This window comes from Juglans regia, chromosome 3 (assembly GCF_001411555.2).
Source record: "Juglans regia cultivar Chandler chromosome 3, Walnut 2.0, whole genome shotgun sequence".
NCBI lineage: Eukaryota > Viridiplantae > Streptophyta > Magnoliopsida > Fagales > Juglandaceae > Juglans > Juglans regia.
The window spans coordinates 3767329-3836619 of NC_049903.1; the positions used below are offsets into that span (position 1 = coordinate 3767329).

The 69291-nt window shown below is 34.9% G+C and overlaps 8 protein-coding genes across 17 annotated transcripts; 3 read left to right on the plus strand and 5 right to left on the minus strand.

The window, feature by feature from the left end:
* Positions 1–5332: 5332 nt before the first annotated feature.
* LOC109005244 (glucan endo-1,3-beta-glucosidase, basic isoform-like) lies at positions 5333–7929 on the plus strand. Its single transcript, XM_018984072.2, has 2 exons — positions 5333–5533; positions 6716–7929. Exons 1-2 carry the CDS (start codon positions 5440–5442, stop codon positions 7657–7659), a joined length of 1038 nt encoding a protein of 345 aa, XP_018839617.1. The 5' UTR covers positions 5333–5439; the 3' UTR covers positions 7660–7929.
* A 4374-nt stretch (positions 7930–12303) lies between these two features.
* On the minus strand, positions 12304–15984 carry LOC109005243. 2 transcript variants are annotated; one of them, XM_018984068.2, is made up of 7 exons: positions 15875–15984; positions 15594–15645; positions 15049–15173; positions 14676–14960; positions 13851–14078; positions 13233–13364; positions 12304–13011 (listed from the first exon to the last, which is right to left on the minus strand). In XM_018984068.2, exons 3-7 carry the CDS (start codon positions 15121–15123, stop codon positions 12547–12549), a joined length of 1185 nt encoding a protein of 394 aa, XP_018839613.2. In that variant the 5' UTR covers positions 15124–15173; positions 15594–15645; positions 15875–15984; the 3' UTR covers positions 12304–12546. The 2 variants fall into 2 exon arrangements, with proteins under 2 accessions (XP_018839613.2, XP_018839614.2); XM_018984069.2 differs by lacking the exon at positions 15875–15984 and adding an exon at positions 15748–15839.
* Positions 15985–18263: 2279 nt separating this feature from the next.
* Positions 18264–25255, minus strand: LOC109005241 (probable inactive purple acid phosphatase 16). Of its 2 annotated transcripts, none has more exons than XM_035688492.1 (5): positions 22645–23078; positions 20511–20735; positions 19823–20099; positions 19322–19490; positions 18264–18664 (listed from the first exon to the last, which is right to left on the minus strand). In XM_035688492.1, the coding sequence occupies exons 1-5, from the start codon at positions 22931–22933 to the stop codon at positions 18452–18454; spliced, it is 1173 nt and encodes a 390-aa protein (XP_035544385.1). In that variant the 5' UTR covers positions 22934–23078; the 3' UTR covers positions 18264–18451. The 2 variants fall into 2 exon arrangements, with proteins under 2 accessions (XP_035544385.1, XP_035544386.1); XM_035688493.1 differs by lacking the exon at positions 22645–23078 and adding an exon at positions 24905–25255 and having other exon boundaries at positions 18298–18664.
* Positions 25256–26405: 1150 nt separating this feature from the next.
* Positions 26406–29545, plus strand: LOC109005242. 2 transcript variants are annotated; one of them, XM_035688491.1, is made up of 3 exons: positions 26407–26541; positions 26718–26803; positions 28250–29545. In XM_035688491.1, exons 2-3 carry the CDS (start codon positions 26719–26721, stop codon positions 29056–29058), a joined length of 894 nt encoding a protein of 297 aa, XP_035544384.1. In that variant the 5' UTR covers positions 26407–26541; position 26718; the 3' UTR covers positions 29059–29545. The 2 variants fall into 2 exon arrangements, with proteins under 2 accessions (XP_018839612.2, XP_035544384.1); XM_018984067.2 differs by having other exon boundaries at positions 26406–26803.
* A 257-nt stretch (positions 29546–29802) lies between these two features.
* LOC109005239 (U4/U6 small nuclear ribonucleoprotein PRP4-like protein) lies at positions 29803–34229 on the plus strand. The gene is made up of 6 exons (XM_035688494.1): positions 29803–30073; positions 30671–31562; positions 32135–32588; positions 32748–32945; positions 33072–33153; positions 33737–34229. The coding sequence occupies exons 2-6, from the start codon at positions 30676–30678 to the stop codon at positions 33829–33831; spliced, it is 1716 nt and encodes a 571-aa protein (XP_035544387.1). The 5' UTR covers positions 29803–30073; positions 30671–30675; the 3' UTR covers positions 33832–34229.
* A 291-nt stretch (positions 34230–34520) lies between these two features.
* LOC109005240 (UDP-N-acetylglucosamine--dolichyl-phosphate N-acetylglucosaminephosphotransferase-like) lies at positions 34521–43011 on the minus strand. Its single transcript, XM_018984064.2, has 11 exons — positions 42574–43011; positions 39231–39318; positions 37708–37799; positions 37487–37605; positions 37048–37163; positions 36847–36974; positions 36672–36758; positions 35879–35939; positions 35724–35764; positions 35503–35623; positions 34521–35038 (listed from the first exon to the last, which is right to left on the minus strand). Exons 1-11 carry the CDS (start codon positions 42927–42929, stop codon positions 34979–34981), a joined length of 1269 nt encoding a protein of 422 aa, XP_018839609.2. The 5' UTR covers positions 42930–43011; the 3' UTR covers positions 34521–34978.
* Positions 43012–46331: 3320 nt separating this feature from the next.
* On the minus strand, positions 46332–53719 carry LOC108988410 (DNA-(apurinic or apyrimidinic site) endonuclease, chloroplastic). Of its 7 annotated transcripts, none has more exons than XM_018961668.2 (12): positions 53512–53719; positions 53078–53257; positions 52855–52955; positions 52573–52652; positions 52101–52349; positions 51618–51940; positions 50295–50405; positions 49692–49829; positions 49567–49614; positions 47955–48035; positions 46978–47137; positions 46332–46659 (listed from the first exon to the last, which is right to left on the minus strand). In XM_018961668.2, the coding sequence occupies exons 2-12, from the start codon at positions 53195–53197 to the stop codon at positions 46538–46540; spliced, it is 1533 nt and encodes a 510-aa protein (XP_018817213.2). In that variant the 5' UTR covers positions 53198–53257; positions 53512–53719; the 3' UTR covers positions 46332–46537. The 7 variants fall into 7 exon arrangements, with proteins under 7 accessions (XP_018817213.2, XP_018817218.2, XP_035544389.1 ...); XM_018961673.2 differs by having other exon boundaries at positions 53078–53246; positions 53512–53718; XM_035688496.1 differs by having other exon boundaries at positions 53090–53249; positions 53512–53718.
* Positions 53720–54565: 846 nt separating this feature from the next.
* Positions 54566–61106, minus strand: LOC108988415 (glycosyltransferase-like At2g41451). The gene is made up of 11 exons (XM_018961679.2): positions 60705–61106; positions 59070–59219; positions 58864–58916; positions 58384–58492; positions 58158–58292; positions 58028–58072; positions 57463–57650; positions 57143–57284; positions 55824–55870; positions 55365–55452; positions 54566–55244 (listed from the first exon to the last, which is right to left on the minus strand). The coding sequence occupies exons 1-11, from the start codon at positions 61062–61064 to the stop codon at positions 54963–54965; spliced, it is 1599 nt and encodes a 532-aa protein (XP_018817224.2). The 5' UTR covers positions 61065–61106; the 3' UTR covers positions 54566–54962.
* Positions 61107–69291: the final 8185 nt, after the last annotated feature.

The following is a 69291-nucleotide window of genomic DNA, read 5'->3' on the forward strand; positions in this document are numbered from 1 at the left end:
TTGAATAAATATATTGCTTGACCGAGAAAGGTATATTTATTATATATTAGGTGAAAGCAACGTGTAATGCACGTTTGCTTAATTTATGTTTAATTTTTTTGTTAAGAGTTTTTTTTATTAATAAGGACATAATTTTTTAGGTTAATTAAATAACGATGTAATGTTTATGTAATTTATAAATAATTAAATGCTGCGATATATTATAAAAAAAGAGTATTAATAGAAGCTTTAACATGATCCTATAAATAAACATCATAAGCAAAATAGATCATTGTATACCAGAATATCTATCTCTACAGCATTTCTGGAATATGCAGGAAAAAACAGAAAAAAAAAGTGGTGCAGCCGATAAGACCAAATGTGCATTATTTTGAAATTAAACTTGGGAGGGAAAACATTTTTGTACTTTCTCTAAACAAAATTGAAATATTGTTTCCAAGTAACAAATAATTAGAACATAAATTATTTGTGGAAACATCAAATGATTCATATTTTGAACTAATGTTTTTATTGGATTTGTATTAATCTTATCGCAAACAACTTTGTTAAAACATTACGCTCAAATATTTGCTAGAAGAAAATAAAATTTTTTTGTTAAGAACTAATTTTTTATTAATAAGGACGTAATGTTTTTGGTTAATATAATAACGATATAATGTTCATGTAATTTATAAATAATTACACGCTTTGATATATTATAAAATAAGAGCATTAATAGAAGCTATAATATGGTCCTATAATTGGTAGATGTTTATACAAAAAAAATTTTGAATAGCTTTTTAATATTTATCCACAACGCTTTTTAATTTATTATTTATATATTAAATGAGGGTGAGGGCATGATTGGGCACTTCTACGGCCTTGTTTGTATTCAGAACTCACATCAATTCATCACATCTTATTATTACAATTTTTTCAAATTCATATACAAAATATAATCAACAATTCAATTTTTTCAAATCTTAAAACAATAATAATATTAAAAATAATATCCTACTAATATTTTATTCAACTCATCTAAAACCATCTTAATTCGATTATTTTTTAATATAAACTGGACTAATTGTATATACATAAATTAAACAATATTTTTACATATATATGTAATGAAAGTGTCTGACATGATATGACATGATATGCTTATAAAAATAATCATTAATTAGCAATCACGAGAAGGAGTCCACATGATGATCTTTTAGTAAATTACCCAATGACTCTAATTACTCCTGATCATGATCATCTGTTGTCTTTCTATAGTAAATTTGTAATAAATTTATAAGCTTGCATCGATCCATTCTTCGAAAGTTGTAGACTCCTTATATTAATATATTGTTCCGTATCTAACTATTTAAGTTATCGACTTGGCCTAGCTATATTGTGATAAATTATTTAGAGATAGATCATGGGCTGCTCATCTTAAAGAAGTGCTAGATCTGTTTAATTATCATTTTTTTAAAATATTATCATTTTATTACTCTTTAATATAGTATCAGATAATTAGAAAATTATTTATTTTTTTATACTTAATTGTCAATCGTTTGGTGTCACATGCATTATATCTTGAACGTACACTTTCACCTATAGTTGATTCGAAACACACACATACATATATTTTCATGATTGCATAATCCATGGCGACTGGAGGCCTGATTCATGATCATCACGATCTTAGGGATAATCAGATGCCGTACGTCAAGTTTATCTTCTTCTATTTTTTTTTTCTTTTTGGTTGTTTTGGGGGACATGCATGTGTCATCTCTGAAGTCTAAAGTTAATCACAACATTTATGACAAAATAAAAAGTCTCCAAAATTGATTATTTATGAATAGAAAATAGAATATTTTCATAAAAAATAATTAATAGTAAATTAACAGATTTTTTATAAAAAATTTGTTTCTTAATTGATCAACACATGGCTCCACAGGATTTTTAGAATTAATAATAGAGTTAATAATATTGTAATAAAAAGATACATGCACTATATATTTATTTATAAATATGAACCATATTTTTATTGTTAAAAAACACATGTACTGTTTTTGTTTTTCGATTTTCGATCCTCACAATAATTAATAATTTCATCGTTCTGACTCTATTCCTACCTTTTACCATTCTATATATATTCCCAATATATATCTTAAAAGCTATTGAAAGATAGACTATTTGTAAATTATTATAATGCTTTCATATTATAATGAATACGAAAAGACAAATCTACATAAATCTGTTTTCCTATTATAACGTATTTTCAAATTGGAAATTGAATCCATGATTTATTATTATAATAAATATGCTTTATTAGCATATTTAAAGATATTAATAGTGGAATAGAAACCAACAGAAACCATAAAAGTAGCCACAAACAGAATGTAAAGGAAAATACAATTGTATCCCTGTGTTCTATAATTATTACAAATAGAGGGAAAGTTAATGAAAGCCAGCATATTCCGTTAAAACAATAAATTTATATTAAAATAAGAAAATTTCATTTCATAGGCTTTTTATATATATAAGGAGATATTGTTAATTATATTTCCCCAGATCTTAAAATTGAGCCCTAGGTACGTACATAACTAGCTAGCTACCTGCGTGCGTGCCTTTCATATGTATTTTCATTGAATAACGCTAGTACTCCAACAGCTTTCGGCTCTCGCTCGGAGCTACTGCTAGATTTTTTTTATTTATTTTGCAATTAAGAAAGTATTTTTTAATGATGTTATGAATTTTAAAAAAAATTATTTAAAAGTATTAAACAATACATGTAAAACAAAAACTAATTTAAAAAAACACACAAAAATAACTAATGTTGGCTCCCAGCGGGAGTTGGGAGCAGTGGGTGTAGAAGCGTCCATTTTCATTTGAGGTAACTCCAGCCCATAAAATAAATAATTAAGATCGAGAGATAAGATAAGATGAGATAAAAGTTGAAAGTTGAATAAAATATTGTTACAATATAATTTTTTAATATTATTTTTGTTTTGAGATTTGAAAAAATTTGAATTATTTATTATTTTTTGTGTAAAAATTGAAAAAAATTGTAATAATTATATAAGAGATGAGTCTAATCTCATCTTGATAACCAAGCCATACCTTATTCAATTTGTTTAGGGCCAAAGTTTATGAATTATGATTATAACGAGAACGCGGGAGGTAGAGATATCTGAAAGTCAAAGACTTCAAGGGAAATAAAAAGTAATTAACCCATTGGAGAGGACATTCCTCTCGCCCATACAGTAAGGGCCTGGACTTTCATCTATTCATGATTTGAGTTCTAATACTGAAGGGGTCCATTAAAGCCGAGAAGAGCTCAACCCACTTTCCATTGCCGACTAAGTAACCACCCAGTGGCGATAAATGAAGGTCAGACAGTTATTATAACAATCCATTAAAGCAAAAACCCACATCAATCCTCAAGTTTGAATTTGAATAATAGATATATCTATTTTCACTTAAGCAACAAAATGATTCAGATGTTCTATATAAGAGGAGAACCCAGGTACGTAAGAGGGATCGAATTCGTTGGTATTATTATTATTATATTCAGTCATTGACTTAGGCATCAGAGACGTTCTCTCGAACGCTCAAGCCCTCTACTCTTTAGTTGTAGGTGATCGTGAGGTGGTGACATTGAAACACGTCCATATGACCCATCTTAATTCGTTTTATGTTCAAACAAAAACTTATGCATCCTATAATAAATTTAATGCCGGCCTGTATGCCATATATATTGTGCGTGTTGAAGTTGGTGGCTTAATTAATTTCCGTAGATAAAATTCTTTACCTACTAATTATAAAAAAATTTAAATTTCTAACGAATTTAAGTGTTTGAAATGGAAGAAAGATAAAATTTCGAGTGAATGCTATAACGTCTTTAATTATAAATATTTTGAATAGCATTAAACAAACAATAAATTTATAGAGAGTAAAATATATAAAAACTTGAGGCCGTCAATATTGACTCTGTATGTAATAGATAATTAATACCTTCCGGGGTGTCAATATTTAACATGATCTGTGAATCTAACATGAACACGACATAAAATTATTTAGCAGATTTAGATTTGATGTTAACAGGTTCAGATCGAAACAGGTTGATCCGTTAAGACACAATTTATAAATGAATCAACCTGCTTAAAACAAAATCAACCCGTTTTGATATGTTTAGAATTATAAAAAAATTTAAATTCCTATCGAATTTAAGTGTTTGAAATGGAAGAAAGATAAAATTTCGAGTGAATGCTATAACGTCATTAATTATAAATATTTCAAATAGCATTAAACAAGCAATAAATATTATAGAGAGTACAATATATAAAAACTTGAGGCCGTCAATATTGACTCTGTATGTAATAGATAATTAATACATTTAGGGGTGGTAATATTTGACATGATCTGTGAACTCAACATGAACACAACACAAAATTATTTAGCGGATTTGTGTTTGATGTTAATAGGTTCGGATCAAAACATGTTGATCCGTTAAGACACAATTTATAAAGGAATCAACCCGTTTTGACCTGTTTAAAATTTATTTCAAAATTAAACTTTTATTATTGTTAAGTTGTAATATTGGTAAATCTCAATATAATTATATATGTTTTTATTGTTGAGATTATAATTTTAGACCTATGCTCATATTTTTTATTATATGATTTATAATATTGGTTTTATTATATGTTAAAATTTGAAAAATATTGATATATATATTTTTTAAGATATTGTGGTTATTAATAAATATAGATTTTAACTTTTATATGAAATTATGTTAATCAAATCAAATAAGTTATGCGTTTAGTTCAACCTATTTATATGAAACAAATAAATTTAAATGAGTCGGGTTGTGTTGACATATTTCTAGTTAATTATTAAACGGGTCAAAAAATGTGACACAACATGATCCGTTATCTAAATAGATTGAGTTAGAGTTTGGAAGTTTGATACGTTTAGCTGAACGGGTTGGATTCAAGCTGACCTATATAATCAAATGTTTATAACTAGACATAAACACGAGCCACAAACATAATTTGCCACTCACATCCCGTAGGCCATATATACACACGCGCGCGCGTGGTGATGGCTTAATTAATTTCCGCAGTGACTGGCGGGCTAAAATTTGGGAGGAATGGTGCTGCCAAATTACGAGTTTTTTTGGGACAAAATATGTTTGCCGAAAAGTCTTTTTCGATTTTAGTGCGTTGCTAAAAATTCCTTCCTAGCCTACCTCGCTTAGTCTTCCATCCCATGGAGTACATGAATTGGGTTCCATGGAGTGCTTGACCAGTTACAGTGTAATCTCCAGCATATATAGCAGCCATATACCATTGATCCCTATCTATTCTCTATAAAAGGGCAGCCAAGTAGCGTTTTGAAGCATAGTTGCTTTCCTTCCTCTCTCTAGCTCTCTTACTCTTCCTTTCTCCTCAAAGATTTCCTCCATTTATGGCTACATCTCATTCAGTCAGGAAATTCCCTTCCATGGTGTCCATAATGCTACTACTCTTTGGGATGCTAATGGCAGGCCTGGACATTACAGGTCTCTCTCTCTCTCTCTCTCTCTCTCTCTCTCTCTCTCTCTCTCTCTCTCTCTCTCTCTCTCTCTCTCTCTCTAAACTAGCTAGTAGAATAACAAAGTCAATATAAGAGTACTCTTTTAAAAAAAAAAACTACAATTTGATTCCCTCAAGGTGGCCGATGGTTGCCTAGTGCATGCGAGGGGCGGCCAGTATAACTTTTAATTTCCTCTAAGTGTGACCATAAAGGCTTGACTCGCTAAGGTATGTTCAGTTTGGGTCATAATTGTTGACCTCATGTGGAGCAACCCGTCACCGCAATCCTACTAAGGTGCCAACATGCAAAGCCTCCCAAAACCTGCAAGTTGTTTTGAACTTGTGACCTCAATTAAGTAAAAGAGGGAAGAACGATTCCCTAACCTTTTGCCAATTGGGCGACCACCTTAGTGGTCAAATTGTATTTATTGATCTTATATAAACCTCGTTATAAGTATTACCACCCTGAATTATATAGCATGCGCGCAGCTTGAAAATTAAAATCGGTAACAAGAGTTCATTTTCGAAAATGTAAGAGCAACACTGCATGCATGCATGCTATTTAGGCCTCGTTTGTTTTCGGAGATGAGATGAGATAAGATGATATTAAAGTTAAAAAGTTGAATAAAATATTATTAGAATATATTTTTTAATATTATTTTTATTTTGAGATTTGAAAAAGTTGAATTATTTATTTTATTTTATATTGAAAATTGAAAAAATTGTAATGATGAAATGAGATGAGATGAGATAAGATGTTTTCTCAAAACAAACGAGGCCTTAAAGTATTTGGCGTTCATGTGTTAATCATGCATGACAATAATCAAAAGTACCAACATATATAAAAGGTCAACTAATTTCGAAACAGTAGCTTTCATCGGGATATTTATATATATATATATATATATATATATATAATATATCTGATCTAAACCTGTATCATGTTGAATTTCATGCTGATCTCGATCGACAAACGTATACGTCCCATATATATATGCTGCATGCATCTTATGTGCGGAATGTCTGGCCACTCATGTACCAAATTAATACTATTCGATATATACCATATTTCTCATTCACAAGAACAAAATCTCATTTTCAACATGACCTAGTTATGATCAGGGGATGAGGACATAATTAAAATTTACCAAATTTTCAATCTAACGCAGCTGCGCAGATTGGTGTTTGTTATGGAATGCTTGGAAACAACTTACCATCCCCAAGAGAAGTTGTACAGCTCTATAAACAATACAACATCCGAAGAATGCGACTATATGGCCAAAACCAAGCTGCTCAACAAGCCCTCGGAGGCACCAACATCGAGCTCATGCTCGGTGTCCCTGATGAAGAGCTTCAAGGCATTGCTTCAAATCAAGCCACTGCAAATGCATGGGTCCGAAACCATGTGCAAAATTATGGGAATGTGAATTTCAAGTACATTGCGGTCGGTAATGAAATAAAGCCAAACGGTCCATATGCACGGTATCTTCTCCCTGCCATGCAAAACATTCAAACTGCAATCTCTAATGCTGGCCTGGGGAACAAAATCAAAGTTTCCACTGCTACTTTTGCAGCTGCTCTCGGAGAGTCCTACCCTCCATCAAAAGGCTCCTTCAATTCCGAATACCAAGCACTTCTTGGTCCCATCATCCGTTTCTTAGTGAACAACAACTCCCCATTACTCGTTAACATTTACCCATATTTCAGTTACATTGGCAACACTGCTAGCATTCGTCTTGAGTATGCTCTTTTCAATTCTCCACAAGTTGTCGTGCAGGACGGCCAGTACGGGTACCGTAACCTTTTCGATGCCATTTTGGATGCCTTCTATTGGGCACTAGAAAGGGCCGGCGGGGGCTCTTTGCGGATCGTCGTTTCCGAGAGTGGTTGGCCGTCCGGTGGAGGGCAGGCGACAAACACGGATAATGCAAGAACTTACAACACGAACTTGGCTAAGCATGTGAAGGGAGGAACTCCAAAGAAGCCCGGTAGCCCTATAGAAACTTACGTTTTTGCCATGTTTGATGAGAACCAGAAGAGTCCAGATTATGAGAAATATTGGGGGCTATTTTTACCAAATAAAACGCCTAAATACGGTATTGATTTCAGTTAAGAATACCATGTAGTAGTCAGATCAGTCGAATAAACTATAAGACTAGGACGAGACTCGTCCATGCAGTGGTAGTACTGTTTTATGATATTGTGAATAAGAGAAGTCCAACCAGGACTTTTCCTTTGGAATAAGGGCAGAGCTTTGGGTTGCATAATTGCATTACTACTATATATAGTTTCGCATTAATGTCAGGGACTCGAGTTTCTGTGTTTGTACCCATAAATATTGTTTCGTGATAAAAGTATATTTTCCGTTCTAATAATTACGGTGAAAAATGCTATACTTACAAACGGAAAACGCAGAATCTTTTACAGACTGACAGGGCAGCTTTTATTAAATAAAATTTTTATAAATAATTATTTTTATATATTTTTTTGTATATTCAACTGATGTGATTGATTGTATATTAAAAAAAATTAATACAACATAACATCAATAAAATACACAGAAAAATATACAAAAATGACTTATCAGAATTCTAACACCTTAGAGCATTAATGGCAATGGTCTAAGTTTAAAATTTGGCTAGAATTTTAACTTTTGACTATAATATCAATTTTTGACTAGATGAGTCCACATTGGACTAGTTATTATAAAGTTAAAATAATAATATAATATTATATTTTTTACTTTTTTTTTATTTTTTTATTTGTAAATACAATTTATATATTTCTTAGATCTTCATGCTTTGTAGAAATAATATATCTACTCTATCAATCAATAGAAATAATGTACATGCCATGCATGTTTTACCATTCAAAGAGAGAAGGAAGTGATGAAATAATTAAATATTACTTTCTATTGTGAATAGTAGCTAGCTATATTTAAAGAGGACTTAAGATTTACTATTCATCAAGTCTTAAATTTTAAACCATTAACTAATTTAATATAGAAGCTTTTTCTCACATCTAATTAAAATTTAAACTTGTATTAATATTTGATTAGTCCATTATCAATGCTCTTACAGTTTTTTCTGACGTGGGCAAAAATCTCCCATATCTCAAACCCTCGCTTCTTCTCTTGCTTTTTCTCTTGGTGGGGCAAACTGCAAAGTGAGACACAAAAAGTCAGAAACTTTAGTACTTATCCTACCATAATAGAAATTGAAGAATTTAGATAGTAAAATTTTCATTTCATTTAATTTTATTTTATTATTATAATTTTTTTAAAATTTTTACATAAATTATAATAAATAATTTAATTTTTTCAAATCTTAAAATAATAATAATATTTAAAAATTAATATTATAATAATATCTTATTCAATTTTTAACTTTTATTTAAAATGATTACACCTCATCTTATTATCTAAACCATATAAAACAAGTCCCATAAAAAATTTGGATCACTTTTCCTCCCATTCGTAAATTAATATGATTCACAACATGAGCTAGTATACCCTTCTTAAAAGAGCTTTCCAAGAAATAAATACTTCGTAAGAAGTGATCATGAATATCAATTTGGATAATTCTTGATGATTATCGAAGAAAGTTTGCAACAGTAAACTTGGAATCGTACCATGAAATTTATTTAAGCAAATGAGACCTGACAGAAAGGGAAGAAACTTTTAATATGATTTAAATTAATTTTGAAATCAGTCAACTGTAAAAGTTGGATCAAAATAGTTCTAAACAAGAAATGAGACATCGAATCAGGATTTGAGAGGAGTGGTGCATGGGTAGGTGGGAAAGAAGAGATGAAGTAAGCACATACTTGAAACAGATCTCGTACCAGAGCTAGAGAAATTATTCAAAACTAGAGAAAATGGAGAAAATCCAAAGCTAGAATAAAGAGTGATTTGAATTTAGAGATGAATTGAGATGATTTATGAATAATAGAATAAAAGTTAAATTATTTATTATATTTTATATGAAAATTTAAAAAAATTATATTAAAATTTAAAAAAATTAAAATATTTATTATATTTTATATGAGAATTTAAGAAAATTGTAATAATAAGATGAGATGAGATAAGATAAATTGTGGTGAGTTAATATGAGTTACGAATATAAACGAGACCGGCTAGATAAATCCCAAACTAGAGAAAATCCACACCAAACTGGCTGGAGAAATTGAAAACTAGACAAAATCCACGCCAGACGTACGGAAGACTTCTGTTGTGTTTTGTTGTTGCGTTAATTTCAATTTATTTTAAATTAATTATTAATGAGATTTATTATTTTTTTAATTTTTTATAAAAAAAATTAAACTCATCTCTCACTAAAAAAAAAAATTACTATTCACAAATCCCATGTTTCTAATCATTGAAATCCTGCGGCTGGACTGATCTACCAACTCGAATCCATTGCCGAAACTGTAAAAAACAGATCACTACTACAGAATATCGTCCCGAAGTTGTACACGTGCAATTACTGAATATATATTGAGAATTGACCAGTACGACGTACGCGTCATCTCTTATCTACCCTTGAAGCACTAGTATCGACTAATGCATCTTCATCTTTAAATTTGAATAATATTCTTTAAATTTGAATAATATTCTTTTAAATTTATCTATATTAACTTATACATTTATAAATTTTTGCATAGCTATGAATTTGAAGAAACACTATTTCCTCTTTAAATATTATTTTACTATTTTTCTGATCTCTCCTACGGTCATTAAAATTAATTTTGTAGAATTTGTATTAAAATGATTTTTATACATAAAATTTGTATTAAGTTGATAATACAAAGTAGATGCTAATTGTAAAATATATATATAAAATAATTTTAGAAAAAAATTAAAAAAAAATTATATTTTATTATCATTTGGTAAAAAAATACATAATTCAATGTGAGAGTTTTTATTGATATACAAAATTAATCTTTAAAATATGTAATTTTGAAGAAGTATATAGAGAAACCAATGCTAATGCTTATTGCCAAAGACATGTGGCCTGATTGACATAATTCTGAGCCTCTAAAATAGAGGTCTAAAGTTTGAAACCACTCCTCCAACTCAAAAAAGAAAAAGAAAAAGAAAAAATGCTAGTGCTCATTAACGCATCCACTAACTATATATAAAAAATAAAATAAATAACAAAATGTAGTGTGCATCGTCTATAATATTCATTAATAGTCAAGATATCATGTCATATCATCCGTTTTATTTATCTATTTATATTAACGGTTGAATATGAATGTTAATGCTATTTTTGGTAGTTAAATGATGTAAGATCATGCCAATTTTTAATGGTTTGATCATAAGATGTAATGTATAAAATTTTTATGAAGAATTCTATTAGTTGGAGGCTAAAACTGTATTTTCCCTTTAACGCGCTAGTCTTTAAGGTTCTTAGTTTGAAGTAGGGTTGAGCAAAAATCAGAAAATCCAATTATGAATCTGACTCCACTCCGATTCTGACAAAATAGAGTTGGAGTCAGATTTCTTTTTTTTTTTTTAATTTTTCAGTCGAAGGTGTCATTGGACCGACTCCGACTCTAACGTTATCCTCTGATATTGTACATATGTTATAAAAATATATTTATCCATATATTTATCATATATACTAATATAGTTATGTAGTTATATAACAAGAATTTATATAGTTAAATTTAATAATATACTAGTATGAGCTAATTATTATAAAATAAAATACTTATACTATAATATAAATAGACAAATGATAGTTTAGTATATGTAAATATCATAGTATTACTAGCATACATAATCAAGTATAGAAATAAGTTAGACACTAGTATTTAAATAAATCTAGTATAATAATAATACATATACTAATTTACTAAAGTGTAATAATATGTAATTAGACACTATAAATTAGTCTAGTGTATAATTAAGTTATAAATAAGTTAGATATTAGTATAACAATATGTAATTAGACACTATAGTATAAGTCTCGTATAGAAATAAATTAGACATGCACTAGTATAGAAATAACTAATAAGTCTAAGTATAATAAGTTAATAACACATGATATTAATTTACTAAAGTATAATAAGATGTAATTAGATACTAGAAATAAGGTTATAAATAAGGTAGACATTAGTATAATATAATAACATGTAATATTATAGTATAATAACGTGTAATTAGATACAAAATAATGTAATACTATAATATGACAACATGTAATTAGACATTATAGTATAAGTCTAGCATAAAAATAAGTTAGATATTAGTATAAAAGTAAATTAGCAGTGAATTATTTAGTTTTAGTTTTAAATTTCTTAGAAAATTTGAAATTTGAAAGCCCATGCTTGATTTTTTGTGAGCTAAATATGAAGTTTAAAAAAATAAAAAATTGAAAGCCCAAATCCGACTCCGTTCCAACAAGTTAAAGTTGGAATCAGATCTGAGCCTACACAAATTGGAGTTGGAGTTCGGATTTGAAGTTCGACAGAGTCGGATTTGGAGTCGATCAAACTCCGACTAAATCAGTGCTCACCCCTAATCATATATCGTGTCCTTGCACTAGTATTTTTGTACAAGTACCATGCATGTTCCATAATTGAAAGCTTCTTGTTTGTTATTCCACCAAAATATATAGTAATACAAAATGTCCAGAGAAATGGTATAAACATATATCCAATTACAAAACTAGCCTCAGAAGGATGTATTAATTAATTGTGAATATTTCCATTGAGATTATTATAAGGCGATCATGATATCGTACGCAGTTCATGATAAACTGTATGTATATATAAAAGTAGCTGTGACATGAATATGGCATGAAGGTACTTCAATTCCTCTCCCTGTCAAAAACCAAGTCGAAATAAACTTTGACATGATTATTTGTCTTAAAAACGTAAACGGGTTTGTGAAATAATTGCGACATTGTGTTTTTTTTTTTTCCTGAAAAAGCCGTTGGACTGAACTTGTTTTTAGACTCAGCAAGGATGATCCATGTTGCAGGAAGATACATGCCTACTGAGAAACACCTCTACCGTCATTGGTACCAGTATTAAAAGAAGACCAAAACGAGTAGTACTGCTCGTTCTTGTTTGCAAAGTTGTGATCAAGGCATCCATCCAAATACCCTATGATCCGTTGCTTTGGTGTGCTTAACGACCTTTGTTTTGCCTTGGCAGATTCTGTTGCACTCATGTAGGTTCGAAAAATGGGAGAATTTGGCATCAAACTGTCATTAGTATCTGAGTTCTGTTTCGCATGACAGAAAGATCTCCTTGGGAATGACCACTGTGAATCCAGTCCTAGAGAAACATGCTTCCGTTCATTTCTGGGTCTAATTTGTTTTTGCCCATTCCTGTCACCCACTCCTTCCATATTACATGCCTGCTCTTTGTCTAACAGTTGTTCTAGCCGGCAGCTCCTCTTTCCGAATTTCTTGTTGTCCACTGATTCCTCCAGCATTTGAGCATTTCTCCTCTCCTAAGAAACATATAATTCTCATGAAAATTAGATACGAGAGAAGAGGCCAGAAACTTATTTTGTTATCTTTTTAGTTGTCAGTAAAACAGGAAACTAGGAACCAAGCAACATTTGGTAACGACATGGTAGTAAATTTACATATAGGATTCAGATTTCTATGACTCGGTTCTAGTCATCGGCCACCAAAGCATAAGAGGAAATTTCATAGCAGAAAAAATTACCCCGTGTGAAAATGAATATTTCTTCATGCGCTCTCTTTTGGTAATGGCCTCTTGCTTTCTTAACCATATAGCATCCATGTCTTCCTTCAAAACCATGCTCCGGTCCCAAGTTCTCAGACTGCTGCTTTCAAGCTGTCCATAACCAAATCTTCAGTAAACCAGATCAGCAAAATCAATCAACATCAGCACAAATTTGATTTGCAGTATCATCAAATAACCGATTTATTCAGGAGAAACTTCATTGTGAAGAAGTCCATAGGCATTAGGTCTTCACCATGCAAACTGATTGGAGGTCTATTTCGAAATCATTCCCCTATACAAACGGTACCCTCTTCTCCTCCTATGGGTTAAGAAGTTATCTCTGAAGTTTGAAAGACAAACATCTACTAACACTTGCATGCAACTTTATATGCATACCAAGAAAAACAGAGAAATATTGATTGGGATCCCCTTGGTTGTTGTACATTTTTCTCCTTTTTCTAGGGAAGTTCTTTCATTAACAATGACATAAAAGGGTCTCTACGATTCTTCTTGGGTTATCAGAACTCATTCTTACTAAAAGTATCTTTTGAAAGCACCTTAAAAGGCATTAATCTTTTATTTGAATCATCTCATTACCTTTGTGTCCTCTTCTCCAAACTCATCTTTTGCCCCGTCAAATTGTTTCTTATAACATTCTCTGTGGCTTGCATCTGCAGAAGGGATGCTCTTTTCCTGTACCTCTGCCTGTCTTTTTGCACTCAGTGGCGAACACTTCAATGTGACTGTTTGGCATCTCACAGCTCGTCCACGAGCTATGGCTTGAAGTCTCACCAGTCCCTTCAATGCTCTCAATGCTTTCCTTGCCTGTTTCACTCCCATTTGAAATTCAAGTCAGGCATGAGAAGCGCTTTAGTTCAATATAACCAATAAAAGATAACAATCGTTCTCATAATCCTGCATCTTTTTCTCCAAATCCCACAAAAAATAAAGGGAAGCAAAGAGCAAGTACATGTCCTTCTTCTCCAATGAGTGGTCCATTGTGTTATTGCTGTGTTTGAATAGAGCATGGCAGGCGGGCTAATTTTGACTTTAATGCATGTTACTCGATCTGGATGGTTTGAGTATTCAAATTGGTATTGCGCTTGAATTCGCAATATAAGACTCGGTATTTTAAGAAGCATTTGAACGCGTTGAAGTATTTGGAGATCTTTACAGTTGAATGACTTCCAATTCTCACTAGAGTTTACCAGCTTATTTAGCATATCAGTTGAAGTAATTTTTGAAAAAATAAATATGATTAATTTGAAGGTAAAAGAAATATACTTTTTTAGAAGCTAGAGCAACAACAATATCATCCAAGTTCCAATGGAATGCAGAAGATGCCACAAGTCTATATCCAAATAAATTAGAGACAAAAGTTGGGTATGGAGAAAGATGGAGAAAAGATTTGAAAAAGCTCACAAGATGTGCCCGGTAAGCACTTTGAATCTTAATGGCAGCCAAATTTCTATCTTGCTTCATGAAGCGCTGGCAAGATTGAGAAGCGCCTGCGAGCCGGACAACCTCGGCTGCTGCATGAGCAGCAGCCACTGCAACCTCTGCTGCAGCTGCTGTTGCTATGGCAACAGTCAAAGCATGCTTTCTCTGCTCTTCTGTTGCTTCGCTCAGTGTTCTCTGTGGTGCTAAGAGTGCAGGGTACTGCTTATGTTTGACCTTTCCAAACAACCATCTCCACCTCTTCGATTTCTGAAAAGTGCAAGGAATACGAAGATAACAAAAAAGCTTACTGGAAATCATCTTTCCAATTATTGAAAGTAGAAGAGTGTAAATCAACCTCTTCAAGTTTTGTTCTTGCCTCAGAAGTTAGGAGCCTGGTTACCCAACCAAACCAGCACTTGGTCTTGGCCATTGAAGATTCATAAGATCGTATTGATCAAAGTATGTACTCTTCAACTGACCCTTCATTTGAGACAGAAAACAAAAAAAACCCATAAACAACCGTATTACATTTACTCCATAGAAGTTTTTCTCAGCGGAAAACAAAACCAGCTGATAATTAATTCTGTTCATCACACTATTTCAGTTTGCCAAGCCCATTCAATTAATGTTAATACCAGTAATGTTTGGCCTGACCAAATTTGGAAGTGCCAAAATTGAAAATGTTAATACCAGTAATGTTTCTGTGTGAGGCTCACAGTTGATAATTATGCATGATAAAAAGATTACTAACTGGTATCCTTAAAAGCACATACATTACTCAATCTAACCAAGGAAAAGAATCACCAAGATCAGTGTTTCATCAAACAAAGGGAGTACAACAATAATAGCAAACATATCAAGTACAATAATTTGATTTCAGAGCAGCCCAGAGAATTTTACCTTTAATTTACACTATCAAGTATCAGCCACAGAAGAGCACCATTGACTTTACCTAAAAGAAGAACATAAATTAAACGAAGAAAGAAAATGTCAAAGCATCTAAATTCAGAATTGACCTACTTCACGGTCTTGATAGTACATAAATCCTACTGACATTGTTATCGAAGATAACCACAAAAGGGTGTTTTCCTATAGCCTGTGCTTGGTCTTGTTTTCTAGACCAAATGATATGTGCTCAGGAAGTGAGAATGGAAGCAAGAGCAGTGCAGGGAAAAGCATACCCAGTATTCTTTGGAGTGAGGTGTGAAGAGGCCTATGCAGATACTTTGTGAATTGTGATGACTGCTGCATGGTGGCTTAAGAGCAAATTCTGTGAACTTCATGAGGGTCCCCTCTGCCTCCCTCTCTTTTCAACCGTCGATTTCATAACCTGCCCCTGACCAGTTCAAACGTCCGTTTAAGTCAAATTACCGGATTGGCCTCGTTAGTTTCTTCCCCACCAACCAACCAACCAAAGAAGAAAAGGAGGAAAAAAAGAACCAAAAATGAAAAAAGATATCAACACATGTTTGACGATAGGTAAAGTGGTGGGGTCAGGTTGGGGTTCACTCCCATCTTGTTGAGCCACATCAAAAGAAGAAAAAAAAAGGGAACACTGTTTGTATGATGTTTTGAGCATATTAGGAATTTGGTATGAATTCTCCGTTCTTATGCGGTGGTTTTGCGATGTTGCACTAGAAAGTAATGTTTTTTGGATCACATATTAAAAGCTCAAACAGCTCTTAAAATCAGTCAAAATCCGTTACGCTTACCAAATTTTTAGGTAGATTAGGTTAAAGACATGATAAAAATAATGGGACAATCACTGATATCCAAAGTCATTGGTCCCCTTCTTTTAGATCATTAACCATGTGAACAGTTCTGGACTTGTCCAAGATAATGGAACTTTAGCTTCCCATTGTGGCCCAGCTTAGAGGGCAAAATGGCTTTTGAGCTGCTTGATGTCCCGACACAGAGCTATTAATGTAGAGAAATTTTACTTGAAACTTAAGGAACTTGGGGTTAGGAACTTGACTAACAAAATTGGGCTACAATGAGTTGTCCTTGTGGGTAGAGAATAAAGTGCCTTTTGAGTTGTTAATTGCCCATGCAGAAGAGTTCTTCCTCTTTCTCTCTTTCTTTTGGTAGAAAGCGTTTTTCTATCAAGTGGCAATAATGGTAGGCTATCAATGGGGCAACGTTTCAAGCCCTCCATTCTCATGAGTGGGCTGCAAAATTCTCTCCCTTTATGATAGAGTAAAAGGGATACTTTAGTAAGCAAAATAACTACTGATGTCAAGAAAATTGTTCAAATTTTGCTCAAGCTATATAAATGGTCGTTATTCTGTTAATAGTGACCGGATCGATCAATTTGGCAAGGCTAGGAGAAATGGAAAAGCAATTCTACTCCATTGGATTCATTCATGAGTTATAGATTATGTAAATATGAAATGGTTTGTACCTTGCAGTATAGGATGCTACAAAGAAGCTTTTTGTGAAAGGAATTGGGGATGGTGGGCAACTTTTTTTCATTACTCAGATATTTTTAACAAGATGACCGTCCGAGCATTCACAATATAAAAATCAAATTGCATATGCTTTGGTTTGATTATGTAAAAACAGAACACCAACTTGTCATAACAAAGAGGCTCTTATGGATTATCAAAAGGGAAAAGAAGCATTGCATAGTAATATAGCCTCACTGTCATTATGATTGCACGCACACCCTCATTTGCTAAAATTAATGCATAGCTTCACCTCATTTAGATATTCATTAGAAAATTTGGAGTATTATTATTATGATGCTTACTTCTAGAATGCTCATTTAGTATTCTTTCATATTTTTTCTTTTATTAATCTTATCTCTAAGTATGGAGAACGGCGGAGCCATGATGCTATAGGCCATGGTCGGTGCATGAAGTCTTTAAGATGATAAAGTTTACACAGAAAGAAAAGACACCTATTACAGAGAGAAACAATACCATGGAGATGCACTTCAGAGTTCAGAGAGCAGCTTCTGGATAGGAGAAATCATATTTCCTGTACAGAGCCTCGATATAGGGAAGAGATAAAAAGGGAATTCTGGTTGAGCAAACTCAATCTTCTATCCTCTTTGATTTTTTGTTTCTACCTAATGATGAGAAACTTTATAAACTTTGCCCGAGTGAAGAGAGAGACTAATAACCATTTATATGGTGTGTCGACATAACCTTAGTCATGAAAAGTCCACATGAATAGACTCTTTAATTTCTTTTAATTCAATAGCATTTATGAATGTATTGGGTAAAAACTAAAAATGCATAAGTTGGGAAAAAATGACACATTTGGAAAACTAGAACACTTCTAATTTTATGAAAATCAGTAGCTTGATTAAATATATTAGATATTACCTTCTAATTTTAATTGTAAACTTTAATGATTTAAACTTTAACCTAATGACAATATTTAAATTTTATTTCATAATGACATAAATGAGGGGTAATGTGGCTTTAAAAGATTAATTTTTAATTAGGCATCGTTCACTTTCACAAAACTTTTCATCTCATCTCATCTAATTATTACAACTTTTTTAAATTCACACACAAAAAAAATAACAATTCAACTTTTTTAAATAAAAAAATAATAATATTAAAAAAATATATTTTAACAATATTTTATTCAACTTTCAACTTTTATCTCAATTCATCTCATCTCCGAAAACAAACAAGCCCAACATACAATTGAATAGTTAAAAATGTCACATCACTCTAAAATGCATATACACACACGCAAATTGGCTTATCTTCCTTTGTATATTTGTACACAAGGTAATATAGGACTTAAGGACTTAAGACGACTCTACTGTGTACTACATTGTCCTCCATCCTTATCCAAGATTTAACCGAGAAGGGCTTCTGGGTGATTTCTAGAATTCTAGCTCCTCTAGCCCAGTCTCCATAGCCACCATAACCAGTATGTCTTGCAAAGCACAGCCAGAGTTTCTCACTGGGGCAACACCAGTCCAATCCATGGTTGTGTCCAACAAATATTGCCTGCCACAATGAAAAGGGAAACAGGGAAACAACTCAGCATGATTTGCACAGTTAGGGATACTCTTGCTCTTATGGATTCGATGGTTTGCACAGTTAGGCATGTTTATAGGGAAGGTAATAAAGTTGCTGACTGGTTGGCTCGGAGTGGGGCAGCTGGTCTTAATATGGAATGGAATATAGTTGGAGAATTGCCTAGGATCCCTCGAGGTTTACTTCGGTTGGATAAACTTGGGTTACCTTCTTTGAGGTGCTGTCAGAATTAAGAATTTTGTTTCTATTTGGTTGTTGTGTTGGTTTGGTTATATCTTATTGTATATGCTTCTTGTGCTAATGGTTTTTTTGCAGGTGAGGATTTGTTTTGTTTTATTTTCTCTAGAAATACTAGGTTTTTTTAAATATCTGGTTTCGGAATTTTTTATATTGTAACGCCAGGTATTGGTATGTAACCACGGTTTTCCTCTGCCATAAGTGAGAGTTTATTAATATAATCGGGACGGGATCACTCGTGGACAGGTGATTCTCTGCTCTTCATCAAAAAAAAAAAAAAACTCAGCATGAACCCGTTTATGTCCATCAGTCCAAAGCCACATATCAGGATTTCATTGTTGTAGAGCTCAAAAATGATTATGGTACCATCTACGCATAAACAACATTTACCTTGACTGAAGGCCTTTTAGTAAGAAGTTTCATGATACCCAATTCAGCTTCTTGAGCAGCAACACCTTCCTTGTTAATTAAGCCCACGCAGGGCTGGTGTATTCCAAACCATGGAGCAACCTTCTTGTATGCTTGACTTGGAATGTGCCAGAATATTAGCTCAGGCACTCTGTCAGATATAATTAATTCGATGGACAAGAAATGGAGCAAACATATCAATAAAATCAGAATATATTCTATCTAATCGGTGAACCTCAGCATAGTCAATTACAACAGTTCGCCACAATAAATTATTTTTTCTTTTTCATTCTCTCTTAAAGCAAAAACATCACCAAGGTTCCTGGTCTTCTATGCTTTGTTTCCTTTTTCTTTGGAACCATTTAACACAATGAAGTATAATTTATATATTTAAATCTTTTTTCCAAAATATTGTGTTCTGCAGTAATAAGGTTCACTGAAAGCAAGTTCAAAAGAGAGTCGTGTTTGTATTCTTCCACGTACCTTGAGTCAGGGTTGATCTCTTCAGATTTATGCTGGAACCAATCTGCTTGGGCACTTGATATAACTTCTGGGTAGGACCCACCGCCAGAATCTAAAAAGTACAGGTACACCACTGGTGACTTTGGACCGTCTGATGATGAGACTTGGAGAACATAGTTTGATACACTAGGCCAAAGTTCTTTAGGACCATTTTTGGAAAAAGATAGTGCATTATGGTCAATCTCGTGTTTCATCAACTCCAGACGATGTGTGCCTCTGAAGCTACATGCTTCTGCTCCTGCCAAATATTATGGCCACATTAGAGACAAGATAAGATCAAATTCTTTTAATTCCTTCCCCCATGAGATAATATCGACATAGCTGCATATTAACATGATATCACTTTTTATATTAATTACTCTAGACTAGAAAAGCTACAGTGTTTTGCAGCTATGATCATGGATTATATAAAACAACTTAAAAAGTGGAATGTATATCCAACTTAAAGGGGGTTAATCATTTGCTTCTGTACTTCCCATATTCTTTATAATTGCCTGCATGAATAGGCCAGCACTGATAGGCAGATGCCTGAAACAATGAAAACAAACCATAATTCTAGGAAACACAGACAACCCAAGGCTCCATTCCTGTTACTAGTGATGACTGGTTGCCAATCTTATTTACTCAATATTTCAAACTTCATGCTAACCTGAATGTGTTGAGTTCGCTTCTGGGCAAATAAGTCGAGGAATTCCAGGGGCTGAAAACCATTCCATTGGCCATTCAAACAGTGCGTCGTCATGGTTTCCAAACACACTGGCCCATGGAATACACCTGGATTTTGTTGGAGAGATTGCCTGATCCCAATACAAGCTGGCATTTGCAATTAGTATATTATTTGCCGTAATGACATCTCCAAGGTATATAACAAAATCTGCTCTACAATCAATTCATTAGAATTTTAAACCAACCAAAAGAAAAAAAACAAACAAATGTACAAACAAAATGAAGGAATCGAAATATCAATAACACGAACAGAATGAACTTGAGATCTACCACAGGAGATAGTCATCATGCGATAAACTGTTGGCAGCATGCTAGTACAGTGTTAGATGGAAGATTAAGACTGTATTAAGATTCCTACATGTAGTATTTAGAGGGAAAAAAAACACATTAACTCAAAAGGTCAATAACTAATTCATAGAGTTCTCATGCCTTTGGATGATTCTTATTTTTCCTGAAAAATTCAAGAATCTATTCCAAAGGCAAGTTGTTAGAAATGGGAAATGAAAATCATTTATGTCTAAGTGGCACCAGCATGCCTTGATACCTTTTCTGCTCCTGTGGGCTAACGAAGAGGGACCAGGTAAATGAGCCGACTTAGAAAGAACAAGAACAACATGTTGAAGAGCTAACCCACACTAAGTTGCAGGTGCAGAAATAAGGAGGTCTAACAAAACATATTGAAATCCTTCCAAAGGGAACTAAAAAGGGTGCTCCTCTTAAGAGATAATCATCTTTATAGAATGTCCTGGTTGCAAGAGTAGATCAACCCCAGAGAAACAAACAGGGAGACCAGTGCGTTCCAAGGTGAAGAGTAGTGATTTAAGAGTGTGATCATATAAAATTTTTTCTTGTCCCTCAAAAGTTTAAAAAATAACTACCAATAAATCTACAGTAACATATTTTTTATAAATTTAAAAATCCATATATTTAGACTTATCCTAAAATCCAAATTTTAGCCCCAAATCTTTTCCAAATTTAAATTTTTCTTAAAAAAATCTAAAACTTTGACCTCAAAAAGTTTTTTTTTTTTTTTTTTATAAGTAAAATTTTTTATTAATCCACGTAAAAAGGCAATGTCCAAGTACATATGAAGTATACAAGAAAAAGCCTAGTTACAAACTACACGCTGCGGAAAGTAGCATAAAAGTCATTAAAATTCCCTCCATTCAATACAATAGAAGAAGCCCAAAGCAACAAAGTGTGATAGAAAAAGGCCCTAAAACTATCGGAGAGCGTTCCCTATTTTCAAAACATCGACCATTTCTTTCAATCCATGTGCACCACATCAAAAAGTTTTTAAAACTCAAAAATGAAAAAGATTTTTATCTAGCAAAAAAAAAATTCATAACATATGACATTTTTCTATTCTCTTCAGACCATTGTTAGTCTTTTCTTGTTCTCCTTTTCTTTTCTACACGACTTTTATCCATTTTTTCTTGAGCTCCCAAAAAAGAAATTTTGTATTTTTTTCTCTCTTCTCTCCATTCACAACTTAGAAATGAAATGTTGAATATACTAATTCTGAAAGGAACAATTTTGATCAATAAAATCTTGTTTACCGATCAAAAATTGTTTTTGAAAGGAACAATATAACCATTTTAACTCCCTAATTCTGGTATGGGCACCTCACTAGGACGCACATGAACTAGTTTTTAAGTTCAATTGTCCCAGAATTGTGATGCCAGACAACCTCCCCCTTACACCGACTGCTTTGTGAGCGATCAAAAGTAAATTTTAGAAAATAAATTGATAAAATACACGTGAACAATTCTACTCATCAGCTACTATTTACTCCTACACCCACACCTACAACTTTTTTATAGGGTGTGAGGTGTTTTTCTGTGAGGAATTTTTCCTTGGATGCGGGTGTGAGGCAGTGAATAGTGAGAAGCATTTTTCAATACACATGACATTGTAATTATTAATAGAAAACAAAAAATTGACTGAAGGGGCAATCAAATGGTACATTGTTAAAAATAAAATAAAATGTGAACTATTATCTTGAAAATATGTGACTCTCTTGTCATGAGAGGTAGTAGAAATGATATTAAAATTACCTGGATTTTCATCGTCCAGAACAGTATTCATGACCTTTACAGAGTTGACGTCCTGGCGAGGCCCCCAGTCCGTCCAGGCGTTCTCTCCAAAATGCAGGTCAGAAAAGATAGCGATTTTGAAGGGTGCCCCCGCCCGCATTTGGAGGTTCTTGTACTTATTCGGCCTCGTCGGTAAGGCAATCACTTCTTGGTGTTTGAATCCGACGGCCAGTATGAAGTGGAAGCAGAGAGAGAAGCAGGCGAAGAAGAAGATCGTGAACTTGTCTGGGGTTGGGAAGCCGATCTCCATAGTCGGAGAGCAGAGAAAAGAGCAGGGATGGGTTGTTGCTGTCGACCAGATGACGGTTGCGGTAGGTATTGTGAACAGTGAATTTGTGGGTGGGAAGAACGCTGAAATGACACGTGAGGATTTGGGTATATTCTTTGGTTTTTTTTTTTTTGTACCAATTAGGAAGCTGTTGCAATTACGTCAATGATTCGTGTTTTCATGTGCTCCTCTTGCGTGCCTTCTACGAATCGATCTTAATAATTTGTTCACTGATAATAATTTTCAACTTTTTATGTCTCGTGTCAATTCGAATTCAACTCGTGAATCTTAAAAACAACATATCTCAAGGATGAGTTTGGATAGATATATTATTAAAAATAAAATAAAATATTATTAAAATATAATTTTTTAATATTATATAAAAATTTAAAAAAATTATAATGATGAGATGTTTTGTATATTTAAATCTGTTCTAATTTCAATACGTTAGTTTAATGCTGTCGGCTTGATATTGATGATGTCATAAAATTGTAGGCCTTATTACAAAGTACTCGAAGAATTGAACCATTAAATTTGCGTCCGAAACCAGACCTTCTCTCTCCTGAACTAGGAATAATAAAAGGAGCTCATGGGTTAACGCCTTTGACACGAAGGGGGAGAGGGAGATTGATGGAAGGAAGAAAATAATCGTCGTACTATATACAGTTGACGTTAACCCTATGCACTATGTACAAGTCTTCGAGAAATAATTATATATATGCCCGCCCATGAACAGCGGTCGATCTTTTTCTTATCTACCTACCCCGCCCACTATATATGTTTCTGCATTGCGTTCCATGGCGGCGTTGTAAATAGGAGTGTCAAATCGTGTTAACGGATTGTATTCGTATCGTGTCAAGATATGTATATTATATTGTAAAAGTCAATCCTAACCTGACCCGTTAAGTTTATCGTGTCAAAATTTCAAACCCTAACACGACTCAATAACATAACGGGTCATATCGTGTCAACCCGTTTTGACCTATTTATGTAAATGGATTGAAACAAACTCAAAATTAACCTTTTTAATCTAGTTAAGTTTAGCATAATTTTATATAAATGTTAAAATCACAATATCTATAAAAAAATATAAAACTAACTACAAGTCCAAAATTACAATCTAAACAATAAAAATATCGAAATTAAAAGCCTAACAATTTTATTTTTTAGGTATAAGGATATAATTGTAATTTTAACTTTCTTAACGGGTCATAACGGATTGACCCGTTATCAACCCGTTAAGCTATCGTGTCTTAACGGGTCAACCCGTTTTGACCCGAACCCGTTAAGGGTAAACCCTAATCCGCTTTTATCATGTCGTGTTCGTGTTGGATTAATAGGTCGTGTCACATATTGACACCTCTAGTTGTAAATGGGGAAACTTATGGTTGAAAATCTGAATATTAACGACGATCAAGAACATGAACTCCATAGCCGCCAGTAAGATTCATTACTCACAGCTATATAATATGATCAACTCATGTAAATAAATCTAGCCGAAATTAGAAAAAAGCGTCGCATATTATGTGACTCGAGTCGCCGAATAAATTTACGGGCCTAATTCATCTCATAAAATCGATTTTATAATATAAGATTGTTCATTTTTTATAAATATGTCTAAGATCTTATCTACAGACAATATGAGATTATTCATCAATCTCTTTTCTCATATGTAATCAAGTATTTTTTTCTTCTGATCCTTATCACAAGATAAATAGTGTGGATTCTATTAATCTTGTGATAATTTCTATATTATGAATAAATTCATGACTTAATTTATCTCATAAAATCAATTCTATAAAAAATAATATATTTATTTTTTATAAACATATCTAAAATTGTATCCACGTATGATATGAAATTATTCCTCACTATAGACCTCATCGGAAACAGAGTTATTCAATCGTCCATTTGTTTGAACTCTACAGAGTTGATAAAAGATCAAGATTTTACCTGGAGTTTCATCGTCCAGTACAGTATTCATGACTCTTGTAGAGTTCACGTCCTGGCCCGGTCCCCAGTCGGTGGACTCGGCTTCCCCGAAATGCAGGTCCGCGAAGAGAGCGATCTTGAAAGGCACACCCGGACGCATTTGAAGTGATGAATTTTCCGACGTCTTTGGTAGGGCGAGCACTCGGTGATCGTCGAATCCCTGCAAGCTAAGGAAGACGAACTGGAAGTAGAGAGAGAAGCGAGCGATGGAGAACATCATCTTCAACGGACTTGGGAACCTCACCATCGTCGTCGTACGTAGCCTCTCGTAGAACAGAGAAAGGTTGCGCAACGGGGGTATCAGCGAACGGGATGACGGGGTAGGCAGCTTACGTGGCCATTTTAAGGGGTTTGGTAAGTAATCTGTTGATCAGTCACATCCAAACACTTTCCCCTACCCTTTTTTTTTTCGAAAAATTAAATATCATATAGGTTAGGATGCTATTACTTGTCTCTTGTAGCCAATGCTCCAGCGAATACAAAAGGGGAAGTATATCGTGCTTTGATAATTTTAGGTTTCGTTTGGATCATTAATTTATTTTAATTTATTATTATAATTTTTTTAAATTTTAATATAAAATATAATAAATAATTTAATTTTTTTAAATTTTAAAATAATAATAATATTAAAAAATAATATTCTAATAATATTTTATCATCTTAATTCAATTCAATTTAACTCACTTTAATATCAAAACTCAACCTTAATGTTATTAATATTATTGCAAGACCTTTATCTTAAACGCTACCTCACGTTTAAACCGTCGGTTTAGATTAGAGATAAATTGAGATGATATAATTTTAAAAATTAAAAATTAAAAAATATATATTATTTTTTTATATTATTATTATTTTTAAATTTTTAAAAAATTAAATTGAAATTTAAAAAAATTAAATTATTTATTATATTTTATGTATAAATTTAAAAAAATTATAATAATAAAATAAGATAAGATGAAATACTTTTCGAATCTAAATAAAATTTGGCAAGAATGATTTCAAAAAATAATTAAATAAATAAATCCTATTTCTTGTCTTGTCCTACCTTTTATACTTTTGTTAAAACTTAGAAAAAGCAAATCGATATTTGCAAGGTTTGTCGAAATCGAAATCCTTAGATTAGAAGGGACGTGCCTTCTTCTATCATTCTAATGTGTCAAATTCTTTCTTTTTATTTTTTTAACATAAAGTGTCAAAATTCTAACGCGATATGAGCAGTCGATGCAATAATCTTGATTTGTCTAAAAGTCAAGGGGGAAAAATGTAAACTACTTGTTTAAAAAAGAAAATATTTATTTTTATTCTAAACATTATTTGTCTAAAGGATTTTTTGCTTCTGCTAATTAAATAAATAATTGATAAAATCACTTGAATATTTGACATTAATTGATGTAATTGAAATTTGAAATGATGAAATCAAAGGATAAGCTTTAAAAATAAAAAACCGACGACGAAACGAATAATTTTTTCTTTGAACTAATATGCTTGCATCACACGTATCAATAACCTCGGACGGTTCCCTATCCCTCATCACTTTTATGGGAATTCCTCAATTGCTTAAAGTCTGCGACTCCTTGCCGGATCAGACCACGCCTGCGGTATTAGCCACAAACCCACCTGCTATTTTCCCTGCAAAATCTGAAAATTGCAGATTCCGTCTCTGTTTGCTGCTCCAAACCCAGTTTCTGACTTTTTTCTTTTTCTCTTGCTTCACTTTTCTGGGTTCTTTTGTTTGGTCTTTGCGCGTGTTTGTCTTTGGGTTTACCTGTTTAAGTATGGGTCGTTGGAGAAAACAGCAAGGTGGAGTTCATCATAAAGAAACTCAGGGCACAAGATCACAGAACTGGAAGCCACCTGTGGGTATGTTTCCTATGTAGGTTTTTATAATTCTTCATTATGTTTTTTTCCTGGATATTAGAGGAAAAATTAGTTTTTTGTTTTCTTTATAAATGGTTCGTCTCTAATGAATTTTGCTTCAACAAAGTGGGTTTTCTTGTTCTTCTTCTCAGAACTTTATATAGCCGCCTCCGTGTGTATGTACGTGTGTAGTTGTCAGGTTTTGGGTCATGATATAACGTCTTTCCTGCAGAATTTGGGACGGTTTATGATCAAGGCGGTTTCTTATGATCATTAAGTATTGAGCTTTTCGTCTCGTTTGCTTCTTGATTATGGAGATTCGATATTGGATGTTGGAGGTGTTGTTACATCGCATGTATCGTGATGCTCCCTTCTTGAAGTTGGGGTGTTGTTGAAGTTTTTGGCTGTGAGACTTTATTTGTTTATGATCTGAAATATTTTATAATCTATATAAACACAATTTCAGATGCGACTGAAGTATCTTATAATCTAATTGGTATATAACAAAAGTTGCATCTATTAGTGATGAATCTTGATTCGAGATGTGTTGAAGGGATGTTCAGATTTTGGATGGGTTACTTGGTATCATGTTTGAGTTTGTGGCTCACCATGATATGGGGAGCATAAGATTAACAAGTATGGATATGCATATTGGATGTTGATTTTGAAAATATGATTCAATGATGGGGAAAGTGCACCAGAAATGGTAAATGACTTATAAACATGGAATCTGTGAAGGAGTTGTGCTAGTTGTATAAAAAGAGTTGCCTCGTATGAGGAATTTAAGATTAACAAGTATGGATATGCACATTGGATGTTGATTTTGACATAAGTGATTCTGGAAAAGTGCTCCAAAAATGGCAAATGGTGCTGGTGAACATGGAATCTGTGAAGGGATTTTGTTAATTGTATTAAAGGTGTTACTTCTAAGGGGGAAAAAAAAGCTGTACAAAAGGAGTTTCCTCACATTGCCTTTTCTAATATTTTACCTAATCCTTCTATTGTCATTTTCTGCTAGTTTCTCGCTCTCCTGTACGCACACACAAAAAGTTGCCTCATTTGGGGAGCATAAGATGATAGAAAAGTACAGATATGTTTATTGGATGTCAATTTTGAAAAAAGAGATTCAATGATGTGGAAAGTGCTCCAAAAATTGGCAAATGATGCTGGTGAACATGGAATCTGTGAATGGTGAACTTACGCACACTGGATGCTTTACCATGGTTCAAGGGGTCGAACCCCCTGCATATGGTGATTTACTATAAGGTTCCAATGACTTGGGGAGATCTTTTCTGTATTTTTCGAATCTCTTTCTATTCTTGTCAACTCTGATATTATCTTTTAGGAGCTGCATACTGCTGATTCTTTTTCTTACTTGAAATTAATGGATTATCCTTGCCTGCATGATTGAACTTTCCTTTTGTTCCTTTTGTTCCTTTTTTTTTTCAGATACTTGGCAGTCGTCTGTGCCTCCATGGGAGAAGAAATTCTGCACATTAATTGGTTCGGTTCCATGGAGAAAGCTCCTGGAAACCAAGAAGTGTATGTACCTCTATGACAATGTGGTTCAATGGAATGACTCTGCTGGTGCAGAGGCATTTCACAATGCAAAATTCAGATTTTGGGCAGAGATTAATGGCCTTCCGTGTGACATATCATTGCCTGACCCGGATATGTATATTGAAGAAGTAGATTGGAACTCCGACATAGATCCTGAATTACTTTTGGACTTGGAACAGGAGCCCAAGGCTCCTTTCGAGGAAGATGAAGATGAAGATGAGAAGGCTGCGGTTCTTGGTGATTCCCTGCTCTTGAACCAGTCATTTCCTTGCACTGGATGGGGAGAAGCTGAAGAGGACTTAAGAGAAGCCACTGACTTAGCTCGGCATCCCGGATATGGGGATTGTAACCAAGTCGTGGATAACAACAATAATCCTTGGGAACATAATTACGGTCAGAGGAATGAGGCCATGGAAGATAATGGATGGGGAAGTAATCAGAATGATTCATGGGGATGGAATCAGTGGAAAAGTAAGTGTAATGAGTGGGAGAAAAATTATAATGAGTCGGATAATGTGAAAGGTGAAAGAGCCGGTGGATATGGGGGAATGTGGGATGACAATAGCAGGAGGAAAGAAGTCTCTGATCGGTACATGTCAAGGTATAAAACTTCAAGGTTTCATGGAAATGACTATCAAATGGGTCGTGGGGGGAAAAATGGTAGGGGAAGGAGGACCATAAATTTTGCTTATGAATGACTACTCAGGAAAAAAAAAAAAACTGCCTAGCTTTTGCTGCTACACTACGGATTCAGCAGAGCTGGAAATCCATGGAGTTGGGAGAAGTTAATATTGTGAAGCTTTGGAGTATATAATATATTGTTGAGTTTGTTATAATATTCTTGGTTATCTGCATGAAGGATAGCGTGTAATAGCGTGATATACTCTCAGCCAAGTCCTCTCCATGCTCGGTTTAAGCTCTGCATTTTGTAGTTTGTTCGGGAAGATATTGCAGATTTTGAACATGGCTCGTGCCGTTGGGACATGCATTACTACTATGTTAGTTCGATAAACTTGGTTCTCATAAATGCGTTGCGGTGTATGTAAGAATCCTAATGCTGGTGTTGAGTATACTGTATTCGATGATGGTGAGAGAATTTTGAAGTATTGATGGAAGTTCTGAAAATATTGAGAATATTGAGAATGACTATCCTAATGTTCAGAATGTTGTGAATATTTCATTGAAGAGACATGCTACATATACAAGATCACACAAAAATAAATCTACACGTATAATACGATAGATTTACTTTACAATAAAAATAATTTTACAATTTAACGTATTACGTCAAATTATATTAATTTTTTAATTTATTTTTATAAAAAAAATGTAGTTAGAGCATTGAAATAATTATTCTAATGCCTTTTTTAATGGAATATATTTATTATAATTTTTAATGGAAAATTCTCAGATATAAAGCTTATAATTAAAAAAAACTAAGAAACTGAAAAAGAAGAAGGAAAAATCCCAATTTTCGTACTGGATCATATTTCCAGGACACAGCACAAGCGAAACACATGCGGCTTACCACTCGGTAGAAGAGAAAAAGAGCCTGCCTGATTTTTAAGCCAGAAGTGCCGCATCTCTTTTTCGTTAAAATTCCTTACGAATCCTGAAATCAGAAGCTGTTGCTTAATCCTCGAAAGGTTCGAGCTTCTTCACAAGAGAAACTACCCATTTTCTCTTGGTGATAACACCTCGACTCCGCAAGAGGTACGTCCTCTTTATCTCTTCTTACCAATGTTCACACTTAGAACGAACATTTTTCTACTTTTCTCCCGTTTCAGTTGTGGGTTTCGAAGCTCTGTTTTCTGTTTGGTTAGCGAGAAATTGTGGACACTTTTGGGCTTTTTTCTTAATCTTGTCACTCTTTTCGTTATGATTAACATATCGCAAGAAGAGGGAATGAAGAAATGGTAGTAGAGAACGTTGGAAAATAAATCGTAGGTGGCGTTATTCTCGGGCTGTTATCCGGAACACCACTTGTTTGTTAATTTGCCTGATTGAAATATTAGTTGTTTGTCTACTTTTATGATCTTTATAATGGCTGATGGAATAGACCCATTAAAACCTACAGAAGTTGTTTAATTATATTCTAGATTTTTAAATGCTGAGGTTGATTTTTTTATGCTTGGGTGTATGTCATTAGAACTGGTTCAAGTGAACGTATATTTTTATTTTCCTTTGTATTTTTCTTCAATGATGGTAAGAAGTCATAACAAATAACGGAGAAATGGAGTTCTGATTTTACTGTATAAGCTCCTTTTTTTATTAAACCTTTGATTTTTATTTTGATTTTTCTGTGACTAGGTACCATGGAAATCGACGAAGAAGTACCTGCATCAACTTCTCCTGAAGAGGTTTCTGATTTGGCCCCTGATGGTCAAACTGTTGTTTCTGCTGTTAACGCTGCTCCAGTCCAACCAATCCAACCAATAGTTCCTCCTGTGGTTGTGCCTCCTACCATTGCTCCCATTCCTCCTCCTGTGCCCCGCCCGTTGGCACCTCTCCCCGTCCGCCCTCCTGTTCTAAGGCCACCTGTTTCACAAAATGGTGAGGTGAGAATGAGTGACTCAGATTCAGACCATGATGACTTGGGCCCAAACCGAACTGCAACTGGTTCAACTGGGGAGTATGAGGTATCAGAAGAGAGCAGATTTATAAGGGAGAGGCAGGAAAAGGCAATTCAAGAGCTTTTGATGAAGCGGCGAGCTAAAGCTCTAGCGGTTCCTACTAATGACATGGCTGTCCGAACACGTCTTCGCAAGCTTGGTGAACCTATGACCCTTTTTGGAGAAAGAGAGATGGAAAGACGCGAGAGGTTGCGGTCAATTATGGCAAAACTAGATGCTGAAGGGCAGCTGGAAAAGCTGATGAGAGCTCATGAGGAGGAAGAGGCTGCAGCTTCTGCTCCAAAAGTGGATGCTGAGGAAGAAATTGTTCAGTACCCCTTTTATACTGAAGGCACAAAGTCTCTCTTGGATGCTAGAGTCAACATTGCAAAGTACTCTCTTGTGAGGGCAGCTTTGCGTATTCAACGCGCTCAGAGGAAAAGGGATGATCCAGATGAGGATGTGGATGCTGAGATGGATTGGGCTCTGAAGCAATCAGAGAATTTGGTGCTTGACTGCAGTGAGATTGGGGATGACCGGCCACTTTGTGGTTGTTCATTTTCACGGGATGGAAAACTGCTTGCTACGAGGTCTCTCTCTCTCTCTCTCTCTCCCCAAAAAAAATGCCCCAAAAAACATTTGTTTTGTCCTTTCTGGTCAAAGTGTTGAATTTTAAGGGACCTAATCTCCCTCCTCATTCCTAATTAAGTTTCAATTGGCAGCCTAGTGCAGAAACTTGTATGTGTCTGTAATGCAAATCTGGTGAATTTCGAGAACTTTCTTGTTGGTTAACACTTTATTGCCACTTCTGCTGTTTAACTTATTATGATTGGTTTAAAAGAGTACATGATATCAAGTCCTCAGTATTAGCCCTCCCCTTTCATAGGGTATAGGAATTAACACTAGTTGAGGAATGTCATAAAATAATCTCCATTGCAAACTTCTAATTAGGTGTTTGGTTAGCAGTGAAATATATTATATGGATGCCCTTATATTATGGTATCAGAAGACTTTTTTTATCAGTAAAAAAGAAACTTTATTAATGACAATAAGCATAGCCCAAGTACACAGGACATATACATGATATCAGAAAATTTTATGTGCTACCAACTAAAATGGTACATAAAACTAATGAGATTCCTCACATTGCTGCTTCTGTCAGCTCTTTAAGTGGAGTTGGTAAGTTGTGGAGCATGCCTCAAGTGAAAAAGGTGTCTACGTTGAAGGGACACACAGAGCGTGCTACTGATGTTGCATTCTCTCCTGTGCATGACCATCTTGCTACTGCCTCTGCTGACCGGACTGCAAAGTTGTGGAACACTGAAGGATCTCTCTTGAGGACATTTGAGGGCCATCTGGACCGTCTTGCACGCATTTCTTTCCATCCATCAGGGAAGTACTTGGGCACTGCTAGCTTTGATAAGACATGGAGATTATGGGATGTAGATACTGGTGAGGAGTTGCTTCTTCAAGAAGGTCACAGTAGGAGCGTCTATGGGATAGCATTCCACCACGATGGATCATTAGCAGCATCTTGTGGACTTGATGCACTTGCTCGTGTTTGGGACCTTCGAACAGGCAGAAGTATTCTCGCCTTAGAAGGCCACGTCAAGCCAGTGAGACTTGAAACTCATCTTCTTTTTTACTGTTTTTCCTTGTTTAGCCCCGGCAAGAAAGGGAGGGGTGTGGGTGGGTTGCAGTGTTATATATATATAAGTACTGTACATGCATGTTTAACTGACTCAATTATATGCAACCTTAATCTACTTTTTCAGGTTCTGGGAATTAGCTTCTCTCCCAATGGCTACCATTTAGCGACTGGGGGTGAAGACAATACCTGTCGAGTCTGGGATCTGAGAAAGAAGAAGTCTTTGTATACAATCCCAGCGCATTCCAACCTAATTTCTGAAGTAAAATTTGAGCCTCAGGAAGGATATTTCTTGGTAACTGCTTCCTATGATATGACAGCTAAGGTGCAGTTCCTTTCTGATCACCATGATTCATATGTGCAAATTGAAGCTTAACCTTTTATTTGTATTTCTTTTTTCCGGTTCCTATGCCGTTTACTTATCATTTCATCCTGGGTGTATATTTTTTAGATTTGGTCAGCTCGGGATTTTAAGCCTGTGAAGACACTTGCTGGACATGAAGCGAAAGTCACATCTCTAGATGTTGTTGGAGGTAAGTTCCTAACTGTAGAATGTTAAGCATATGCCAAGATTCTGTTTTCTTTTCCCATTTTCACTTGTTTAAGGATCTGAAGACATTGATAAATGGAGGGAAGTGGAGGTGCCCTCCCCCTCCAATTGCCTTATATCTTCTAGTATTTGGGTAGCTTTATTTTCAATGTATTCATGTTTTACACTTGCATATTATATCTAGCATTGTTGTCATCATATTTTATAATCTAAAATACTACAGGTCATACTTTTTGTGGGCTTAGTTTATTCTACAAAATGGTAGGTTTTCAAAAAAATTAATGTACCATGTCAGCTTAAGTTATTTAATCATTTCCTGGGTTTACCTGTGACAACGAGGTAGGGTATTTTCACGTGCTGGGTTAGTCTCCCTTATTGGTGATGATACGTTGTTATTGAAAAAGAAAAATGCTCGGATTATCCCCAAGTATATTTATTGTTCTATCAAAAAAGTAAATTTCCTGCATTTAAATGCAGCTTTGTTGATGGTTTCGTTACTTTCAGTAACATTTGAATAACAATTAGTCATTCAAATCAGAGTAACATAGCTGTATCATCTATGGCAGATGGGCGTTACATAGCAACCGTATCACATGATCGGACGATTAAACTGTGGTCTAGCAGTAGCAATGAGAAGGAACACGCTATGGATGTTGACTAGGTTGCTGAAGATGATAAATGCTGGTGGATCCTATTATGGAGTTACACTTTGAATTACGAGAGATATGCTTTATGGAAAATGAGAAGCTTTTGGTATTGCCTCTAGTATCAGTGATGCATCAGATGCATTTTCCTGAGTTTGGTTTTATCCACCTTTCTGTTTTCAAATACTGATCATACTAGGATAATTGGTTGCAAATAATTTTCAGAGGAAACATGCTGACAGTCTGATACTTTGTGTAACTTATCTTCTCAGTTATAGTCATGAAATCATCGAGTAAGAAAATAGCAGGAACCCTCTGCAGTGTTGAAACTTGAAAACTATATTTTGCTTTTTCCTCTGTTCTTTACACCGATACCGGATTGCTGGTTGCTGAGCAAAAATTGAAGGTTTCTTTACACGTATTGATGTACATAAATGTCTTAATAGAAGATATAGAGCCATATGGGGTAATACATGAAGGAACAACAGCGTTTGATTGAAACTGCAGACTCGTCTACAGTCAGCTCAAGCATTGGTGTTGCAAAATAAATCAGTTAATTGGTGCTTTATGAATCCATTCTTACCCAGCGAAAATGTTGGTCATACACAAACTAACTCTAAAAGGGCAAGCAAATTGTTAAAAGGGTCCCATTTATTCTTGAAAGGCCTGCCATTCATACACATGAGCATACATTCCCAAAAAGAAAGGGAAAAAAACCATGTCAACTAGGCAAGAATTTCTGCATCAATTATAACAAATGGTTGCATCACTAATCATAGTCTATAATCCTTAGTTTTAAACCATAAAAGTATATTAACTAATCGACAATAATCATATAACAAAAATATAGTGGTGACATGTCAGCAGTAACATGGTCTTTTACTGTGTCTTGGCTTTCCAGGAAGAGAACATGGGGCAATCGGTTCTCTCCTCCTGATGGGTTACAATATAAAAAGTAACTGTAAATTAATCTTACTCGGCATGATCTTCAAAAATGTCCAAACCGTACGGGGATTTGTGTGCTCCAGGTGAAAGACGTACTCCAGTAATTTTGGTATTTTAATAACTCTTGAAAGCAGGAGGTCATATCATACAACACCAAGGAAGCAGAGTTCCTTAGGTTAATTATTACAACCAGAAGACCATCTCTTTGACGTTGCCACCTCATTTGTACCAACCAGCAAGGAAATGCCTCAGCAAGAAACAGAGAAAGCATGCAATGGCCTGTTCAACATGGATAAAATTACACGAGTGGAGTGGAATCCAGTCAGCTTCATCACCAGTAAGTCAATCAATTTATAAAGCACTAGTAGTAATTGAAATAGAACAAAATGGTCTTTTGTTTGTAGTGGAGACCTAATCATAACTCAATAAAAAATACGAAGCCTAATTACAGCAGCATGGTTGTGTCAACTGAGCCGACATATTCGAAATAGGAAACTTAAGAAGCCAAACATGCTAATTGGATTGGCAAGATTTAGATAGGTCTTCCTGCATCGGGCCTAAAGAGAAGTCATATGACTTATTATCATGAACTCAGATTTAGAAAGATTTTCAAGGCAAGAACTGATGGTCAAACTTCTGATTGCGTATAACACACATATTGAGGTGATTGAGGCTTGAGCTCTTAACATTTGAAGATTACGTATGATAAAAATGTGCACATATGCAAAATATCAACAAATCACCTGGAAAACGAGAAGAACAATGCATAGTGAGTTTTCCGACATCCTGCCAAGTAGTCTCAAAGTAAAATTAACAAGCGTCCCATCATTTGTCCCGGTCAGCAGTCCAGTCTTAGAATCAAACCTGACAAGTGAAACAGATATGCCGTATATAATGAAAACTTTTCACATAAGACGTCTCTGGCAGGTCATAGAGAATAAATACAAAGGACACGTGAAGCTACCTAGGGAGACGATGTCGTGGACATGGAACCAAACCAGAAAGCTGAGAAAAAATAAACTAGGTTAGAGCCTTTTATCCAGCAGAATTCTAAACTATCAATAGGTTTTTTGCCCTCCTTTAGGAGGGGTGGGGTCAGGGGAGTTTATTGGACCAAACCTGAGGTAGCGATAAGAGGAAGTTCAAAACTTGAGGAGCAAAGAAAATCAGGAGTGTTTCACTGTATCAGAGATTTGAAAAAGACAACATTAATAGAGAACAAATAATCATGGTAATACATACATTATTGAAGCTTAGTGAACTTAAATTTGATCATGGTTATTGACACTAAGAAGGTGGCACTGATCCAGCAGAACTGGAAAAAGAATATCCCAAGATAGTCTAAATAGCACATTGAATCAGCAACCAAATGAGATTTAGATTGGATAATGATTTAAATCTTAGTCACACAGCCTAACTAGGTGAAGGAAAATCAACTGGAATGATTTCTCTTTGTTTTTTTTTTCTTTTTTGGGGGGGGGTGGGGTAAAATTCAATCCCTCACCCAACTGGAAAATTTTCACTTCAAACTCATCGGAAAAAAAAAAATAAATAAAAATCACTTCAAAACCTTGTCACCAATCAGTGCCTAAGGTCCACTTCTGTAAGTAAGACTGCAACCACACCTTTCCAACACGAGCAAATATTTAAATTCAAAAGTCCCACCCTGTGCATGGTTCCTAGGAAACTGGGGGAAAAAGACATACTTGATGCCACTGAAGAGACAAGCATGGCAAAAATTCGTAATCCACATTGAAAATTTGACTTTTATTTTAATTTTCTTGACCACTCCCTAATTTTATTATAGAAAACATTGTAACGTAGGTGTAAAAAAACAAGGAAAGGAAAAAGAGAGAAGATCCAACTTTCTGAAGCAGCAGTAGCACCTACAAGGAACTGTAAGTGAACACACCTAAAATGGCCTAAAATCCCAACTACAGCCATGGTCATCCCAGCAAAGTACGTGTAAGTATCTCCAACAAAAACTGAAGAAGGGTACCTATCATAAGCAAGGCAATAAAAATGTCAAGAAGATTTACTTAAATTCTAAGGAAGAGTGATCATAAGCAATTGTAAGGTATCACTACCAGTTGTAAGAAAGTAAACCCAGTGATGTTGCAAGTAAGGGCTGAACTAAATAAATCGAGAATGCATGGGCCTGCTTATACTCAGGGTCTTTAGATGCTCCAATTTGCATGATATTGTGTATCAAAATCTGCAAATTGCTAAAATGTGTCAAATTCTATAACAGAGTTATAATACAACTAGTTTACAGGCTTTATGCTTACAGCAGATGCAATGACAACTGTCTGCCCAACTTCAAGTCCATTTAAACCAGCATGGATATTTATAGAGTTTGTGCAAAAAACCGCCAAAAGCCCCATATATAGTTTATACATCCATCCTGTGACAACAGAAGATAAGACAGACTCGAAGGATAAACAACTAAACAATTAAGAACTGGGATTTAAAATCATCTACAAATTCATGGAAAACTGTTTAACCCAATCAAACAGTAAATAGCAATTTTTCTCAGAAGGTAGTGGGAGTGCTAAAGTTAAGTGCATAATCATGAATGCGTTTCAACAAGCAGAGGTAGATTTTCCTGATCCTGTCTTCGGCCCAGATTATTTGTTTACCAAAGCCTTAGAGAGAGAGAGAGAGTCATAGATATTTCAAAAGTGTGTATCTCTTTGTCATATCATTTCTTTACATCACAAGTCATACCTAGATCGAGAATCTGTAGGCCAACATATGGAATGAGAGGCTTTGGAATTATAATAGTTGTATGCCCAGCATAAGCCATCAACAAAGGAAGAGCAGCAAATGATGGTAGTAGTAATTTCCTGCTCTTCACAATCGCAAGGAAGCACATAAGAAATACAATCTAGATGGTAGTGGAAACAAATGCTTGCTGAGCAAACCGATCAAGATGACTGCATACTCACACTCTCCAGGGGACATCAAGGACATCATCAACAAATCCAAGTAATGTCATAAAGCAGATGGATGCCAATGCTGCATTGTACTCAACAAGCCACTGCATCATTGGTATGGTAAACACATAAACTTTTCTTCTAGTTAAGCATTTCAACGTTAACACGATGTTAGGAATAAGGAAATGATGAGCTGCTACCTTGAGCTTAAAATCAATCCAAAGAGGAGTCCTGATAATCACCAAAAGGATACTACAAGCTATATTGACTTAGAATGATAGATTAAAAAAAAAAAAAGACAGAAAGAAAGAAAAGACCATTTATTTGAAGTCAACACGAAAAAGCAAATCAGGGCTGAACTTCCACTCTCTCAAGCTAAGTGAAGCTGAAGAACAATCAGTGCTGCTATAAAGCATTATATGATCCTCACAAGTTTTACCCAGAGATTCTCTATTTTATAGAGAACCACCTATAGGTCACTTAAGGCCTCGTTTGGTTACACAGATGAGATGAGATGAGATCAAAGTTGAAAAGTTGAATAAAATATTGTTAGAATATAATTTTTTAATATTATTTTTGTTTTGGGATTTGAAAAAATTGAATTGTTTATTGTATTTTGTGTGGGAGTTTGGGAATGTTGTAATGATTAAATGAGATGAGATGAGTTGAGATGATTTGTGTGTAACTAAACGAGGCAGAGTGGACCACAGTGGTCTATAACTGAATATGGTCAGATTAGGAGAAAATGACAGAACAGTGCCTAATACAACTACTTGACTAAAACCCATTGAAACATCAACCATGGAGATCCTAGGCTAAAAAACCCATTTCACCATTATGCTCTACCTAGGTAATATGTGGCTAAACTAGATAGCATACTTTTCATGAGAGTCAACCAGCCACCCCTAGAAAAAGCATAATTTCTTCCATCCTGCAAGACAACTCTCCGTCCTTTCTATAACTGGAATCCAAACTGCACGGTCTTAAAAGGTGAATCCATAGGCATACCAAGAATCAGCAGAGAACCCACTTCACATTATAATCCTCCATGCTGTTTGATGAACTTCTCCCTCAAAGCCATAGCTGCCTTGATGCCACCAAAACCTTATCACCGCCACAGCACCAGCCTAACCTAACCACCATCCTCGTGAGTCACCCACATTGATAACCAACCAACTAGCCACCATCATTAACTAAATAGAGAACTGCAACGCAAGCCATATGTCCCCCAAAATGAAAACGGATATTTAATAAAATGAAAGCCATAGATATTTAGTAAGCTTTTAACAGATTTTCTAAATATAAGTTTTAAGAAACAATGACTGAAGTATATAATTAAAAAGCGCCATAACTTGAAGATCTATATTTTTAATTTCATCTATGTCCAAGTTTATAAATTGGGAACTTCCTTTTTTTTTTTTTATAAGTAAACGAGTATATTGATATGAATGAATAGGCATAGCCCAAGTACACAAGATGATATACAAAAGGTCACACCTATAAATCAGGAACTTCCTGAAAGATAGTGAACTTACAATGGAATCCGACGTGAAGTTAAAATATTGGAATACGATGGCCAAGACCAAGAAAACAATCCCAACAACAATACCCAATGACTCAGGCCTGAAAAATTTACAAAGTACTGTCATCAAGTTTAATAAGAGAATTTAAACAGATACATTAAGCTATAAAGGTTAATGAAGGAATGGAGAGAAAAAAGTTCAGAAAAAGAAAACAAAAGAAGAGAAAACAAAACATGGATATATTCATTGCTTTTCTTTGCACATGGCATTTTCCCATGGCAAACTTTGGAGTATTTCTGCTCCTATAGGTTACACATCCACCATCACAATCTGATTGCTTACTCTTTTTTTTATCGGTAAATAAGCTTTTATCGATCATAACGACAGGCAAAAGCCCAAGTACACGGGTCATATACAAGAGCAATGCCTAGGAGTGGTATTCTAGTGATACAAGAAACTCATGAATGTTCATGCCATTAAAATCAATTACAATCTGATTGCTTACTTATGACCTGTCAAATGTATACTACCAACTCCTGAAGCCATCGATTGCCGACAACATGGTTAGCATTTCCCCCTGACTTGGGCTCTTGCCTATTCTTATCATCAATATAATTTTGTTAAACGATAAAAATAAAAAAAAAAATTCCGGTTGTTAAAAAAGGAGATGAGACACAAGAAGATAAGGAGACTATGGGAGGTATTTCCTATGAGGAGGAGGAGAAGAAAAAAGAGGTGAATGCAGAAATTGAAAAGCTTTCTCTTATGGAGGAAATATCGTGCAGGCAAAAATCCCAAATTCTTTGGTTGAAGGAAGGCGATAACTGAAATTCTTTCACAAAATGGCAAACTCTCATCGTAGATTCAATGCTATTGAAGTTCTTCGTGATGGGGAGAATGTTCTTACCGATATTGGGGAGATTGAAGATCACATTATGAGTTATTATGAGAAGCTTTTTACGGAAGAACTGGAGACCAAAGTAAGATGGGCTGGTGTTTGAGTCCATTGATCAAATGAGTGCAGATTGGTTGGAGTGAACTTCTGAGGAAGAAGTTGTTCTTGATGTGGTTAAAGGTATGGCGAAGGACAAGGCACAGGGCCCGAATGGTTTTTCCATGGCATTTTTCCAAGCAAGTTGGGACATCGTGAAGGATGACATTATGAAAGTTTTTTGTGAATTCCTCTCGTTCCTGAAATTTGAGAAGAGTCTTAATACTACATTCATTTCTCTCATTCCTAAAAAGGCGGGTGCAGTGGAGATGAAGGATTTTCGCCCTATTAGCTTGGTAAATGGGGTGTACAAAATCATTGCCAAAGTGTTAGCAAATCATATTAGTGTGGTTATGGACAAGATTATATCAAAGTCTTAGAATGCATTTGTGAGGGGAAGACAAATTCTTGACTCAGTTCTAATTGCAAATGAATGCTTGGAAAGTAGAATAAGAATGGGTAAATCTGGAGTTTTAGTTAAATTGGACATGGAAAAGGCTTTTAACCATGTCAATTGGGATTTTCTTCTATACATACTTGGGAGGTTTGGTTTTGGTGAGAAGTAGCGTTCATGGATTAAACATTGTATTTCGACAGCCAGATTTTCGATATTAGTAAATGGCAATCCGGTTGGGGTTGCTAAAAGTACTGAGAGGATTTATAGGAATTTTCTGTGGGATGGTAATGAGGAGGAGAGAGAGTTTCATTTGGTGAGTTGGAAAAAGGTTTGTCCTCCGGTTTCTTCTAGAGGGTTGGGAGTGAGAAATTTAAAGACTTTTCAACAAAGCTTTACTTGGGAAATGGCTTTGGAGATACCATAACGAGAGCAATGCATTTTGGAGAAATATTGTGGATGTTAAATATGGGAGGATGTGGGGGAGTTGGTGCACGAATGAAGTTAGAGGAATGTTTGGGGTGGGTTTGTGGAAGTCTATTCAGCTGGGATGGGGGGACTTTGTCAAGAATTCCAAATTCAAGTTAGGGAATGGGGCAAAGATCTATTTTTGGCATGACATCTGGTGTGGGGATTCACCTTTTAAGATTGTTTATCCTAACCTTTTCAGGATTGCTAAAGACAAGGGGGCTGCAGTGGCTGATTCCTATCACTTTTCTAACAATTTGATTTGCTGGACTGTGGAATTTATTAGAGACGTGCAGGATTGGGAAGTAGGTGAAGTTTCTGATTTTTTAGGAAGATTATATGAGATGAAGCTTGATCAGAACAGGGAGGAAAGTCTGCTGTGGGCGCATACAGTTAATTCAAGGTTTTCAGTGAGTTCTTTTTATAAGGTGTTAACCAGTCATGGGGTCAAAGACTATCCCTGGAAAAGTATTTGGAGAGCCAAGGTGCCTAGTATGGTTGCCTTCTTCTGCTGGCTGGTGTCCCTTGGGAAAATATTAACTACAGACAACTTGAGGAAGAGAGGTTTTCTGATGACTGAATGGTGTTTTATGTGTAAAAAGGATGGTGAATCTATTGACCATCTTTTTCTTCATTGTCAGGTGGCGACATCGTTGTGGAATGAGATTTTTGCAAAGATTGGCATTTTATGGGTGATGCCTATGCATGTGGCGGATTACTTTGCTTGTTGGCAAGGTATCGAGGGGAGAAGTAACAGTACTGCAGTGTTGAAGATGATCCCCCTGTGCTTACTTTGGTGTTTGTGGTTAGAGTGGAATGGGAGGAGCTTTGATAATTGTGCACGTTCTATAGGGGAACTTAGGGAGTTTTTTCTTAGTACTCTAAGCTTTTGGGTGAAGAATCTTGTAAGGAATGGGAATGATTGTAATGTTTTGCTTTAGTTATATTCTGTTTTAGCTAGTAAGTAGGTGTTCTCATTTGTATACATTCTGTGTACTTGGGCTATGCCTATTTCCTTAGAATAAAATTTCTCTTATTAATTATCAAAAAGAAATTATAAGATAATTATTAAATTAAAGAACTTTAACAAACATTAAATTCAAGTCAAAGAAAGGGTGAGGATTCTCATGTAATTTTCAATAAAGAAGCATTAAAATATCAAAAAATAATAAAATTTGGTCAATCCACAAAACTTGGGATCTAGAACAATCGGCTCATAAAACTAAGTTGAGAATTCAACCTCACTTTATACAAATAGTGATAAGAAATGTTATACCAAAACCAAATCCTTAATATTGACGCTAAAATAAAGAATCCAACAGAAATCCACTTCCGAAAGCAAATCTAACACCAACCCAGTTGAAGTTTCAATCAAAAACCAAATCTACCTCGTACCCAGCTGAAAAATTTGACTTGCAAGTAAAATCTAACACCCGGACGGATCCTATGTCCAGTAAAAAACCGAACGCAAACAACAAGAACAAAAAGAGTAGAACACTCACACTCTGAGTGTGCCTGCATAGGTACCCCTTTTGTTGATATCGTAGCCAAAGAGATTGCGCCTAAGGACGTATTTGGAGGCCACAGGGATCATCTTAAGAGTGACGAAGACCCCCGCCAGGCTGACCACCGCATTTATGAGGATCGACTTCTTGAGGTCCCGGTCAATATTATAGTGGTGGAAAATGAGGTAACAGTACGGACCCAATAGCAAGAGCGAGAGCTTCAGAATGAAGCCCGACTTTAAATTTAGGGGCGCAGTTGGAGGCTCGGCTGGAACGGAGTCTTGGGATTTGGGTTTTTCTTGGACTTTAGCTTCTGTGGAAGCGTCTGCTGAAGCTCTCTTTCGAGCTGCCATGGCGGACTCACTCTCTAAATCTGACTCAGTATCCTTCGGATATGAAATGTTCCTTTGTGCCGGTATATCTCTCTTCTCTTCTTTAGATTCTCAAACTCCGTTTTGACACGGTCAGAATAGGAAATTTTCTCCTACGTCGACAAGGCTAATCAAATCTTGCCACATCGTCAAGTTCCCTCCACATCATCGTTGGGACCCGCCCCGAAAACCCGGTTGTTATATACGTTAAAGAAAGAAATATTATGCACTGAAACGATACTTGCACTCCTTTGAGAAGAAGTGAGTATAAATAACATAAATAATCTTAGATATAGATATGAGTTATGAAGTGTCATTTTTGTTTTTTTGAAAAAGTTGATTTTATTATTAAAAATTTAATTTTTTCATGATCTCATGTTTATTCTTTTTTTTTTTAAAAAAAATACTCAATATTTACGTACTGTGAATATCACTTCTCATATAGAATTCATATAAAAAATTAAATTTTTAATAATAGACCTCATTTTTTAAAAAATAGAGTGAGGGACTCTTGCATAACTTATAATTATATCTCACAGTACTCAATTATATATACAAATCGTAGAGTACTAGTAGTGAATTCAACAAATTTTGGTCAAAATTTGACTAAAAAATTCATTTTAACAAATTTAGTTGGCCACTTTTTAACAACATCAAATAACAAGTTCAACAAATCTTTCACTATTCTATTAAAATATTGATTTTAAACTATTTATTTATTTGAATTATTATTGTAATTTATTCTTGTAAATTCTTTATTTTAATTCTAGTGGATATTTTTTTATTTATTTTACTTAGAAATTTTGTTACTTAGAAAACTAATACGCATTTTACCTTAGGCATATATTCTATTGTATTCGTTGAGCTAGCAAGTGTTGTAAAACTGAGAATCGTAGTTAAGATTTTAAATTTTAATATATATATATATAGAGAGAGAGAGAGAGAGAGAGAATTATTTTGAAAATTCATATTCAAAAAGTCATCACAATGACCTAGGAGAGAAGCAAGCAGTAAAAAATAATGCATTTCTACTTAGGCGGGAGAGAAGCAAGCAGCTAAAATATAATATTTTAATCTAAAAATAATATCTAGTCAGCTCCTTTGGCTCAACAAATTTAGCTAGTGATATAATCTGAAGTTAAAATTATTATTCATTTGTTGAGCCCATTATTGCACTTTTGCACTTTAGCTATTATTTGACTAAAATTTAACTTTGTTGACTCCACTACTAGTATTCTAAAATGCACAAATCTCGTACATACTCTTTATAAAAAAGTAAATCACACCACAAAAAATATAAAAAATTTACTAAAACCCATATTTTTACGAACTGTTTACTCAAGACTTATATATTTATAACTTATACCTAACATTAATTCTCATACAGGATAGGTGGAGTTGGCTCAATTTTCTCTCTCAAGAGATTTCTCTTATCATTACTCTAGATAAATGCTTGGGACCCGATAATGGGTCCCGAGCCTTTCTCCCGATAGTTTTTTTTTTTTTTCTTCTTTTTAGTGATTTAGTAAGTGTTTTTCTATTGATGTTGTGACTTTTTTCTTAACAAAAAAAAAATGTAAAAAAATGTATGAATTTTTTTTTTTTTTTAAAAAGGCAGTTTGCCTTGTCTGGAGAATCCCACAGTGGCCGTAGTGCCACCCTTAATTTCATCTTTATATTATGTTTTCATAAAAGCAAAAAACATAATTTTGTTAGAATGAACAAGTTCTGCACATTACCTTTTAAAAAAATAATATTATTATTATGCCTCCTAATTTATACTACACTTTGCCCCTTGAGGTGACAATATGGCATTATAGTGTCATGTGACTTACTAAAAAAAATTAAAAATACATATTCAAAACAAAATGGTCATTGAAAAATACAAAAGAAAAAGACTAAAATCTTAAATTTTCTCTATCCTTTTATCTGTGTTTTAAATTTTTTTAAACAAGCCACATGGACCACATTGTTAGGGGTGTAAACTCAAACCGGAAAACTAGAAAATCAATCCGGACCGAACCGGACCGGTCCGGAACCGGTTTTTAAAATGTAAAAACCGGCCGGTTCCGGCTCCGGAATTTTTTGGCCCTGACCGGACCGGTTGATTAAAAAAAATAAAAAATAATACTTTTATATATAAATTTTATACAAAATATTTTATATATATTAACTATTAATATATATAAGTTTTATATATAATGTATAATTATAAATTTTTATGTGAAATTTTATATATAATATATACATATTCATATATGAAATAATTTCTTATTATAATTTATAAATTATTACATAAAATGTTAATACTAAATCACTAAAAGTTTATAACTAATACTAATATATAACTTATAACTATATCAATAGTCTAATATTAATACTATTATATAGTCTAATATATTAATAAAAGTATAAAATAATTTTTTTTAAATCAAAAATTTTTTTTTTTTATAAATAAATTTTTAATGACAAATTGTGAAACTTACATTTTAAAAAAACCAAAAAACCGGACCAGACCGGATTGGAAACCGGTAAAACCGGAAGTACTGGTTTAGGAGAGTAACCGGTGCGTAATCGGTTTTGAAAAATACAAAACCGGTACATACCAATTTGATCCTAGATTTTATCTAAAACCGGACCGGACCGAACCGATTACACCCCTACACATTGTGATGCCACGTCAAAGTGACAAAGTGAGTGGTATACATTAAGAGGCATACTAATATTTTTTTTAAAAATAATCCCTATTAAAAAGATGATTTTTTCAGATAGATTTTAAATTTACTAACTTTTTTCTAAATGAAGTGCATGATACTTGCACTCCTAAGACTACCAACTATCATTTTTGTACGTCAAAACAATAAATTCGATCGATCAAGTTAGGATGCTTCAATTTCTGCCCAATTCTTAGTTCGTAATATCCCACAACATTTTCTTCAAAAAAATTAAAAATATATAAATATATATATATATATACACACGATACCCTGGTGCTTTACATCATTGCTATGCTTTGCTTCTTTTTTCTTTCTTTTTTTTCTTTTTTAATTTTTTCACTTGCTTCAGAGTAAAGGATACACCAACCTCAAACTGGGGTAATATTTTAAAATTCAAAAGGCACTGACACTACCATATATATATATATATACACCTCACATTTATTTTCTATATCAACCACATAAATAGAAAATCATTTTAAATGCGTCACATCAATAAATATACTAAACATAACAAAAATCATGACAAAGAACAATATCTCTCTTTGAAAAGAACTTCATACTGTCACATGGATTTTGTACGGGGTTTGTTTTTCTGATGTTCATGTTGCAAGTTAGGGTTTACTTATGAGAAGAGAAAAAAGTTGCAGGACAGGGTCTTCAAATATTCCATAATTCAACCTCCTGTCAAAAGCTTCTAATAATGTCGAAATCATAGATTAGGTCATTGATTTTTTTTTTGCCAGGCTCTTAGCAGAGTAGCAATAGAGGCTGTACGGTGTACTTACAATGAATTTAGGTTAATCCAAACTTCCATTAAAAGGGAAATCCTAAGGCCCCCAAAAGATTGGCTTTTGCGCCATAAAGGAAAAACTAAAGCTTGAGTATAAGGCCAACAGGACAATGATCACTACCACCCACATCAGATAAAATGTAAGAGTCATAAACCTTATCAGCAATGGATTCTGAGACAAGGAAGTAGTCAAGCCGCCATCCTGTTTCAAAATCCAAAACATCCCCAATGAGAGCCAATTCATTTTCAAGGTGCTTGTGTCAATATCAATTTAAAAACATCAAGTAGAAGATGGTGCAGTTAGTATGAGACGGATTAAATATAGAGAAATCTTTACAAAGCCTGTTCACTCGGCTGTTCAGATGCAAAATGAGATTGGAGTAATACCACTGCAGTTTTCAAATATTCTTTTTTTGATATGTAAAAAAATCCTTGTAACTACAACACATGCAATCACTACAAATGCACATTTCGAACTCAATCCAGTAGAAATTAGATCTGAGAAGGTAGACTGAAATACCTCTGTTAGTTTTGCGCCCGCCATGCCGATAACCCCAGTAAGTATAGCCAACAACACCTGGGTGTTGCCGTCTAAAGGTATCCACAAATCCCCTTGACAAGAAGTTTGTCCCAAATGATTGCCTTTCTTCATCTGTAAACCCAGCACTTCTTTTATTTCCCTACAGTTTGATGCAATAATTTCTTAATTATAACTCAGCAACTTGAAATGGACTGAGTGTGCTACATTTGTAAAAGAGAGCCAATCACAGTAAGTATTACAATCTAATTACGGTCGAGACTGGAACCGGCTAAAATATCAAATTCAATTCACAAAAAACCCCTCTTTACCTTCCAACATGCACCTCCTCTCCTCCTCAGGAAGCATCATATAACTACTCATATGCATCTAGTTTAACAACAGCTTGTAAATAAAAATAAGGATATTGCTTTTTGAACCGACGCTTTTGACCGATGAAGTGTACCGATCACTTCATTTTGTATTTTTTTTGTATTTTTTTTAATTTGTCTTTTTTTAATTTGTTTTTTTAAATATTAAAAAATACAGAAATCCAAAAAAAAATACAAACTGAAGTTATCGGTACACTTCATCGGTCAAAAGCGCTGGTATCCCTAGCAGTATCCTAAAAATAAATAGCTCAAATTTCAAAGGGCAACACTGTAAGGCAAGGATAGATTTGATCACTGTTATCATTTTGCTAAAGGCAGATAAAGCATATTCTTCATATTATGATACAAGATAAGCAGTTGCTAGAAAAACTTCCTGTTTATATAATTGGCAAGATTTAAACCAAAGAACTAACCCCCATCACCATCCGCTCACCTTACCCATTCCTTTACCACAAGGCCAAGACCAGAGATGAGAGATTACAAGTGCCAAAGCAATGGCCTAATTCTTGGATTGTGTAGTTCCAAGATTGTAATAGCAGTAGGGAATAAATAAGGACTCATATGCAAATCAAAATCTGAAGCACTTACAGCAGGGTTATATATGTCTATCTCTTCATGAGCACAATTCAAATCACCAGTCAAAATGACAGGCTTCGACTTTTCCAGCTCCTGCATCAATAATGAATAGCACCATAAACAAATGAGTCACTTCTATAAAAAGAACATATAATCACAGAGTATATACACCTTGTCAAGAGAATGAACATGCATGTACCTGGTGCATTGTAGAGTTTTAAAGCATCAAAGGTTGTTCTAAGCTACACAGTATTGGCAAGAGCATCCAACTAAAACTCAACTAGGCATAAAACAATGTTGCCATATGATCGTTAAGCACTAAGCCATCAAAGATATGTTTGCATATCCATCAAAGATATGCAAACATGGTAAGATGGGGGGGGGGAGTGGTGTACTAGAGAGGGGAATGGGTCCTATGGGGTGGGGGTTTGGAAGCACATACGACGTGGTTAGGAGGTGTTTTCTCGTCATACTAAATTTTTGGTGGAGGAGGGCACTCGTACAAAATTTTGGAGAGACATTTGGTGTGGGGAGGAGGCTCTAGCGGACGCATTCCCTTCCGTTTTTCGTGTGGCATGTGATCAAGAGGCTTCTATGGCGGATTTCATGGTTCGTTCAGGGAATGAACTCCATTGAAATGTCACCTTTAGTAGAGCAGTTCATGACTGGGAACTTAAGAGTGTTGAGGCCTTTTTCAGTCCAATGTACTCTACGAGGATGTCTGGTTTGAGAGAAGATAAGCTGTGATGGAATCCGGCAGGTAAGGGTGTTTTTTCGGTTCGCTCCTTCTATAAGTCCCTTACTAAGCTTCCAAACACGCATTTTCCTTGGAGAGGTTTGTGGAGGATAAGGCACCTCCAAAAGCAGTTTTTTTCACTTGGACAGCGACTCTGGGTAAGATTTTGACCACTGATAATCTGCGGAAGCGCCGTGTTATTATTCTAGAATGGTGTTGTATGTGCAAGAAAGCTGGCGAGACAATGGATCATTTTTTGCTACACTGTGAGACAGCTAGAGCACTGTAGAGCGATGTGTTCATTCGAATAGGGTTGAATTGGGTCATGCCTGCTACAGTGGTAGAGTTATTGGCTTGCTGGGTAATGCCGGGTGGTGCTCCACAAATCAAAGTTGTGTGGAAGATGGTTCCTATTTGTATTATGTGGTGCATATGGCAAGAGCGTAATGAGCGGACATTTGATGATAAGGAGCGGACAATAGAGGATCTTAGAATTTTATTTTGCCGCACCTTACTTCTGTGGGCTAGTGCTGTAGATTTTAATGGCCTAACTGTACATGATTTTCTTCTTTCTTTTTTAGCAACTAGATAGGTCCTATCTCTTGTATGCCACCTTGTATACCTGGGCTTTGCCTATTCTTATTTATACTACCGTTTACTTATAAAAAAAAAAAAAAATTATTTGCAGGATTGACCCAAACACTTTACTCCTGAGATCATTCTTAGGACAAGGTTTAAGGTACATCCGACATGAATAACAGAATTCTGCTTGTATACAGGAAAAATGAAAAACAAAGAGAAGGAAGATGAATATATATAGCAAACCGATGTACAACATATTACAAAAATAAAAAAGAAACAGAAAAGGGTGAGCAAAAGCAATCTTACTTTGATGTAATTGCTCAGAGATGGATCCCATTGTGTAACCCTGTAAGACTAGAATCAAAATCTGAGTCAGAAAATGAAAGTAAGAGACTCTAATAATGTAGTGGAAGATGCTTGAGGTAAAGTACCAGTCTTCTCAAGCCATCTCCAGAATTAGGGACGTATCCACTCAATAGATAAAATGAATCAAACTCTGCCATCACAAGCCGCCCCTCACTATCATGATCTGATATGCCTAGGCCATATCTGACTGAAAGTGGCTTTACCTGTCAGACAAGTGCCAATGTTCATCAGCGAAACAAAACCACCCAAAACCATAACTTAAAAGCAAATGTTTGCATTCATAAACTTTTTTCTCTTTTTTCTCGTCATAAAATCATTTTTAAAAGAAATGCACATGTTAAAATAAATAAGGTAAAAAAAATGTTAAAACATATGCTAGTAACAAAATAATGTTGTATAATATTGAAAAATAATTATTAGGTGACTAGAACAGGAACATTCAGCAGGATTAGGTTTGCAAGAACATACTTGTCAAAAAAGTTTTTTTCCAAGAAACAGCCATCACTAAAATGATGGCAAATCTCAGCACAATATATCGACTATAATGTCTTCTATATATGCCAGACAGGCAGAATAGACAATGCTACAATAACAAAAAGATTTAAAATATACTTGATGTTCTAAAGACCTAAATTTGACAGCCTCTACTGGAAAAAGAATAAGCATACCCTTGAGATAATTGCTGTTCCAGAATAACCAAGCTTGGAAACACTACAACTCCAGAAGCTGTTCTCATAGCCATCTATGAGACACTGTTTGATATTCTCAACATCCTTCTCCTGTTTTGAGAATTTCAAGATGCAATTATATAAAACGAACAAAAGCATGAACAGATATAAATGAAATGAAGAACAAGATTATCCATGACACACTGTCTGATATCCTCACCATCAACTGTAGAGAGATGCTCACAGCATTTCAAACAAAGAAAAAGAAAGGAAAATATTATAATAGGCTAAATTCATTCACCTAACAAACATATGGTAAGCCAAAAAAAACCTACTTCAAAACTAAAGAAGAAGAGCTAAGCTTTGTCTTGGTCATATTATTTCAAAATAATATTCTACTTTCCCAGACGAGAAAATGTGACTTCCATGTACAGCCCCAAAATGAGACAGGAAATACAATTTTTCTTTATTTCGATAAGTACTCTAGTATGTCCTCTGTATGTAGGAGGATGTTTCACAGTGGGCTAGGTTTTAATGCATTACGTTTTTTGATAAGCAATAAAGCATCTAGTAGAGGTGCCAAAGGGTGCACTGCATCAACATATACAAGAGAACCACCAATAGGGGGAAAAAAAGAACAACAAAAACTTTATAGTCTTTTTACAGTGACAGTTCTCACAGAAGTTTTTACAAAAAAGTGCTGCCTTGAAGACTTTGAACTCTAGCATTCAGGACTGATAGAATGCTTATCCAGCTGCCTCTTTAAATAATAGCTTAGCAATCTTAATATGCATTACCTACCTGCCAAAATAGTTTATATACCTTGTTTTGGTGATCATGGAACGGTTCAAAGCTGTTTCCAAATTCTTAACCACCACCCAGAGAAAGGAAAAGGGGAAACAAGGAAATTTGCAGCTGTCACAATGGCTAAGAAAAGCATAGATTCGTGAAACTAAAAGGAAATCATTCTTTTCCCACTTAGTGCCAAGTTGAATAGAGGAACCGATTACCTACTTTGAGTCAAAACTAACCCGGGCCATAGATGACAAAATGGTAAAGATAGATGTAATAAATCCCAAGCTGTATGCATACTTGGTCTACAATGGTGCACTTTTGAGGGGCATGATGTTTCATAGCAAAAAAATCACAACTACACCACTCAAGTCATTCTTCCAAAATAATAACACAGTGCAATATTGCAAATGAACCAAAAATTCAAACTTGCTAAACTAGGTTTTTATCAAATTAATAAAAGCCTTGATATAACCACAGTTTCTACCAATTCCTACCCACAAGAAACAGAACATGCATTTATATACTTGCCTGTAGCTTGGTCTCTTGCAAGCACAAAACATCAAAATTTTCCCTTTGGGAAAGTTGCAGCGCAGAAAATCCCTCTAATTTCAATAAAGCTCTTAATCCATTGACATTCCAAGACATGAGCTTCATATATCTTGTGTCCCTGGTTAGAGGCGGAGGCCTCATGGTTTTAGGATTATAAGGAATCCAACCTTTCTGAGGCTTCTTGTGGGCAAGGACTGTCCATGGTTCAGTTTGTATGACAGGCATAACTCCTTCGTCAGCATTAACAACTTCATGAACAATCTTTGAAGAAACTTTTCTCTTTGTGTCCAAGACCATCCCACCTACCAACATTAACGACAGACAATGACTCGTTTAAGTTAAACCAATTGAACGTCCGATTTAAGCAGAACATTATAGGGGAGGGAGAGGGGGGAGGGAGATTTGCTCCAAAAAATAGATAATCATGTCAAAGCATTATGGTAAGAACAAAATCCTAAGCACCTGAACCTTCATCACATCTGATTGACAGATTTTGTTTCTTTGTGACCCTTTTAGTATTGAATTTGATAATACTACCCTCAGTTCCAGATTTCTTTACCCTTCCCTTATGTTGCGGAAGTCCAGGAACTTCCAAATCAGTGTTGACATCTTCAACACAGTCTTCTTTAGAGAAGTCCTTATCACTACATTTTACAGATATATTTTCAGCAGAAAAGGATGATTGTTCTTCTACCGTCAGAGAAGTTTTACCTGCACATACGAGAATCTTACCGTTGGAAATAAGCAACACGTATCTTACTCGGATACATTGTAGAGAGCAAAAGGGTATAGAAAGGAAATATTGAAATATATTAGTAGTTAGTAAAACATTATTAGTTATTAAAAAACTCTTCTTTTGCTCCGTGTTTTTATTATTTAACACCCACAATACATGGATCAGTGTAAAATACTGTGAAAGAACATGTAGGATTACCATCTATCTTCTTTTCCGCAAAACACTTCAAAGCATTCAGAAGATCGCGTTTACAGCCTTTGGCAGGGACCCCAACGCTCCTGAAGATTTAAAAAGATTAGAAAACACTTGAAATCGCAAGACAAAGAAAAGAAAGGCACCATCTCCTACTGATCAACGGCTGCACTCGTATCATTCTCCACGGTGAAAACATACTTACAGAGACTATTTCCAATAGGTGAAGAAGTGCCGAGACTTAAAAAGAGCCATATTCACTCACAAAGCAGATAAGCAGGTACTAACCTCAATGTAGCCCTGAGCTCTTGAACAGTCATTGCCTCGATTCTCGCAGGGTCATCCTTAAATCGTTCAAACTCAACTGAAGAGCTTTTCACACCATTTTCCTATGTGTAAACTAATACTAAATCAATATGAACTACAATCCAACACACTCGAATGACCATAAAGCATACAACTGAGAACAAAATCAGCCCATTAAAAAATAGGTGAAGCAACAGCAAACAACCTTTACAACAACCTTCTCAGAAGTCGAGTTTGTACCCACTAATCCTTTCAGTTTCTTCTCTTTCTTGTCCTCAAATGACACGGGTAGCGATGAATTTGAGATGAGTCGTTTGGACCCCATTGTGCATACTCTAAAAGAGATCAATGTTCCAATTCTCAAATTCCTTGAGCTACTGCAAAGCTAGAATTCCCTTAGTCAGCCAAACGGTAAAAAGAAATGATCACATAACATAAAAGAAATTAAAGTTTTTCTACTCCGAAGGTATTTGCCTTTTCTTCTCAATCATATACCTTTCACAAGAATGTCTCGATATTTGGTTTCTCGGCGACCAAATAAAGAGTCAAGTAAAAATACTATAAAGGAAGGGAATTCGGAAAATAAATATTTAAAAAAAACTAAATTTTGTTTGATATATTGTTGAGACAGAGAGAGACCTTGGAAGGTTTATGAAACTCTTAAGCTGTAGATGCAATGCTTGCTTCATCGCTCATGAGAGAGGGGGGGGGGGGGAGGGGGAGGAGTGTGCGGTTTAAGCGGCATGGTCAAGGAGGAAGAACTGCCGAAGCAGGTTTTATGCTTACTACCTCCAATCACCCGCCTCTACACGGTGGACCGGAGCCAAGTTTGTGGAGTAATAACACGTAGCCAGAAGAATCGTTTTTTTGACGATAATGATTATAAATGGGAAAATTCTCTGCTGCTGGATTGAAGTGAGTTGAATTTTTTATAAATAATAGTGAGTTGAGATGGTAATAAGAATTTTATGAAATTTATTTAAAATAAATTTAAATATATTTAAATATTAAGATGAATTTAGATATATTTATGATAAATTAAATAAAATTATAAATCTAGCATGTAAAGAGATATTGAGCTGAAAAAGATTGTGAATTCTATATATAAAAAAATTTTAAATTAAGATAAATTTAATGATTTAAGAGTTAGATATTTAAATATTAGACTTAACTTAAATTAGATTGAATTGAATTGATCTCAATTCCGTCAAAGGAAAAATTTTTGCATCTGCCTACACCGGCACACACTCAATGCATTGAGTGTAAAAAAAAAAAAAAATATGTGAAGTGTATGCCGGGTGTAGGCAGATGCCTAGCAAACCCCTTCCGTCAAAATTCCAAACTGGACCTGATCTTAGATATGAAAGTGTTGAATTCTAAAACTTTTAAATTTTTTTTTAAGTAGATTCTTTATTTATCTATTTTTAAAAAAAAAAAAAAAGAAAAAAGAAAACGCAAAATTTACATTAAGAATATAAATATATTGGCAACATTACTCATTTTTACTATGATCAATTATCGGAGAGGATGTAAATTATACGCTTCTAGAACGTTTTCGTTTTCTCTTCATATTTTCAGGCAGGGGGAAATAAATTTGCACATTAAACATTTCATGTGAAAATGTGGTATCCCTTCGACTAAAAGAAATCAATGGCAAGCCATGTTTATTGAGTAATCATCTCTCTATCCTCACTGGGGAAAGAACTTCCATTCTAAAATGGCCCAGTTCAATGTGTTAATATCAATTAACAATCAATTATGAGGGAGGAATTCCGATTACAAGCTCGGGCAATCAGCAGATAGTTACATGAATGAACAAGATATAAGCAAATCAAGAATCTGCAATCGAAATCCCGCTCTACACCTATCACTCTCTAAAATCTATCCATCTAAACCAGGAATGTACACCAGCGCTTGGGTAATGATCGGGAAGAACCCCCCCATGAAACTGAACAATGAAGTGCCCGTCGGAACAGCCAAACCTGCTTCTCTCACTCTATTCAGTTTTGCCTCCCAATCTCCAAACGGGGAAGCTGACATTGGCAAGGAGTTCAAGGGCCATATATAGTATTAGTGAATGGCAGAAAAGACTACGTGTCAATGTGAAAATCATGCAGCCCCGGCGGAGATAAGGGTGGGATAGCTGAGGGGTGAGAAGCAGCTTCTTCAATTTCCAAGAATTTTCTTGCAGTCGCTTGAGATTCTCCGCTGTTACCCATCTTTCTTGAAGTAATCACTTCGGATGTGATTGCCCTAGAAGAGTTACTACTCTCAATGGATTTTAAGAAATTGTCTCTAGACACACTTGTCTGCATTGCTGAAATGATAACAGAGTGAAAAGTGCCAGATTCCCTCAGACCTTGAATAATGACCTGTACAGAAGACATGAAAAGAGTTTGAGAATATGAAACAACCAAGCAAGGTGCAAAGCAAATAAGTTACTGGGAAGTTTGAGTATATAATCAAAATGACTTCATGGATATTGAACTCACCATAGGAGCATAAACACGAGCCAATATGCCCTTCCTCAAAAGTTTCAAGTTTAGTTCTTTGTCAGTCCACACGATGCGTTCACGGTACCTTTAACAACAAAGAAGAGTAAGCAAAAACACACATTTATAGAAACCAAAGCTAAGAACGGTTATCTCATTCATAATACACTGTCCTAATTTTCAATAAAAGGTGGCTGTAATAGGCCATCTTGGAGAGAACTTGAGAAAAAAAGTGGGTCTTATCACAATCCTACAAATGGGTTATCATTCCCAGCCTTAGTTCACAACAATCACCGCCACTGTTAATGTCGAAAGACCACAAGAAAATCATTAAAAACTCAGCGATGCCCAAATGTACCCTTGAATACAACTTGCAAAGGACAGACAATAAAATTTAATTTTCTATGAACTTTATCTATTGAAACCAAGGATGCGAGATTTTGTACATAATCCTCATACCAGCGAAGCATTTCCTCCTCTGTTGCAGTTGAAGCAATTATGAATGCCTGCACAGCCATATGATAGGACATAACTGTAAGCAAGATGTATAATCACACATATGCAGGATTTGTGCTAAAAATATAGCAAAAATTTTATAAATTTGTATGGGTGGCCGACTGGCCCAGGCCACAGCAAACCAACCCAACAATCATTTGACCAGCCACGTGGTTGTGGTGGCTGACCAGCCACAATTTGCTCTTTTTATACGGTTTAAAAAAAGATTGTATGCTCTTTTTTAAGAAAAAAATTAGGACGGGTATTTTAGGAATGTTCATCTAATTCCAATCAACACAATGTGTTGTCACTAAACTAAACATACCCTAAGATGCGCTGGGGTAGTACAAACTTCAACTCAAGGACAATTCAGGCACCACATGTTGAATCTAATGAAAATTATAACTATGCCCTCTCCAAACTACAAGCAATCTATAAGGCATGGTTGCATCAGGTTTAACTAGGTCTGTTCACCGACCCGACCCGACCCGACCCAGAAAATACTAGTTTTGATCTGACCCGAAACCATTCCGTTCAGCCGTTTAACCGTTGGCTGATCACCCAACCCGACAGTAGATTCGGCAGAAAACGGGTATTCCAACCCGGTTTTTTCTAGAAAAATTTGATATTCATCAATTTATTTGTACTGTTTTTTCTTTTGAAAGAGGCATGTGCTGGCAGAGTAGTTCCTAGTTCCTATCCTTTCAGGGCTATGGAAAGTGATGATTTCTTTTGTTCCTTTTTTTTTTTTTGTTTTAATTTATCTGGCATAATTAATTCTCAAAGATTTGATTTGAGTCAAACCTGGACATTGAATTCTCACAAGAAAATAAAAAGTAAAAATCCTGGGAGGTATGGATGCTTTGGTGCAAAAACGCCGACATTATTATTGTCTCGATTTTTTGGAACCAGGTCGGAGAGATGCTCAGGCTATCATATGGGAAATGCGGGGGGGATTGCAAGGGAAATTGGGAACTCTCTCTCCGTTGGAAAAGACGACAGAATTTTGAAGAAGAAATATGTGAAACGCTTTGAATCGAATCCAATCGACTGCAAAGTTGTCGGTGCTGAGCTAATGACCGAGTGTTTTTAAAAGGGTATCGGCTAACAACCGAATTTTTTTAAACGAGTCGGGTAATTTCTGTTTCCAATTCGGAAGCTTTACGGGTCGGGTAATTTAGGTTCAGGTCGGGCCGATAAAACGGAAGTACAAAGCAGCCTGCTTTTTTGTTCAGTCCTAGGTCTAACCACAAGAAAAGGATAGCGAAGGTATCAGAACTCACAGCTCTATCAAACTCCAGCATGAAGCATCTTTTAACATCTTCCTTTGTAGGCTTGCAGCCACACCGATCACGTCTTGAAGTTAAATCAGAAAATTTAGGGTATGTGTAATGCAGAACAGCAGCCTCGTCTAATTTGATCTCACTATAAAAAGAGTGCATGGGAAATGTGAGTGTAGACAAAACAAATTTCATTTAACCATAAATTTGGAAATATTGAATCAAAACTAACATATCATTTGTATAAACAGAGACATTTAAAAACTTTGATCAAGACATGCATGATAATAAACCTGCTGAAATGTAACATAGAATCAACATACCTTGGGGTCTTCATATAGTTGTGCCATCTGTGTGCTCCATTAGGACGAAGATGATCTTGAATTCGAGCAGCTGCTTTTCCATTTCCATAGGTCAAAAAGTAGTTTGGATTGCCACGTGTTGCTTCTTTGTAGTTGCCAAAATACACATCTTTTGGAAGATGGTCATAGTTCTTCTTGAACATCGAGACCTATGCCGAAATAAGATAAGTGATATTGGGCAACAAATGTGTCTGTCTAATAACAGAAGTTGCACGAAAATTTTGATCAAAATAATGGGTCAATTGCAAGATTTTAACACTTTGAATTGTCCCAGCATAATAAAAATTGTTTTTCCTTGAAGCAACTTTGAAAATTTTTATTGGAAGCAAGACAAAGACTTTGAACTTCCTAACCAATTCATTGATTTGACAAAGATTGAAAATGTCTAGGTGCGGAGCCCATAATACAGATAAATTTTTTGATCATTCCAACTTCAACTAAAACTAATGTTGCCAATCTCTATACCATCAGTCATCCATTTTTGAAATCGTGGTCAAGACCATGGGGAAGGTCAAAAAGATTATACCTCACTGAAAGGTTCCTTGATATCATCTCGCTCAACACTGCTCTCCTGAAACACACAATATGCCAACAAAATTTTAAGTACTGCTATTAACTAGTTTGAAGAAAAGTTTAGATAAAGCTGCTTCACTCACATAGTTTGGAAAAATAACCATATCAACATTTCCAGGAACATCAGACAGCAATTGTCTCAAAGAATACTCCTGAGTGCCTGCTGGATGTATTAGTTCATCAGTGTCAAGATGGATGATCCAATCCATCCCGGCATCCTAAAATTTTCAAAAACAGCAATAGCCTCTTATTACATTATGAAAATATAATAAGCATGTCATACAACAGCTAAAAATTCAGTAACCTTACCCTTGCCATGACAATCGCCATTTCCATATTTAGAGATTGCTTCACAAACAACTCATAATTACATGGTTTGTAGAAGAAGCTTGCCAACCAAGTCTCATTCCAGATCCGGCTAATCACATAGTTGCAATAACAGAAATTGAAGCATAAATAATTGGACTCGTATTAGTGAAATTTCACAAAGTAAAAACAAACTAACAGTCTCCTCCACTAATAAATATTGGCTGACAAAATCACTGACCACCTCTGAAAGAATAAATATTTCAACTGAGATAATTTTATTGATGAGCCAAAAAAGGCGCAATCTAAGTACAAGGGAGTCGTTCAATAGATACACCTACGCTTTTTTATATAAGTAAAATAAAATTTTATTGGAACAAAGAGCAAACATTAATAAAGTCCTAAAAACTAAAACTGAATGAACATATCTATGCTGCCATCCCATTATAATAAAGTGTTCTAAAAAAGAAATCTAAATAAAACCTTTTAGCTTGCTGCTCCTCTAATTCTCTTGTTCTGAATATAACTTTAACTCCCTGAAAAATAATAATAATAAATCTTTAACCCATAATAAAAGAAATCAAGAAATTCAAAACAAGAAGGGAATTTAAGAGAGAATTTGCAGACATTAAATACAACGAGGTATTGACTGGTAAATGTAATACACGAAGCAGAAGACTTAGACTCACTGGAATTGTTTCCAAGACTTTAGATACATTTGCGGAGGCAGCCTTCCCTTCCACAAAAAGGAAAAATGTTGAAACTCCAATCACCTTATGATAAAAGATCCAAGGTAAAGTCTGCTCTAGACCAGCAGAAGTGCTTGTTGTAATACATATCTGGCATACAGTAAAATTGCAAGAAAGTGAGAGAGACCATAAATTGATCCATGATTCATCAACAAAGTAATCTAATATAAGACAACTTTGGCATCAATTCACAACATCATTAATGCATCAAAGGAAATTTATCTCATTTATAAAAATGACTAACAAATGCGGAATAGATTTAATAGATACCTTGAATTTCATTCAAGGGACAAAATAGCACCAAAGGAAATACCAAAAACAAACAAAATTATAAAATAAAAATAAAAAATATGATATATTTTATAGGAATAAATATGTGATATATCAATTATCAAGATGAAGGAGAATATCCAAGATTTTTCAGCAATAGGCACAAGCATATTGCTTTCGCAAATTGAAAGTTAACATGCTTTAAACTGAAAGTGGCACTTCATGCAAAAATGCTGAAGGTTAGAACCATATCTAGACAAGCACCGGACAAAACTGCATTTAAATGCCTTTTGTACTTTTATATCTTTTTGCAACAATCCCAGTCCTACTTGAAGTACATTAATTATTTTAAAAAAATTTAGTGAAATTCTTTTTAGCATTGTAACAGTTATGAATTGATCTATTAAGATGGCGTGTTTGTGTGCGCATTGAGAATATCAACTTGCTCAGAAGAGGAATCATCTGGCTACTCTTTTACTTTTTTTCGAATAATCATTTAGCATCTCATGCCATGGAAATTTAAATAAAGAAATCCAACTTATCCGTTTAAGAGTTGAAAAAAAAAAAAGAGAAGAGATTATTACTCAAGACCAGAGATTAGATGGACTTTCACACCTAGAAAGTCGAGATGTTTGTGAGTCAGATCGTTTCATTGGTCATTGCCCTGGTCTCAAATATTTCTAATTTCCTCAATCCGCATCCTGGAAAAAAACTAAAGATTTTGGAGGACGCCTTATGAAAACGCTGAACAGAGCGTGCCTAGATATCATCTGGAATTAAAAAGTTAGATTCTTCAAATAGATTCATCATCAATTTCAAAATATATTAATATTTTTTCCCACCATATTGCTTCTACTTATCATTTCAGATGCATCAAACGAAATTTAGAATACATAAAAAATAAAACTTGTGGATGAGAGTTTTGAATCGAAATGATCTAATGAATAAAGATAAATTGCTAATTCAAACGAAATAATAATCTTTTTTTTTTATAAGTAAAAAACGAAATAATAATCTACCGCGTGACAAAATTTAACAATACAGTACAGGCAACAAAACTCACTTTGATTTCCAATTGGCAATGGCTCACATGAGTCATGTCTTAAATCTATTATAATGCTACTTAAAATCGCATGTTACCACTCGTGCCAAACCAATATCAGCACAACCCAGATGCCAGATCCAAAAAAACCAAACAAACCCACCAAAACTCAAACCCCCAGAAACCCAAAAGTCAATACAAACAAAACCTATCAACCAAATTTAACCAAAACCAGAACACTTATAAGCGTTCAAGACAATCACCTTAGGCTTCAGATCCAACCCGTACCCGAACTTCCAGTCCTTGAAATACGGGAAGACCGGTGAGCGGCTCTGACCCAGAAGATCCACGCAATCGGAGCCCGAAGAGCGAGAAGAATGGGAGGTTCCGGAGCCGGAAACACCCATGCCCGGGAACTCGTTATGGTCTGGGGACCAGCGGGTAATCGGGTCGTTGAGTCCGCCCCGCCATTGAAGAATAAAAGCAAAGGAAGCAAGAGTCAACGAGAGGAGTGTAAGGAGCAAGAGGAGCCGAGAACTGAAGGACTGCGAGGAAGACGACGATAATGAAGAAGAAGATGAAGAGGAGGTGGTGGGTCTAAGGGCAGAGTGGAGACCCGCCATGAGAGGCTGCAAATAGAGAAAGTTCGGTGCATATATAGCAATAATATATATATATATATATATTTATATATGCATGCAGGTATATCGTCTACGTTAGCGAGTGAGAGGTAGAGAGATGGAAGGCTGGAAGCCGATGGAGAAATTGAAGCCTGAACGAAAAATGAACCCATCATAGAAAGTAGAAACCATTGTGGCTCCTTCTTTTTTTCAACTAAAAATAATTAATTATTTTAGTTCAAATTAGTTGGGATCATTTTCACTTTTTTTATCACGTTGGCTGAAAAAATGTCAAATACTTTTTTGAGCAAAAGTGTGAAATATTTTTATTTATGTTATATCAGTTTGGTTTTATCGCAAACTGGGAAGTGGAGAAAGAAAATCTTATGGCAGAAATTTTAAAATTCGAATTAAAAAAAAATGATAAAATGAAATGGATAATTAATACGTATAATATTGTGCATTAAATTATATATAGCATTACTCAAAATAGAAAAATAAAATACATGTGTTATAAAAATAAAATACTCAAGAGAAATGTGCAGCCTATAAAAAGATTTTACAAAAAAATTTTAAATTGATATAGATGTAGTATAACATAATACGTTATATTGTAAAACTCTTTTTTTCTTATTATCAAAACTTTTTTTTATTATAGAGCAGATATGATGAGTGACATTTTTTTTTTAATAAAACAACAAACCTTCATTTAAAAAGAAGATAAAGAACATAATCCAACACAGTATAATTACATGGCAGCATCTATCATAACTCTAGAATGAATAAATTATGGACAGGCATGCCACCATTGTAACGTATCTTCAATAAAGCAAGCATGGCTTGCAAGATGGGCAGCTACGTTTCCTTGACGACCAACCTGACATACATCATATGAGCCAAACCGATGAAGAAGATATAGATTAATATCTTTAGAACTAATAGTTTTAACAATAATTAAAGAATCTCCTTCCAAAATTAGATTAGTCACACTCATATACAAAATTAATTGTCAATCCTTTAAAGCTACTAAAGCGTCAATATTATTAACTTTAAAAATACCCTTGTTTCTTACAACTTGAAGCCATCGAAACATTTCCATGATCATCCCATAGGATGACTCCAATATTAGCCGACTCAGAAGACTGAAACAACGCACCATCAAAATTAAGTTTCACCATACCTTGAGAGGGGCTTTCCACAAGAGCAACTTTTCTATACTTACCACTATTTGCTAATTCTTCACATTAAAATAACTCTCAACGTACGCAAGACAATTATCAATTACTTATAAAAGAAAGCACTCGGAATTCTGGAACATCTTAAGGTTCCTATATTTCCATATATCTCATGAAATGGTAAGGAAAATAGAAACTAACTTTGGATCAAACTTCAATAAAAACTATACCAGCTCTGAAAATTGCCCAACCTGCTTTAAATAAGATAAAAGCTGTGGACATCAGATGATGTTTGTAAAACTGGACAGCCACAAAGAGAATGGTAACCATCTTCCACAAACAACTTACAATGATCACAAACAACTAATGGAATAATCCCTCTCCTCAATAAATTATGTCTTGTAAAAAGGCTATATTTACACGCCCTCCATCCAAAATTCTTAACTTTATTAGACAACTTTAAGTTCCAAAAATTTCTCCATAATCCCTTAGCTTCATCTGCATGAGAACTTTCATCTAACTCCTCACATAGCTGCTTTGGCATTAGAAAACAGCTCATTATATAAGTTGGTAAGGCTTGGACTACTGCTTTAATCAATATCTCCCTACCAGCTTGAGAAAGTAGTTGTTCATTCCACCCCTATAATTTACCCCACACCGTTTCTCGCAAATCTTGGAAAGTAGCACTCTTAGATCTCCCCATAAATTAAGGAAGTCCCAAATATCGAGAATGGTGTTGTAGTGAAGAAACATTCCAAATAGACACTATAGCATTAACCTTTTCCAAACCTACATTAGAACTCATAAGCAGCTCCGTCTTATCCAAATTCAATTGTTTTCCCGAAGTAGTTTCATATGTAGCCAATAGTTGTTGCAAAGCTTTATTTTCAAAATGAGTGACTTGACAAAATAGTAAGCTATCATCTGTAAAAAACAGATGACTAACCGCTGGAGCTCGAGAATAAACCTTAACTCCAATAATCAACTGGTGACTCTCAAACCTTCAATGCATAAAACAAATAAATAAGGTGATAAATAATCCCCTTACCTCAATCCCTGGGTTGTAACAAAAGATGAGGTGGGAACTTCATTCAATAACACCTTGTATGAAACTGAACCGATACATGATAGGATTAAACCCACCCAATGATGATTAAATCCAAGTTTCAACATAACTTATTCCAAAAAGCACCACTCTACTCTATTATAAGTCTTACTCATGTCAAGTTTCACTGACATAACACCCTTGCGGCCTCTTTTTCTGTTCTTAATAGCATGAATAGATTCAGAAACAACCAACACATTATTTGTAATAAGGTGACCTGGTACAAAAGCAATTTGACAATTTGAAACTACCTGTTGTAATATAATTTTAAGCCTATTAACAATAATTTTAGCAATAATCTTATACACCACATCACGTAAGCTAATAGGCCTAAAATCCTTCATATTTTCAAATTTCTTCTTTTTTGGAATAAGAACCATGCATCCACCGAAATGACCCATGAGATAAATAGGATAAACAGACTTTGTCACCAAATTCCCCACTGTAGACCAATATTTCTGAAAAGATAAAGGAGACATACCATCAGAACCCGGTGCCTTCAAAGGTTGCATATGAAATAATGTAGATTTGACCTCCTCTTCAGAATATGGCTTCATTAGCTCCTCATCCATAGCATCAGTTACTTTCAATGGAATAGCATCAACAATAGCCTCCATATGACAGGGATTAAAGCTAGCGAACAGTGCCTTAAAATAATCATTGACAACCTTTTTCCATAGCTAGCCCCTCATGCCAAACACCCTTATCATCCCGTAATTAAGCAATATAATTTCTAGCATTTCTTTGTGAAGTTTTTCTATGAAACAATTTTGAATTCTGATCACCCAAAGCCAACCATAACACACAGGATCACTATTTCCAGGGGCGGAACTATGTTGTAGGGTAGCCCCCAAAAATTTTAAAAATTAGTCTTATATATTATATAATTTTAATTTTTAAGTGTAAATATTTTTAAAATATTTAAGATTGCCCCCCAACACTCAAACACAAAGTATATCACTCAAATATCTATAAGTTCATTAATATAATAGTTTTGATTTGACATCTCTATCTCTATTTATTTGCCTGTGGTGTGCATTGTGCGTTTGTTTAGTTTCATATTAATGATATCATATAAGTTTTTTTTGTCTTTCTGAGTTTACATATATAATTATACGATTTTTTTATTTTTATTTTTTCATTTGGGTTATTCTTGACTTCATTAAATTTCTTGTCTATCACCTGTACATAATCTTCTTTTACAACCTTTGAGATGTTTTTAACCACATATTAATTAGTTAACTAGCAGCTAAAAATTTCAAGAGAGTTTATTTAATAGTTAGAACAAATCTGAAAGATTCTTGCATTTGAGAGGTAGCAAATTTATCTAGTTAGATGATTGATGAGACATTTCTAGAGAGATAGAGAGTATGCGAAGAATTTATTAGTTATTCACATACTTTTTTTTATTCACTTATTAATAGTAATACAATTATACAATAAAAATTCTAACGATTTTTATATTATTAGATACTTTTTCAATTTTATTCTTAATTTATAAATTTTTCTTGAAGCTTAGAAAAATATGAGTAAATCGAGAAAAATTATATAATTTTATGACGTATGATTATTTTTTTATATAGTCACGTGCAAAAAGTACGTATTACTTATGCTGACACATACCGCACACTTTGTCGATTGCCCCCTAGACACCAAATCCTAATTTCACCCCTGACTATTTCTACATTAATTCTTCCATTTCTAATAACACGTTGATATCATAACGTAACAACTGAATATAAGACCTGGAATAACCTGCTTGGGAACCACAAGTAGCACGAGATAACTCCGATCTTTTATTTTTCAACTGTGAATTCATATCACCAAACTGAACAACACTCCACACTTTCAAATCACGTCGACATAATGAAATTGCAGCACACAAATCATTCACAGCATCAACGCAATTTGCTTCTCACCATGCATGAGTAATAGTTTCTACACAACCCTTATTCATGCCTACCCACATTGCCTCGAACCGAAATGATCTTCTCCCTCTTCGAAAATGTTCAACAGAACCAACAGTGTTTAATAACATGCATTGGTGATCATAATGCGATGTAAGAAAATTATTTACTGTACTTCTCCCTCACGTAAGTTTGACCAAGTAAATAAAGAACCATGCATCCGAATCAGTCCCTTTCAGACCACAGAATCTATTGCATCCCAAAAAGCACGCATTTGACCACCCATACGATCCCTGCCCCCTCTTTTTTCAGCATTCAAAATAATCTCATTAAAATCACCAAAGACCATGAACCCAACCGGACAATTGTTTCAATAAATTCCAAACTGAACATCTTTGACTAACCACAAGGTGTCCATATACTGTTGTAATTCTACTTTTTACTAGAGTGCCCCAATCCATAACCCAAACATCAAAATTATGCTTAGAGTAAGATAATAAAGTTAAATACTCATAAATAACGTAAGATAGTAAGATCCAATTTATATATTTATTTTTTCTAATTGAAATGAAATTCTAAAAACTCTTTATGCATGAGTGCAACGGGATGAGTTGTGACCGTAAATGTTTTTTTTTTTTTTATATCTATCTACGTGGGATTTTTTTTTTTTTTTTTTTGAGGCATTTTACATTGAATGAACTAGCAAAGGTCAAATCATACTAATTGTAAAACTATTACAAAAATTATATATTTATAATGAATCACGATCTTTTAGAGCCAAGTGGTCATAGCAAGCATCTATCCCATCGATGAAACTTAGCCATACATGCATGAGAAACAAACACACTCCATTAACTCCTCACTTTTCAAGAAGAAACAGCATTTCATTATGGCGGAGAGCGCTTTAGGTATGGCAGCCTCATGACTTGGCTTTTGTTTTTAGGTTAAGGGTTCCTTTTTTTTGTCTTTTTTCTTTTGTTTTAAGGGTAGTTGGTGCTTAGGCTGTGGTGTTTTGGCTTATTCAGTGAGGTTTGGAGCCTTTTCAATGCTGAACTAACGTCTTCTCTGTTAACACGTTAGCACCAAATGAGAATGATGATGACCCACCATACTAATAATAATCATATATATATATATATATATATATATGTATGTATGATGATGAATGATAGAACTCTCCACCACATTTTACAAGCTGCAAGAGAAGATAAAACAAATTAAGAATATAATATTAATTCGAATTAACCTTTTGCTCGAAAGTGGCAGGAAGTAACATGGCTTGCAAGGGCAGACAACATGAAGGTAGAACACGTATATATCGTCGTCATCTGCACTTTGCGTTTGTATTAATGCTGTATATTTATTTCAGTTAAGTTTTTTTAATAAATTGCGCAATGGTTTTGACACAATTCGTTTCTTCAGAGGAGATTTGCTAAAATGGCAACAATGATTAAGAATAGAGAAAAACTTGGTTTTACCGTCAGCTCTGATCCACATTTAAAGCTATATATATGTTCAATTATGATCTAACCCCTGCATGCATGTTATTTTTAAGCCAAATAGGACCTCTCTCCTTTTCTTTTTCCATTTTTCTAATTAATCCCTTGAGTTAATTCCAAAGGAATCAGTGCCTTGGCCTTAGTCTTAAGAACCCTACACGAAATTCAGGTAGATTACAAGCAAAAATGATATGTTTTATTTTCTATTATTGTTCACAGGTGGTGTGCTCTGTGTTGTTATGTTGATGCCCAAAATGGGCATAAAAATAATTTCAGATATAAAGGAGAGATACGAGGAAAGAAAAGAGTCATAGCACTCAAGTTTTTAGTGGTCTGTTTCTATTGGCAAAAAGAAAGAAGTTTTCCACTAAACTGGATAAGGATGAACAAAAAGGATTCTATAATAGATGAGGAATATGCAAGGCAATTTTTTTTTTTTTTTGGTCTGTCTCAATACGGCAATGCTTCCAGCCCAAACTATAAATGAAACCCACTTGCTTTTCAACCTATTATGTATTGATATTTAAACTATAAATTATCACCAGGGCACGACGTTTATGGTGCAGATGACAATTTAAGACTGGAGTTTCAACTTCTTGAATTTAAGAGCAAGAAACAAAGATGATTTTAGAGGATTTGTATCTCTATAAATGGCAGTAGCTACTAGCCATCAATATTACTCAATGTGTATGGGTTAAATTAGCTCCTATAATTTAGCCTCGAGATAAGATCGAAAATCAAACTAAAAGATAAAACCAAGAAGAGATAAGATAAATTGACTCAGACTCCTAAAAGTAAAGAAACTCAGGCTTTTAAAAGAAAAAAGTTTCACAAGGTAAGTTAAACTTAATCACTCCAAGAAAATAGATCTCTATATAATGAGAAGATCCCCTACAAATATGACGGACTCTCCCCAAGCTCTCAACACAAAATATAGCTACAAAAGCTCCATACGTCAAACTCCACAACACATAGCGACTTCAAAGGATCTCCCCTAAATTTCTCCATTGTATTGTAAGATATGTAAGATCATGAGAAATTATAAAATCACTCATTATAGTGGATTTCGCCCCCAAACAACCCATGGACGTAGGAATTATGCCGATCCATATAAATCTATGTGTCTCTCTTCATTTACTTTTATTTTCTTATTTATTATTTATGTTATGGATAAACGCAAAGAACACCGTATCAAAACCCAAATCATCATCGTGGCTGGGGATGATTCTTTCCTCCCTTCTGATTTGTTGTGCAAATTAAGACATTAACAGTTGGCGTCGTCTATGAGATCGATTAATCTTCTGCACCGGAATTGAGAAAAGGTTATTCTCCAACTCACAAGACCATCTACAAAAGTTCCGATAAGTTTTTCCACTTTTTACCTTTTATTTTTATTTTACTAATACCTGCAAAAAAGAAAAAAAAAACTCCAAGGGCATGTGCAAGATGCATGATTCGTACTGTACTTGTAAGGCACGAGTTGTGCACGTGATACAAACTGTGCATGGCACGCACAGTGGGCATGACAGGCACACATCACCTTACACCTAATGGCCTTAGTCGGCGGGCACGAGGGCCCGACACCTCCTCTACTAGGTGAAGGGAAAGGTCGGTAGCCCAGTCGAAAAACCAGATGGAGCTGTCGGGAGCTTTACCACCTACTTCTCGCCTCTGCAAGCTCGAAAACAACCTGGAAAGTCCCCACCAACAATCTGTGCGCTAAGTGAAGTTGTCGACGGCCACCACATGGCTACCGGCGCTTTCTGTCACTAACGATATGCTCCCCAACCACGAAGGCTTTGTTCGTCGCCATTCCTTGCCACCACCATCGATGTTCGACACGGGAGCAGCTTAATGCCTCTCCACTATGGTGAGAACGCCTCTTGCCATGAACCTCAACTCAGCTGTACACACCCGCACGACATTGCTAGGTGATCAGCATGCACGACGTCGATTCACCAACTTTTTCCGCGGACACCACTGCGTCCCTGACCCCACAGAGAGCTTGAACACATTGCACCAAGCCTGTGAAAAGTTCAGCTGTAAAGCCTCCTCCATAGCCCCACCCATCGTGGCGCTCCTAGACCCAGAAGTCGCCAACAAGCTTGACCACTGGAAGCTAACCGAGGCGCAGTTCGGCCGTGCCATGTACGTGAAACCAAAGCCAAACCAACGGCCAAGGCCCTACCCACGAAGCAAGATGCAACCAAGAGTCTCACGACATCGCCCGCCACCTCATCCAGTAGCATGGTCTAAGCACGACCATCACCCTTGATGGCCAGAAAGAGGCGGTAGGAGTCCTCCCGCAAGATCCTCGCCACTATAGGAGTCCTCGCCAAGTTCAAGTGTCACAGCCCCACAAGCTCAACAGTAGTTTCTGTTGCCAGCGCATCAACACCGAACCACCGTAGAGCTCCTCGCCACCTCCACTACCTGTGACAACACCTCTCCACCGCTGCAAGCCTCCTCTGGCTTTGAAGCTCGCCCAGCCACCGAACGAGAGATAGAGACTACAGTCTATAGTACATGCCACCAGTGGGCTTC

What these genes read in the sequence shown, in the direction of transcription:
- LOC109005244 (XM_018984072.2), top strand. Translation starts at nt 5,440, where the DNA reads ATGGCTACATCTCATTCAGTCAGGAAATTCCCTTCCATGGTGTCCATA. An exon ending in GGCAGGCCTGGACATTACAG is followed by an intron (nt 5,534 to 6,715) that starts GTCTCTCTCTCT and finishes AATCTAACGCAG; the next exon opens with CTGCGCAGATTGGTGTTTGT.
- LOC109005243 (XM_018984068.2), bottom strand. Translation starts at nt 15,123, where the DNA reads ATGGCCAAGACCAAGTGCTGGTTTGGTTGGGTAACCAGGCTCCTAACT. An exon ending in CAAGAACAAAACTTGAAGAG is followed by an intron (nt 14,961 to 15,048) that starts GTTGATTTACAC and finishes TGCACTTTTCAG; the next exon opens with AAATCGAAGAGGTGGAGATG. An exon ending in GTGCTTACCGGGCACATCTT is followed by an intron (nt 14,079 to 14,675) that starts GTGAGCTTTTTC and finishes GGAGTGAAACAG; the next exon opens with GCAAGGAAAGCATTGAGAGC.
- LOC109005241 (XM_035688492.1), bottom strand. Translation starts at nt 22,933, where the DNA reads ATGGAGATCGGCTTCCCAACCCCAGACAAGTTCACGATCTTCTTCTTC. An exon ending in GAGATCAACCCTGACTCAAG is followed by an intron (nt 19,491 to 19,822) that starts GTACGTGGAAGA and finishes TATATCTGACAG; the next exon opens with AGTGCCTGAGCTAATATTCT. An exon ending in CTAAAAGGCCTTCAGTCAAG is followed by an intron (nt 18,665 to 19,321) that starts GTAAATGTTGTT and finishes TCATTGTGGCAG; the next exon opens with GCAATATTTGTTGGACACAA.
- LOC109005242 (XM_018984067.2), top strand. Translation starts at nt 26,425, where the DNA reads ATGCTTGCATCACACGTATCAATAACCTCGGACGGTTCCCTATCCCTC. An exon ending in GAACTGGAAGCCACCTGTGG is followed by an intron (nt 26,804 to 28,249) that starts GTATGTTTCCTA and finishes TTTTTTTTTCAG; the next exon opens with ATACTTGGCAGTCGTCTGTG.
- LOC109005239 (XM_035688494.1), top strand. Translation starts at nt 30,676, where the DNA reads ATGGAAATCGACGAAGAAGTACCTGCATCAACTTCTCCTGAAGAGGTT. An exon ending in GGAAAACTGCTTGCTACGAG is followed by an intron (nt 31,563 to 32,134) that starts GTCTCTCTCTCT and finishes TGCTTCTGTCAG; the next exon opens with CTCTTTAAGTGGAGTTGGTA. An exon ending in TAGAAGGCCACGTCAAGCCA is followed by an intron (nt 32,589 to 32,747) that starts GTGAGACTTGAA and finishes CTACTTTTTCAG; the next exon opens with GTTCTGGGAATTAGCTTCTC.
- LOC109005240 (XM_018984064.2), bottom strand. Translation starts at nt 42,929, where the DNA reads ATGGCAGCTCGAAAGAGAGCTTCAGCAGACGCTTCCACAGAAGCTAAA. An exon ending in CTTGATGTCCCCTGGAGAGT is followed by an intron (nt 37,606 to 37,707) that starts GTGAGTATGCAG and finishes TGTGAAGAGCAG; the next exon opens with GAAATTACTACTACCATCAT. An exon ending in CCTACAGATTCTCGATCTAG is followed by an intron (nt 37,164 to 37,486) that starts GTATGACTTGTG and finishes CTGTTGTCACAG; the next exon opens with GATGGATGTATAAACTATAT.
- LOC108988410 (XM_018961672.2), bottom strand. Translation starts at nt 53,561, where the DNA reads ATGAAGCAAGCATTGCATCTACAGCTTAAGAGTTTCATAAACCTTCCA. An exon ending in CTGAGAAGGTTGTTGTAAAG is followed by an intron (nt 52,956 to 53,077) that starts GTTGTTTGCTGT and finishes GTTTACACATAG; the next exon opens with GAAAATGGTGTGAAAAGCTC. An exon ending in CAGATGTGATGAAGGTTCAG is followed by an intron (nt 51,941 to 52,100) that starts GTGCTTAGGATT and finishes TAATGTTGGTAG; the next exon opens with GTGGGATGGTCTTGGACACA.
- LOC108988415 (XM_018961679.2), bottom strand. Translation starts at nt 61,064, where the DNA reads ATGGCGGGTCTCCACTCTGCCCTTAGACCCACCACCTCCTCTTCATCT. An exon ending in TGGCGATTGTCATGGCAAGG is followed by an intron (nt 58,293 to 58,383) that starts GTAAGGTTACTG and finishes TGAAAATTTTAG; the next exon opens with GATGCCGGGATGGATTGGAT. An exon ending in TCAAGGAACCTTTCAGTGAG is followed by an intron (nt 57,651 to 58,027) that starts GTATAATCTTTT and finishes ATTTCGGCATAG; the next exon opens with GTCTCGATGTTCAAGAAGAA.